Source organism: Thamnophis sirtalis, unplaced genomic scaffold, assembly GCF_051295495.1.
Source record: "Thamnophis sirtalis isolate CommonGarterSnake01/CBP01778 unplaced genomic scaffold, rThaSir2_p1.2 scaffold_4, whole genome shotgun sequence".
Taxonomy (NCBI): domain Eukaryota; kingdom Metazoa; phylum Chordata; class Lepidosauria; order Squamata; family Natricidae; genus Thamnophis; species Thamnophis sirtalis.
Window position 1 is genome coordinate 875763 of NW_028261384.1, and position 70929 is coordinate 946691.

The 70929-nt window shown below is 46.0% G+C and overlaps 3 protein-coding genes and 1 pseudogene across 6 annotated transcripts; all 4 read left to right on the forward strand.

Annotated features, from left to right (window-relative positions):
- Nucleotides 1-13131: 13131 nt before the first annotated feature.
- LOC106553103 (GTPase IMAP family member 9-like) lies at nucleotides 13132-44024 on the forward strand. Of its 4 annotated transcripts, XM_087712260.1 has the most exons (5): nucleotides 29533-29759; nucleotides 32305-32437; nucleotides 38813-42027; nucleotides 42827-42881; nucleotides 43005-44024. In XM_087712260.1, the coding sequence occupies exons 2-5, from the start codon at nucleotides 32341-32343 to the stop codon at nucleotides 43634-43636; spliced, it is 3999 nt and encodes a 1332-aa protein (XP_087568386.1). In that variant the 5' UTR covers nucleotides 29533-29759; nucleotides 32305-32340; the 3' UTR covers nucleotides 43637-44024. The 4 variants fall into 4 exon arrangements, with proteins under 4 accessions (XP_087568384.1, XP_087568386.1, XP_087568385.1 ...); XM_087712258.1 differs by lacking the exons at nucleotides 29533-29759; nucleotides 32305-32437; nucleotides 38813-42027 and adding an exon at nucleotides 13132-13813; XM_087712259.1 differs by lacking the exons at nucleotides 29533-29759; nucleotides 38813-42027 and having other exon boundaries at nucleotides 32308-32437.
- LOC148045696 (stonustoxin subunit alpha-like) lies at nucleotides 16291-17282 on the forward strand. Its single transcript, XM_087712213.1, is given in 2 exon segments — nucleotides 16291-17218; nucleotides 17220-17282. Coding segments are annotated over 2 exon segments (897 nt in total). The 5' UTR covers nucleotides 16291-16384.
- On the forward strand, nucleotides 18650-23387 carry LOC148045697 (GTPase IMAP family member 6-like). Its single transcript, XM_087712317.1, has 3 exons — nucleotides 18650-19330; nucleotides 22302-22356; nucleotides 22479-23387. The coding sequence occupies exons 1-3, from the start codon at nucleotides 18698-18700 to the stop codon at nucleotides 23105-23107; spliced, it is 1317 nt and encodes a 438-aa protein (XP_087568443.1). The 5' UTR covers nucleotides 18650-18697; the 3' UTR covers nucleotides 23108-23387.
- Nucleotides 44025-48094: 4070 nt separating the features above from the next.
- On the forward strand, nucleotides 48095-49105 carry LOC148045698 (uncharacterized; annotated as a pseudogene).
- Nucleotides 49106-70929: the final 21824 nt, after the last annotated feature.

Genomic DNA, 70929 nt, shown 5'->3' on the forward strand with positions numbered 1-70929 from the left:
CTCAGGCATGAAAATATGCCGCTCAAACACTATGCTTTTCTGCTCACACTGAAAAAAAATCAGAGGGAACATTGTTTGGCACTCTCTGCTTCTGCAGCTGCCTTCTCTGCCTGAGCTTTGGCTGCTGCAGCTGCCTTCTCTGCTTCCATGGTTGCCAACTTTTCCTTCAGCAGCTGCTCTTCTCTTCCTGTCTCTAGATCCACCTCTGCCATCTCAGCTTCTATTAGTGCTTCTCCAGCTGTAGATATCCGTGACCTTTGGCTGTAATGGGAAGATTGCTGCGAGACGCTGCTACCTGTTCGAGATCGAGTTGCTTTTGATCGGAAAGATGAGGCCTTTCTGGAGACGTGGGAGGAAGCTGCATGTGACTGTTGAGATGTCATGTGTGAACGATGAGCCCCCACGGATGCGGCCTTCTCTCCCTGTGTAACTTTTGGACTAGATGAGGATGTCTTCTTAGAAGCGTGAGAGGGGGCTGCATGTGACCACTGAGATGGTGCTCGCGAATGACGAGACACTTTGGATGTGGCATTTGTCTCTGATGTGTCCTTGGGATTGGACGAGGATGCTTTCTTGGAAGCATGAAAGGGAGCTACATATGACTGTTGAGATGCTTCAGACTCAGCCTTCTCATCTGGGGCTGTCTCCCTCTTCAGAATAGATTGCATAAGGTCTTTGCTGCATCAAAACTGCTTTTTACATTCTTTGTTTAACATCTGAATGTGCAGCATTTCCTTCTGGAGTTCTTCATCATCATTTAGTTGTAACCGGATGTCTTTGAGGTGGTCTCCATAAGATCTCCATAGCTTGTAGATTTCGTCCATATCTTTACTCAATGAACAGAGGCGTAGATCGTCTTCAAGTTTGTCACAGAGATGCTGCAACTGTTTCCAGCCACTTTCCTGCTTTCAATAAACCCCGTCCCATTCCTCTAAGAGGTTTAACTGCATAATCTGCGTAGGCTTTCTATGCTGTCTTAGGTCATAGGTTATTTGACGTGTTTCCGCCTTTTCTGATAGTTGGACATCCAATTCTGAGTTTTGGATGACCAATTCTGAGTCTATGCTGGGTTCAGGCATGGGTTTCGGCATGTCTGACCCTTCTGCCATGGTAAGGAAGATTCTATAACTAGGATTAACTCAGAAAATTTCTAGAATGTGTTATCAATTCTTTGAGTTCAATTCCCTTTTTGGCCACTAGGGTGCATTGCAAGACTTGAAGCTGCAGGCACAGCATACTTGTTGGCCACTAGGGTGCTGTTAGCCTCTGTTTTGCTGCTTGCTTTTCGGCCGCTATTGAAACGGGGAGGGAGGGCGTGGTATTTGGGTGGGGGGAAATGATCTGTGCAGGAGGACTGTTAATTGGGAGTTGTTTTCACCATCGTTTGCCCATGTGGAAGTAGGGGAGTTTCCCGCCAAGGCCAATTGTCCAGCATTCCAACCTGATGATGATGTCTCCCACCTAACAGTTGTGGTGATATATGATTGGGCTGTGGGCTGGGGTATCAAGGGGAGGGGAATGAATCATGTATTGATATCTATTGCTTTGGTGCTCTTTTACTCAGATCCAGCTTTGCTTCACTTCTCATCGTTTATAATCTGAAACATGGAGTTGAGTGGAACTGCAGATAACTGTCAGCTGAAGTGGCCTGCAGTACTGCACCCTAACCACTGCGCCACTTCAGAATAGGAGGGAGGGAGGAATGAAGAAAAGAGAAATAAAGAGGGAGGTAGGAGGGAAGGAAGGAAAGTGACAGACGGAGGGAGGGTGGGAGTGGTGTTAGGAAGGAAAGGGAGGGAGGGAAGGAAAGGAAGAAGAGGGAAAGACAGAAGGAAGGAAAAGGGGGACGTCGGGAGGCTTGTAGACCGGGTCGCATCATACCGGCCCGGTACTGCCTTCGCACTGGTAGACGGGGTACCGTCTTCATAATGGTAGCCTGGGCCCCTCTATACCAGGCGGCTTCATAGTCGGTAGACCGGGGCCCGTCTGTGGTATCGGTAGACCCGATGCTGTCCACGCGACTGGTAGATCGGATCCCTTCTTTGCAATTGGTAGACCGGGTCGTGTCTCCACAATTGGAAGATCAGGTTGCTTCAGGTTGATCAGCTCTATTTTTATAGCTGCCCTTCGTACCCCGGGCGAACCCGTCACACGTTGGCTCCTTACATTTTTCACGACTGCTCTGTGGCCTTTCTCTTTTACATCCCTGCAATGCACCACTTTTGACACATGACAGTCCTGGCTCTCCTTCCAGGGATCAACTTCCCACAACTTCCAAGGAAACTTCTCTCCGTCAATTCTTCTCACTCTCACAAAAGAGGCTCCCTGCTAAGGTCAATAGGCTGGGGAGCTTCCAAAACTACAATATAGGGGGACACCCATTATGACAAAAGCGGTCAAACGGGGGGGGCCATCAGACATGGCGTCAAGGCCAGTTCACCCAAGGCCAGACATCATGCCAGTGTGCAATGTTCCCTCTAATTTTTTTTCAGTGTGAGCAGAAAAGTATTTATTTATTATTTATTATCAAAATTTATATGCTGCCCAATCTCAAAGGACTCCTGGCGGCTTACAAAAAAGAGAGAGAGAGAGAAAGAGAGAGAGAGAAAGACAGTTTAAAATCACAACACCACATGTATTCATTCTAATTGGGGCTGGACCTCAACAATGAGGTCAACAGCCCCAGGCCTGCCGGAACAGCCAGGTTTTTACCGCTTTCCTGAAGGCCATGAGAGTGGGTATGGTCCGGATCTCTGGGGGTAGCTGATTCCAAAGAGTCGGAGCAGCCACAGAAAAGGCTCTCCTTCGGGGGCCCGCCAGCCGACACTGTCTGGCTGACGGCATCTGAAGGAGGCCCAATCTGTGGGATCTTACTGGCCACTGGGAGGTATGTGGCAGTAGGCGGTCATGAAGGTACCCTGGCCTTAAGCCATGTAGGGCTTTAAAAGTAATAACCAACACCTTGAATTGCGTCCGGAGACCAATTGGTAGCCAGTGCAGATCAATATGTATCAATATTGGTGTCAGCCTCTGATTTGCTGCTGCTTCGGCTGCCATTGAAACGGGGAGGGGGGCATGGTTTTTGGGAGGGGACTACTAATTGTGCTGGAGGAAGATTCTGGAGTTTCTGCTGCCTGTCTTACTGCGCATGCGGAGGAGATTTCCCGTCAAGGCCAACGGCACCGACATTCCATCTGGGTGATGCCTTTCGAAGTTATCTCGCACCTGACCCTTGGGAAAATTATGATTGGCCTGTGACTGGGATGCCAAGGTGTGGGGAATGGGTTATTCTATATATCATTTGCTTTCGCGCCTAAATAATCAGTCTTCACTTTGCTACGCTTCTGTTCATTTATAATTAGTAAAAGTACACTTGATTTCTACCCATGGAGTCTCGTGGTTTTCTTTCCTAATTACTTAATGGAGGAGTGCTGACAATTGGCTTCTGCTTATATTATTGTATACTGTCAGAAATTAGCTGTTTTCTAGCATAGCAAATTGTAACCTTAATACTGGACTGCAAATGTTATCTCACTGCTGCGTCTCACTTCTATTCTTGGCTTCAAAGTGAGGGACATTCTTGAAAGCTAATAGAAGAAATTGTTACATGAGAATATCAAACTGCATAGATAAAGGAACCAAACTAGGGAGTTTTCCTGGCTCATACATCCTTAAAGCATTCTGCCGAAAAAACAACTTGGCAAAGGGGGGCAGCCAGCCACCCCCACAAGGCTATAGGGATCCTCCCTAGATAAGGTAGAGAGAGGCAGGAGCTCGAACCAAAGGACGCTTTAAGGATCAACGTTGGTAACGAATCTTTGTCTCTGATTGGATAAACCTTCTTTCTATCTGCCTAAAATGTATATAATCCTCTGAGCCCCTCTTGCAGGGGGCGGCTATTCCTTCCATGCTTTTGTTGTATGTTTTGGATACAGTTTTGTCACCCAGCTTTTGCTACGGCCATAAATAAAAGCTGATACTTTTTGCAAGCCTCGCCTGGAGTCTCTCTCTTTGGCCTCTCAGTGGCTCAGGGAAGCTGCTGGAACCTTTCATATGTATGTATGTACAGGTAAAGCTCGTCTGCGGATGGAAGCATGAAGTGCTCCAAACTCTCCTGGTAGACGGCTGCGTTGACCCTGGTCTTAATGAAGCACAGTGGTCCAAAGTCCTCTTTTCTGATGAGAGCAACTTTTGCATCTCATTTGGAGACCAAGGACCCAGAGTATGGAGGAAGAATGGAGAGGCCAATCAAGCACAGTAATCCCACCATCATTGAACCAGTTTTTGGTCCTTTTGGCAAAAGTTGCTCTCATCAGAAAAGAGGACTTTGGACCAAGGAGAAACAGGACTTTGCTTCATTAAGTTTCATTAAGACTAGGATCAACACAGCCATCTACCAGGAGATTTTGGAGTACTTCATGCTTCCTACTGCAGATGTCAGCCTCTGCTTTGCTGTTGCTTTGGCTGCCATGAAACGGGGAGGGAGGGCATGGTATTTGGGAGGGGTTACTCATTGTGCTGGAGGAAGGTTCTGGAGTTCAGCTGCCTGTCTTATTGCGCATGTATGGGAGATTCCTGCCAGGACTAACGGCACCGACATTCCATCTTTGTGATGCCTTTTGAAGTTATCTCACACTTGACACTTGAGAGAATTATGATTGGACTGTAACTGTGATGCCAAGGGGAGGGGAATGGGCTATTCTATATATCCATCGCTTTCGTGCTTAAATATCCAGATTTCGCTTCGCTATGCCTTTAATCATTTATAATTAGTAAAAGTACACTTGATTTCCACACATGGAGTCTCGTGGTCTTTCTTTCCTAATTATCTAATGGAGAGGTGCTGACAGTAAGCGAAATCTCACTCGCACCCCACCAGGAGATTTCAACCTTCCGTGGGGGGTGTACTTACAAGAAGAAATGAGGATGATGTCTTTTCAAGCCAGCGATGAAGAAACTGAAAAGGAAACCACTGACCCATCATTACCTGAGAGAATGGCTGGGTTAGGAATAGCAGACCCTGTGATTCCCCCCCCCCCCCCGATGATCTTTGACTGTGGGGCAAAAGGAGGACAGCAAAAGTTGGGATGCGGGAGTTACCAGGAGAAAACAAAAGGCAAAGCCACTTGAGATGGAACAAATCTTTCCCGAACGAAAACCCCGAGAAAGAGACCAAACGGAAGACTTTGAACAAAGGTACTCTATGCAAAAATTCAGGGAGAGTGAAGAGGCTGTGGGGGGATGGGAGCAAACTAACCCAGAAACCGCTTCTCCCCCCCCAGCCAGGGCAGTTGCCAGAGCTGGGGGCCCCCCCAGAAGACGCAGAATGGCAAAAGTCCCTCCCTTAACTGTGAAATATGATGGGAATCCGAAAAAACTGGGCCTTTTCATTATGCAAGTTTATAACTTTATGGAAGTTTATGGACCCGATTTAGAATCAGATGACATAAAAGTACGAATGGTGTTGCTTGCTTTGGAAGAAGAGGCAGCCGAATGGTGCTTAAGTCTACACCAAAGCAATTCCCTCCCTCCTGAGGGATTTTGATGCTTTTATGACTGCGTTTAAGAGGAGATTTGATGACCCCCTGACTGAGAAATGGGGAAAGTTGAAATTTATGACCCTGAAACAGGGGGATAGACCGGTGTCTCAATATATTCAGGAGTTTCAACACCTCTCTGTTTATATGAAAGGGTGGTCCCAAGAGGCGCTTTTGGACAAATTTGCATTAGGATTAAATGAGGACATTTATCAACAATGTGTTAATCGTCACCTTCCCAAGCGTGTTACCGCTTGGTATGAAAATGCAGCAGACATTGAGCTTGATTTGATTAGACTGCAACGTGCAAGAGATGAGAGAGAGAGAGAGAAGAAAAATCACCCCCCCCAACTCCAAGGCCCCCTTTCCGAATCAGGGGTGAAGGAAAGGGCAGCTCCACAGGCAAAGCCAAACCGTTCACTTGTTTCCGTTGCGGGAGGCGTTGGGCTATCTGGGAAAAAGCGGCATTTGCTGTTTGTTGGGCTTTGGCCACATGGTGCCATTTTCTAGATGTCCCGGGATTTTCTTTCCAACCTCAAGAACACCCTCGCTCGCGATGAGTGGTTCCAGCAGCATGTAAATGAATGCACCATGAGGGATGACTTGCCATGGATTGGGGCAAAACTTTACGTCCCTGCATCTCTTCGTCTGGTGGTTCTCCAACGGGCTCATGATTCCCGGATGGCGGGGCATTTTGGTTTCGTGAAGACGCTGCATCTAGTGAAATGGCAGTTTTGGTGGCCTTCTTTGAAAAAGGACATTGAACTTTATGTCGCCAGTTGCCCCATTTGTGGCTTGCCCTGTCGCCCCATGGAGGGAGATCTCTATGGACTTCATTGTCGAACTCCCTGAGAGCCAGGGTTATCTGGGTGGTTACCGACTTGTTCTCCAAGCAGGTCCACTTCGTCCCTTGCCCCAAGATTCCATCTGCTAAGGCTCTCGCAAAGATGTTAATTTCTCACGTTCAAGAAATTTTGGACTCTCGGAAACGACGGAATCGTATTCAGTACCTGGTGGCTTGGAAGCCTTTTCCCTCTTCTCATGCCGAATGGGTGGACAAATCCCATGTCCGGGCCCCTGAGTTGCTCCGCCAGTTCTATTCTGCTTATCCTGATAAGCCTAGTTTCCCATGTTTCCTGACTTTTTCTCTCTCCCCCCCCCTGTTTTTGCTTTCTGTTTCTTGTTGTTCATCTGTTTGTTTGTGCTTTGTCGTTTTCCAGGTCTGACCGCCTTTTTCTGGAGGAGGGCCGGATGTCAGCCTCTGCTTTGCTGCTGCTTCAGCTGCCATTGAAATGGGGAGGGGGGGCATGGTATTTGGGAAGGGACTGATTGCTGTGCTGGAGGAAGATTCTAGAGTTTGAACTGTCCACCTTTCTGTGCCTGTGGAGGAGGAGTGTTTCCCGCCAAGGCCAACGGAACCAGCATTCCATCCTGGTGATGCCTTTCAAAGTGATCTCACACCTGACAATTGGGAGAATTATGATTGGACTGTGCACGGGATGCCAAGGGGAGGGGAATGAATTATACAATATATTATTCGCTTTCGCGCCTAAATAATCAGACTTCGCTTTGCCTCGCTTCTATTCATTTATAATTAGTAAAAGTACACTTGATTTCTATCGATGGAGTCCTGTGGTTTTCTTTCCTGATTTTTGAATGAAAAAGTGATGACAGGGAGAGACAGAAAGAGAGGGAGAGGGAGAGAGAGACAAAGAGAGAGGGAAGAGAGAGTGCAAGGGAGAGAGAAAGAGAGGGGAGAGAGAGAGAAAGAGAGAAAGAGAAAAAGAGAGGGAGAGGGAGAATGTCAGCACTCCTTCATTGGATAATCAGGAAAGAAAACCACAAGACTCCATTGATAGAAATCAAGTGTACTTTTACTAATTATAAATGATCAGAAGCATAGGAAAGCGAAGACTGATTATTTAGGCGCGAAAGCAAATGATATATAGAATAATCCATTCCCCACCTAGTCACAGTCCAATCATAATTCTCCCAAGTGTCAGGTGCGAGATAACTTCGAAAGGCATCACCAAGACAGAATGTCGGTGCCGTTGGCCTTGGCGGGAAACCTCCTCTGCATGCGCAGTAAGACAGGCAGCAGAAACTCCAGAATCTTCCTCCAGCACAATTAGTAAACCCCCCCAAATAACATGCCCCCCTCCCCGTTTCAATGGCAGCTGAAGCAGCAGCAAAGCAGGGGCTGACATCTGGCCGTCCTCCGGAAAAAGGCGGTCAGGCCTGGAAAACGACAAAACACAAACAAACAGACGAACAACAAAAAACAGAAAAAGAAAAATAAGGGAGGGGGGAGAGAGAGAAAGTCAGGAAGGAGAGTCAACTAGGGCTTGTCAGGATAAGCAGAATAGAACTGGTGGAACAGGCCCGGGCCCCGGAGATGGGACTTGTCCACCCACTCGGCATGAGACTGGGGGAAATGCTTCCAAGCCACCAGGTACTGAATCCGATTCCGTCGTTTCCGAGAGTCCAAAATTTCTCGAACTTCAAAATGCTGTTCACCACCAATCAATAGGGGGGCAGGTGGTGGATCCACTGGCAGGCGTAAAGATGAAAAACGAACAGGTTTAATGAGATTAACATGGAAAACAGGATATACACGGTTGAGGTAGTTGGGTAGCTGCAAGCGAACCAAAACAGGATTGATGACTTTGATTATGGGAAACGAGCCCACATACTTAGGGCCCAACTTCTTTGATTTCTGCGTAGTTTGAAGGAACTTTGTGGATAGATAAATCTGATCACCCACCTTGTACTGATAAGGTTGAGAACGTTTCTTATCAGCCTGTTTCTTATCCGTGCGATGCGCAGCATCCAAAGTACAAAGTGCCAAAGGCCAAATATGCCGCAACCGCTCACTCCAGTCAGAGATGGATGAAACCTGTGGCTGCTCAAGAGGAACTTCGGGAATAGGATCAAAGTCCTGGCCAAACACAACTTGAAAAGGGGTGAATCCAGTGCTGCTATGTACAGAATTATTATAAGCCACTTCCACGTGCGGCAACAAGTCCACCCAATCATCTTGCTGGTAATTGATGAAACAACGTAAATATTGTTCTAGAACATAATTAGTCCTCTCGCAAGCCCCATTAGTTTGAGGGTGGTGGGCGGAGCTTAGACCCTGGGCAGAGCCAATGCGTTTAAGAAATTCTTTCCAGAAGACCGAGGTGAATTGCACGCCCCTATCCGAAATGATGCGATCAGGCACGCCATGCAAATGGTAAACGTGAGAAAAGAATAGTTTAGCGAGCGCTTTTGCAGAAGGAATCTTCGGGCAAGGTATAAAATGAACTTGCTTGGAGAACAAGTCAGTAACCACCCATATAACAGTGTGCCCCTGGCTGTCAGGAAGTTCGACAATGAAGTCCATAGAAATCTCCTTCCAGGGGGCAACCGGGCGAGCTACAGTCTGGAGCAAACCCTGCGGTTTCCCCGGCGGGCGTTTAGCGGCCGCACAAACGGGACAGCTGGCGACATAAAGTTCAATGTCCTTCTTCAAAGAGGGCACCAAAACTGCTGTTTCACCAGATGCAGCGTCTTCACAAAGCCAAAGTGTCCCACCAACTTGGAATCATGAGCCTGTTGGAGAACAACGAGACGAAGAGAGGCAGGGACGTAAAGTTTCGCTCCAACCCATGGCAAATCATCTCTCATGGTGCATTCACCTCGATGTTGCTGGAACCAATCATCCTGAGGAAGGGCCTTCTTAAGGTCAGAAAGAAAACCTTGGGACACGTCCACCTTAGAGCGTGTCTGTTGCCTAGTAACAACAGGAGTAGCAAGGCTTGATGTGGGAACAACGGGCTGGACAACGCTGAGCTTAGAGCAGTTGTACTGAGGGAGTCTGGACAAAGCATCAGCCATGAAATTCTCCCCCCCCCCCCCCCGGGATGTACTTAAGTGTGAAATTAAAATGATTGAAATGCTGAGCCCAGCGCATCTGCTTAAGGGAGAGCCGCCTGGGAGTCCTCAAAGCCTCCACATTCTTATGGTCAGTCCACACCTCAAACGGGTGCTTAGCGCCCTCTAGGAAGTGGCGCCATGTGGCCAAAGCCCAACGTACAGCAAATGCTTCTTTCTCCCGGATCGCCCAACGTCTCTCAGTGTCTGTGAGTTTACGAGAGCTGTAGGCACAAGGTTGTAAATTACCTTGGTCGTTGGTCTGAAGCAATACGGCCCCCCCCACCACGTCGCTGGCATCAGCTTGAACGACAAAGGGCTTGTCCATCTCCAGATGCTTCAGAACCAGCTCCTCGGCAAAAAGTCGTTTCAACTTTTCAAAAGCAGCTTGACACTCCATGGTCCAATTTAATGGCCTGCTAGGCTTGGGTTTCGGCCACCTTTGGACTTCAACAAATTAGTGATGGGAAGTGCAATTTTGGCAAAAGAAGGGATGAACTGATGATAGAAATTGGCAAAACCCAAAAATTTCTGCAATTGCCTGCATGTACGGGGCGCCTCCCACTCAGTGACCGCCTTGACTTTAGCGGGGTCCATCTCCACACCTGCGTGGGAGATACGATACCCAAGGTAGTCTATCTTCTCCTGGTGAAATTCACATTTGGACAACTTGGCATAAAGTTCCGCGGCTCGAAGTTTCTTTAGGACAGTGCGGACCAACTTGATGTGTTCGTCATGTGTTTGTGTGTAAATAAGGATATCATCCAAATATATGATAACGCCCTTGTAGAGGTGGTCATGCAAAACCTCATTAATTAATTGCATGAAAACTGCAGGCGCCCCCTGCAGGCCAAAGGGCATTACACGGAACTGGAAGCAACCTAGGCGGCAGTTGAAAGCAGTCTTCCAGTCATCCCCCTCCTTTATCCGGACCCTATAGTATGCCTCCCGTAAGTCCAGTATAGTAAAAATGCGGCCTTTCCCCAGTTGGGGCAGCATGTCCTTCATCAGAGGCAAAAGGTAGAGATTGTGGGAAGAGATTGAATTAAGGTTCTTAAAGTTCACACAGAGATGAAGAGAGCCATCTTTCTTCTCTCTGAATAGTACAGGAGCCGCCACCTTGGGTCTGGCTGGTTCAATGAAACCCCTTTGTAAGTTTTTGTCAATAAACTTCCTCATTTCTTCCATCTCCCTGGGCGACATAGAATATATTTGGGGTTTTGGAAGCAGTACCCCAGGCAAAATCTCGATGGAGCAATCAGTGGGTCTGTGGGGCGGAAGCTTATCTGAAGATTTTTCACTAAAAACTACTTTTAGGTCCCGATATTCCTTTGGAATCTTTTCTTCCCCCTCAATTTTCTCTTGGCCCCTGGCGGCCAATGTGGGGCTGGAGCCAGCAGGATCTGGGGTATCGCCCTCCCCATTTGGAGCTGTGCTGGTGCGAATGCGCAGCCACCCCTCCCTCCAGTTAATGCGAGGTTTCCATTTACGAAGCCAGGGGAGTCCCAAAATAAGGGGTCTGCCCATCCCAGGTGCCACAATAAAAGAGATTAATTCTAAATGGGTGCCCATTTTCATTTCTAGAGGTTCAGTGTAGAAATGGGCTGCCCCCCCTGCAATGGATCTATCGATCTGGCAAAAAACAATAGGGGGTTTTCAAAGTCCTCAATTTCAAGCCCAATTTTTCAACCGTTGCCGGACTAATCATACATCTAGAGCAGCCAGAATCGAGGAGAGCGGAAAGCTGCTCCATCACACCAGCAGGTGGCACCCTTAACTCAATTGGGATCAACATGGGGCCTTTATTTGAACTCACCCAACGAGGCGAGGCGTCGTCATCAGATTCATCAGAGGAGCTGGTGGTCACGTCCGCTTCCTCCTCCACCTCCAGCTGGAAACACTGGGGGGTATTTTCAGCAGCGTACGCAGCCTCCTTCTTCTTCCCCGGGGCCTTGCTTGCCTTCCCTTCCCTCTTGGCAGGGGGTGGGGCGGTTTGGGGAAGTTTAACGCGGCAATCCACGGCGCAGTGGCCCCCTTTCCCACAACAGAAGCATGTGAAAGTCTTGGTCTTGCTGGCGGAGCTTCCATTCCCTTCACCCCTGATGTGGAATGGGGCTTTTTGAGGGGGGGGGACCTCTCCGCTTTTTCCTCTTTTGCACGTTGAAGTCTAATCAAACCTAGCTCAACGTCTGCTGCATTTTCATACCAAGCAACAACTCGCTTGGGAAGGTGTCTGTTAACGCACTGTTGGTAAATGTCCTCATTCAATCCCAATGCAAACTGATACAGGAGGGCCTCCTCAGACCACCCCCTCATATACAATGAAAGCTGTTGAAACTCCTGAACATATTCAGCCACTGGTCTATTTCCCTGTTTTAGGGCCATAAAATTCACCTTCCCGCGTTTCTCAATCAGCAGATCATCAAACCTCCGCTTTAGGGCAGCCATAAAGTCATCAAAATTCCTCAGTAGAGGGGAATTACATTGGTGTAAGCTCAACATCCAATCGGCCGCCTTTTCTTCCAAAGAAAGCAAAACCATTCTCACCTTCATCTCATCGGATTCTAAATCTGGACCATATATTTCCATGTAATTCCAAATCTGAATGATGAAAAGGCCCAACCTCTTGGCATCAGCGTTATATTTTACTGGTAAGGGAGGGACTTTTGCCATTCTGCATCTTCTGAGGTGCCCCCCTACTCTGGCAGCAGCCCTGGCTGGGGGGGGGAGGCTGTTTCTGGGTCTGCTTGCTCCCATCCCCCCTCGGCCTCTTCACCCTCTCTAAATTTATGCATGGAGTACCTTTGTTCAAATTCTTCCGTTTGCTCCTTTTCCAACGCTCTCCCTCGGGTCTTCTGCTTGGTCATAGCTTCTTCCCAGCCCACTGGTTTTTTTTTTAAGTCTCCTTCTGGTAAGTCCTGCATCCAATTCCTCAGAATCCTCTTTTTGCCCCACTCCCAAAGTCCATCGGGGCCGAACCACAGTCTCCTCTACTCTTAGGCCAGCCAGCCTTTCAGGTAAAGATGGGTCTGCAGTTTCCCTTTCAGTCTCCTCTTCATTGCTCGCTCACAATGACATTTTCTTCATTCCTTCTTGTGAGTACACCCCCCACGGTATTTGAAAACTCCTGGTGGGGTGTGAGTGAGTCTTCGCTTCCTGTCAGCACTCCTTCATTGGATAATCAGGAAAGAAAACCATGATACTCCATTGATAGAAATCAAGTGTACTTTTACTAATTATAAATGAACAGAAGCGTAGCAAAGCGAAGACTGATTATTTAGGCGCGAAAGCAAATGATATATAGAATAACCCATTCCCCTCCCCTTGGCATCCCAGTTACAGTCCAATCATAATTCTCCCAAGTGTCAGGTGCGAGATAACTTCGAAAGGCATCACCCAGATGGAATGTCGGTGTCGTTGGCCTTGGCGGGAAACCTCCTCCGCATGCGCAGTAAGACAGGCAGCAGAAACTCCAGAATCTTCCTCCAGCACAATTAGTAATCCCCTCCCAAATACCATGCCCCCCCTCCCCATTTCAATGGCAGCCAAAGCAGCAGCAAAGCAGAGGCTGACAGAGAAAAAGAGGGTGAGGGAGGGAGAGAAAAAGAGAGAGGGAATAGAGTGTGAGGGAGAGAGAAAGAGAAATAGAGAAAAAGAGAGGGGGAGAAAGAGAAAGAGGGGGGAGGGAGAGACAAAGAGAGAGAGAAAGAGAGAGGGGAGGGAGAGGGAAGGAGAGAAGAGAGAGGGAGAGAGACATAAAAAGAGTGGGAGGGACAGAGAAAGAGGAAGAGAAAGAAAGAAAAAAAGAAGGAAGGAAGGAAGGAAAGAGGGGGACTAAGGGGGGACAGGATGAGGGAATTCCAAGCCGGATTTTATCCCTCCCTTCCTCTGCAAAAAAACTCCGATATGCTACTGGTCCTCTCCAGGTATCCTTATTCTCAGCAGAAGGAAATAAGCTCTCTGGATTTCCTCCCCCCTCTCAAAGCCCCTGCCGACATTCCACCGGAGTCTTTTCCCGACGGGGAAACTGAGTCACCATCCTGCCCTGCCCTCTCCTGCTGAAGGGAGGGACTGTGCCTGGAAGTGGACCTTCCTTGGCTCTCTGGATGTTGCAGAGGGGGAGAATCTTGGGGAAGGGGCTTCGGGATGGAGTGGGAAGGGTCCCCAGCACAACTTGTAGAGACATCGGTCAGTCGTGGCCTCCTGTGGATGGTTCTCCTCTCTTGCAGGGAACCAGAAGCCTCAGCGAAACTCAGGAGCCCAGCATGGCCCACACCGAGGGCACCATTGAGACCCCAGCCCTGGGCCGCCCTTCCAGCTGGGGATGCTGTACGACTGCCGCACGGACACCCTGATCCCAGGTAGGAGCCGGAAGAGAAGGGGGCGGATGGGCATCTCCTGCGGGAAACTCTGGAGGGAGGAAGGCTGGAGCTGCCATCAATGCACAGGCTCAGCCTGAGACGTTTCAGGAGAAATATCCCTGCTGCCTCAAGAGGAGGTTGCAATTTCACCAGCTGAAGAGTCAGAATAGGGCCGGAAGTGACCTTGGAGGTCTTCTAGTCCAGCCCCACCACTCAAGCAGGAGACCCTAGAGCATTCCGGACAAGTGGCTGTCCGGTCTCTTCTTAAAAAGCTCCATTGATGAAGCAGCCACAACTTCTGGTGGCAGGCAGTTCCACTGCTTGATTGTCCTCCCTGTTAGGAAGTTTCTCCTTCATTCCTGGTAGCTTCTCTCTTTGGGGCAGCCCCTCAAGTACTGGAATATGCTATCAGGGCCCCCCCTCTAGTTCTTCTTTTCTCTAGACTGGCTAAACCCAAAGACTGAGACCGTTCTTCATATTAGTCCCCAGGCTGTCAGGGTTCCAGACAGCATCCGGAAGGAAATCAGAGTCCGAGGCAAAGGATTCCTCAAAGTCCCAATTGATCAAGAGAGCCCTGTTGGTACATCTGGGAAAACCCAAATCTGAAAGCTTCAAGGTTTTTCCCACCCAGTTGAAAGTTCAAGATCCTGCCCCCCACACCCACAAGTCCATCCCACGGTCCAATCTCCCACTGCCACACTGGCACCTTCCACCCATCCAGTTCCCTCCAGGTGCAGAGACAAAGGATGACCTTGGCTTTCTAGAAAGAATTTTTTATGGCTACATATCATCCAGTGATGTGCGGTGAGGTTTATGGCGAGTGAGGCAAGTGGGCAAAAGCCGCCCTATGTCTGCCAGTGTCGGGGCTTCGGCAGAGCTTTCAGAAAGCCACGCCAAAGCCCTGGCACAGCTTTCCGCCAGCGCGGTGGCATGGCTTTAAAAAATAAAAAATAAAGTGCCAGCCCGCGCGCCAGCAGAGTCGGGTAAAACACACACACACACACATACAAATTTCTTATAATAATACAAGTTACAATTACTTTCAAATTGCAATAATTTTGAATTCCTCCCCCCTCCTTCCGACCCACATACCTTTTCCAGCTGTTTCACAGAGGATTTCAACTCTGCTCTTGCCTGCCATGATGAAAATGTAAAAATGTCAAAGGAAAAAGGCAAAAGCTGCTGAGGTCAGGCTGGGCTAGCTGCTGCCAGAGTCCCCAATGGATGACTCTGCTTAACTGTTTAAAAAAGCCTCTAAAAAAACGCCCTCTGCAGGAGGCAGGAGAACAATGTGCCTCATCTGCATAAGGAATTTTTCGGCTTTTAACCCTTGCTTAACTCTGCTCGAGTGATCATAAAGTCAGACTAAATGAGGCACGTGGTTCTCCCGCCTCCTCCTGTAGAGGGCACTTTTTAAGAGGCTTTTTTAAACAGTTAAGCATTAATCCACTGTGACTCTGGCAACAACTACCTCAGCTTTTTTCCTTTACATTTTTTTTTTCATGATGACAGTGGTGAGGCTGTGCCTCACCTGACTGCACGTCACTGCACAGTACCACTGAAATTGCTCTGTGCATGGGCGCGAGCGATTGTCGGTACACCTCGGTACACCCACGTTACACCTATCCTGCACAAGCTGCACTGGCTACCGATCGGTCTCCGGATACGCTTCAAAGTGCTAGTCATAACTTATAAAGTCCTTCATGGTATTGGACCTGGGTACTTGAGAGACCGCCTGCTGCCAATTACCTCCCACAGACCCGTTAGATCGCACAGGGTCGGCCTCCTCCGGGTTCCGTCCACCAGCCAATGCCATCTGGCTACCACCCGGGGGAGGGCCTTCTCTGTGGCAGCTCCAGCCCTTTGGAATGAACTCCCCGTGGAGATTCAGACCCTCACCTCTCTCCAGGCCTTCCGGAAAGCCATCAAAACCTGGCTGTGCCGGCAGGCCTGGGGTTGATGAGTTCCCCTCCCCTCTCGACTGGTATGGCTATATGACTCTTGTGTATTTTAATTACGTGTATTGTGTTTGTATCCCCTTTTCCCCTTTTGAGTTGTTCGCCGCCCTGAGTCCCTCCCGGAGAAGGGCGGCATACAAATAAACTAAATCTGAGTCTGAATCTTACTTAGTCGAAAGCTTTTGCAGATACTGGAGTTTTTGCAAAACAGGTAGAACAGAACAAATATCCAGAGGAAATGGTGTCTCTATTGTCCCACATCTGTGCAACTTGTCTATCCAGCTGCAGATGTTTTGGAAGACGGTGTTCAATTCATGTCTCTGTTTTCTTCTGTTCCATGCAGGCGTCACCCTTTGGGACTACAGCTCTCTTCAGAAGGACCTGACCATCAAGCCTCAGCCCAAGACTGAATCTGAAATCATTGCATCTGACAGCATTGATGACAAGGCCTCCGCCCTAAAAATCTCAGCCTCCCTGAAGGCCAGTTTCCTGGGAGGGCTGGTTGAAGTGGGGGGGGGGGTCAGCCCAGTATCTTCATGACACCAAGAAGTCCAAGAAACAGGCCAGAGTCACCCTTCAGTACAAAACCACCACCAAGTATGAACAGCTGACAATGAGCCACCTGGGAATCCAGAATATCTCTTACCCAGCCGTCTTTGAGCAGGGCACAGCCACCCATGTGGTCACTGCCATCCTCTATGGAGTCCAGGCTTTCTTTGTCTTTGACCGAGAAGTTTCTTCAACGGAGATGGTGAAAAATATAGAAGGAAACCTCCAGGCTACACTCATAAAGGAAATATCTATCGGAGGAGGAGCAGAGGTCAAAATGAATGAGGAGGAGAAAGCGAATGCTCTGAAGTTTAGTTGCAAGTTCCACGGAGTCTTTTCTTTGGAGAAAAATCCAGTGACTTTCCAAGATGCCATTAAGGTTTATGAAACTCTAGAAAAAATGTTAGGGGAACATGGGGAGAAGGCTGTGCCTATGAGGGTCTGGCTCTACCCACTGACCAAGTTGGACACCAAAGCTGCTAAGATGATCCGGGAAATCAGCCTAACTTTGATCTTTGATGCTGAAAAGATTTTGGAGGAACTCAATGAAATCCAGATGCAAAGCAACGATCTAGCCAAGAATCCCATTGCTGAGACCTTCCCTGAGATCAAGAGGAAGATCCAGCAGTTTAAGGATCTGTTAAAGCAACACGGGCAGATTTTCCAGAAACAGCTGGCCAGAATATTGCCTTCCATCCGGGGAGGAGGGCAGGAGGAAGGGACCCTGGTGGACCTCTTGATGTCCATCAAACAGTCATCCTTCAACAGCCAAAAACTCCATGAATTTCTGGACACCAAGAAAAGAGAAATAAACTTTGTCAAATCATATCTGACTATTCTAGATGATATGGAAGTGATCTCATCTCAGAACAAGCTGGAAGAAATAATTCTGGACTCCAAGAATGAATATGTGGTTTCTTTTATATTCACCTCTTTATATAAAAAGGAGCCATTTCTGTTGAGGCTTCAGGAGCAATTCTCGCAAGAATCAGGTAAGCCCACAAGGTCCACTCCTGGGCAGGAGGAAGACACAGCCTGGTTTGAGGACAAGGAGTGGACCCGTAATGCTCGCCAAGCTGCCAAATCCATGAAAGACTTTTTCAGTATCAACCAATCCAAGGAAAATGTCCGCTTTGTTGTGGCTTCACTCCCAGATGTGGACACCCCAGGAGGCTCAATATACCTTCATGAAGATGGAGAGCTGGTCAGCAAGAACTTTGAGTTGCCCTCAAAACCTCTCCCTTTCCTGGTCAGTGAACTGAGACACGACAGCATTCAGCTGAAGTTTCAACCAGCCGAACATGGAAAGGCTGCAATCTCCAGCTATCTGGTAGAGTACAAGGTTGCAGGGGAAGAAAAACGGAAGACCGTGAGGACAGAAGACGCCAGGGAGATGTTCCTGCTGAAAGACCTGCCTCCAAACACAGAGTACCAGTTCAAGTACGCTGTTTGTTGCAAGGTAGGCCTTAGTAAATCCAGTGACCTGAGCCCACCCATAAAGACCCTTCCCACCAGCCCTCCTCAGAAATTGAGAATGGCCACTGCGGCATCTTCTGTCATCTCTGTGGACTGGATGAGTCCCAGCATTGTTGCCTCAGAAGTTGTGGTCAAGGAGTACAAGGTGGAGTACAGAATGGTGGAGGCTGGAGCTGGGAAGGACCAATGGACTGAAAAACGGACTGGGAGAAAAACAGAATTTTATTCCATCAAAGGTCTGAAGCCACAGACGGTGTATAGAATACGGGTGTCGGCTGTGTGTGATAATGGAATTCTGGGTGTCCCCAGTGAGGAGGTGGAGGTCTCCACATCACTGGAGGAAAAAGATGCAGAAAATGTAGCTCACCAGTTTCTTCAGAAACGCTCCCTGGTGGAGGAAAGACGGCCATTACTGTTCACCCTTCCTCTAGAGAAAGTCTCCTCAGATGCCTCCACATCCTGTCTCTTTTACCAGCTTGGAAAGGAGAACCTGGAAGTGCCCAACAAAGTGATCCTGGTGATGGGGGCAACAGGGAGTGGGAAAACCACTCTGATCAACGGGATGATCAATTATATTCTGGGTGTCCAGTGGGAAGATAATTTCAGATTCAAACTCATTCATGAAACCACTCAGAGACGCGAAAGTGGAAGCAGGACATCTGAAGTCAAAACCTACCTGGTGAACCATCAGAAGGGCTTCCAAATTCCCTATTCTCTCACAATTATCGACACTCCAGGATTTGTAGGCCCAAGAGATGCAGAGGAAGACAACCTGGTTGAGAACCAGTTCCTGGAGTTTTTTTGCACCCCAGGGAGAATTGACCATATTGATGCCATCTGCTTTGTGGCCCAGGCCTTCCTTGCCCATTCAACTCACGCCCAGAAACGCATCTTTGATTCCATGCTCTCCATGTTGGGAAAAGACATGAAGGATAACATCCAATTCCTGATCACCTTTTCAGATGGGGGGACCCCACCTGTCCTGGAGGCCCTCAAGGAGGCTGATTTGCCATGTGCTCAGAATGAATCGGGTATCCCTCAGCATTTCAGATTCAACCATTCAGCCCTCTTTGTTCATGAAAAATATGGAGGAATCTGTAATGCTGCTCCTGAAATGTTCTGGAAAATGAACACTGAGAACATGAAGGATTTTTTTGACTCATTAAAGATGCTGGAAACCAAAAGTTTAACCATGATCATGGAGAGCCTCAAGAAACGACAGGAGCTGGAAGATGCTCTTAAAAGATCTCCCTCTCTTAAGGTTGACCCAGTCCAACCAAAATGTTTTCGGATCATTATTGATCCAGAAACCATTCAGAATGCTTCAGTCTCCAGGTGCCTGGTGGAATATCGTTTTTTAGGAGAGGAGAATTGGAAAAGTGTCTATGTGGAAGGTCCTAAGGATCAGTTCATCCTGAAAGATGTCCACCTAAATCGTCTGTACCAATTCCGATGTGCAGCTGTGACTCAAGAAGGGCTCGGTCCATGGAGTGAGGCAATCACTTGCATCTGTCCTACAGGAAGGCCTGCTGAGGTAACTTGCTAGTTTTGGTGGTGGTGGTGGTGGTGGTGGTGGTGGTGGTGGTGGAGGAGGAGGATGCTGATGATGATAATGATGATGATGACAAGGTGGAGCTAGTCAAATAGTTGATGCCAGTGTCCCATCCAGCACCCTCATAAAAGCAGGAGCCTCAAACCATTTAGTGAGAAAATCCAGATGTTTATTAGGAGTGCCATGCCAGCTCTGTCTTCACCCAGTTCACGCCTTGCCTCTGACCCATTTTCCCTTCCTCCCATGGTGTGTCACCAGTGGCATTCCCCAATGAAGCAATTTTGTGGGTCGTAGAAGTCACTCCCTCCAGCCGTTGTGGGCCACTGTGGCCTTGATTTCGGGCAGCTAGGATGTGTTTTGTTTCGACTGGGGTGTGAATTCCTGGGTGCAGCTGTGAGGAGCGATTTCCTATGGCAACTTGGGAGCAGACCAGGAAAGCTTCACAAGTTGACATTCGGCCTCCCTCACTTCTGGAAGGCAACCTGTGCAAGGCAAAGATAATTTGAGTACAGGTGTATCTTTTAAGGGGGTGGTTTCCCCCCCAGCCTTCGTTGGGTTCTTTTTGTGGAATTTGGCTATAAGGGGAGGGTAGCCCCTCTCCTTGATTACCTATTAGAGTTTCCCCCTGTGCTACCTACAGTCATGGATGCCCTGCAGCTCACAATGGGTTTGGCTCCCTATTACTACTGGGTCTGGGGGCTCACAGGGTGGTGGTCAGAGGGTCAACCCAACCGCTGGTTTTAGGAGGCTGCTGTGGAACACCAGATGTAATTTCTCCAGCAGCTGGGACAGTTTTAATTGCGCTATAGGAAATGGCCCCATGAATTTAGGTCCCAGCTTCTTGCTGGGGCTCCTTAGCCTTAAGCATTTGTTGGAGAGGTAGACTTTCTCCCCCACCTGGAACCGCCGTTGTGGGACTCAGTGTAGGTCTGCACTGCTTTAGCTAGCAGTTTTTTGACATTTTCCAATGCCCCTTTTAGTGTTGACAGCCAATCCATCAAACTGACAGAGGAAGGGGGATTCCCTTGGGTATTCCGGTATTGGGACGAAGTCCATACTGCTTATTACTTTGAAAGGGGTTAGTCCCGTGCTACTTTGAACAGCATTATTGTAGGCAACCTCTGTGCATGGCAAGAGGTCCATCCTATTGGACTGTTGGTAGTCCGCGTAGCACCTCAGGCTCTGTTCTACAATGGCGTTAAGTCTCTCTGCCCTGCCATTGGTGATTGGATGGGAGGCCGAGCTAAGGCCCTGGGATGACTCAATCAACCGCAGGAACTCCCTCCAGAACTTAGCCGTGAACTGGACCCCTCTGTCTGACATAATTCTCTGTGTGGTACCCCATGCAGGCGGTAGATGTGCTTCAGGAAGGGTTTGGACAGTTGGTGGGCTGAGGGGAGTCGGCTGCCGGGTATGAAGTGTGCCCGCTTGAAGAATAAGTCATTCGCAGTCCAGATCAATGTGTTTCCCCTGCTTTTTGGCAACTCAAGTATAAAGTCCATCGCAATTTCCTCCCGTGCCTTTGTTGGCTCAACCATCTGTTGCAGCAACCTGGGAGGTTTTTCCTAGTCTCTTTTTCATAACAGCACAGATATTGCAACTTTTCACATGACTGTCTGTGTCTTTCTTCATGCTGGGGCACCAGAATTGTCTCCTCACTAAATGTAAAGTGTTGGTTGTCACGGAACCAGGGGTCTGCTAGGAGTCTGGTTTATTTATTTATTATTTATTAATTAGACATATACCGCTTCATAGGGCTTTCAGCCCTCTCTAAGCGGTTTACAGAGTCAGCATATCGTCCCCAACAACAATCCGGGTCCTCATTTCACTCACCTCGGAAGGATGGAAGGCTGAGTCAACCCTGAGCCGGTGAGATTTGAACAGCCGAACTGCAGATCACAGTCAGCTGAAGTGGCCTGCAGTACTGCACCCTAACCACTGTGCCACCTCGGCTCCTTGGTTTTGAGTTCCATGCTTAAATCGCTTGCGAGTTGGCCTTGCTGGCATTGTTGGTGGGTGGTCACTTGAGCCTCAGCTGAGGTAAGGGGAATTGTAGAGTCTACTCCCTTCTCCTGCCTGCATTTGTATTGGGGCATGCAGGAGACGGCATCAGCTAGGAAGCTCCTCACCCCCCCCCCACCCCACCCCCGATGTCTTTTATCTGCATTGGTTAAAGTATTGGGCCCAGCAGACTTGTTTAGGCTTCCACAGGGGTCCTAAGGGCCTCCAGATTCCTATGGTCAGTCCAGACTTCCAATGTTTTCTCCCCGCTTCCAAAAGGTTGTACCAGGTTAGTAGAGTCCATCTTACTGAAACAGCCTCCTTTTCTCACCCTTCCCATCATCCTTCCATGTCAGTGAGAAGTTTTAAGAAGAAACTTGCCCGTAATAGTTTAGGGTCTCATGCTGGAGCGGGGGTTGGACTAGAAGACCTCCAAGGTCCCTTCCAGCTCTGTGGTTCTGGTTTCTCCACTCAGCCTTACCAAGAGAATGGTGATAGACGTGGAAATGGACATCAGGTCTTCTGATGGCAAAATCTCATCTTGGTATCCAGGGCAAGATGACTTTGAAAAAGCTTCCTCTCTCACCGTAACAGGCAAGACGAGGCCAGGACTGGCTGGGAGGGGAGGGGCGAAGAGAAGCCAGGCACCCCTCCATGTGAGTGACCTCAAGTTGCCCACACCCACCCAGTCACATGACCACCCAGCCGCCCCTACCCAGCAGTCATTGGGGCAGAGAAGCGGTTGCTAAATGATTTGAATGGATCCCAAGAATTGAAGGTCTGCATAAAATGGGGGTGAGGTAGAGAGAAGGAACAGATGGGTCAGCCTCAAGGACAGTGAGGAGGGGGTGGCTCCAATTCCTCCCTGTGTCTTCTGGGGGAGGGGAGTTCCTGGCAACCTCCCTGCAAGGCAGCCTCTCCTTTGGCTGATTCTGTTCCCTTTTTCATCCAGAAATCCCGGGTTTTGTGCTGTGAGACTGGTCTGGAAATGACTACAAGCATCCCAGGTAAAGTCTTGGGCCCTGGAGGGTGGGCTGGAAGCTACTGTCCTGGGTGGAAGGACAGGCAACTAAGGGTTTACGCTGCTGACCGTGTCCCCTTCTTCTCTCCTCTCCCCTCTGGGTTGCAGGGCCTGAACGGAGGATCGTCCTGGTGGGCAAAAGCGGAATTGGGATAAGTGCAACAGGAAACACAATTCTGGGAAGAAATGTCTTTAAGTCTCGGATGTCAGTTGAGTCAGTAACACAAGTATGCCAAAAGGAGGAGACGCTGCTGAATGGCAGGAAGGTTGTGGTTGTTGATACGCCTGGCTTTTTCCAGATCTATCGTCCAGAGGAGGACATTGCTGCAGAAGTGATCAAGTGCGTGAAGTTTTGCTCTCCGGGTCCCCACGTCATTCTGCGGGTGATGCGTCCTTGTCGTTTCTCCCGGGATGAGAAGGAGGTGTGCCTGCTGATCAAAGAGATTTTTGGCCCTAAAGCCAAGGATTATATGATCGTCTTGTTCACCCGCAGAGATGACCTGGGAGGTGAATCTCTTGAGAATTGCATATCATCCCATGATCAAAAGCTCAAGGAATATGTTGCTGAATGTGGGAACAGGATGTTGGCTTTCGAGAACAAGGCCGAAGGGGCAAAACGAGATCCTCAGGTGGCCGAACTGATGATCATGATTGATGATCTGGTGGAAAGGAACAGAAATGCTCCTTGTTACACAGAAGACATGATGAACGTCAAGCAAAGACGCAAATTCTTTTAGCCATTCATGCTACAATTAAAATGCGTGAACTTTAGTGAAAAACATACAGAAATGATTCAGACAACCTATTCCAAACGAACAGCAAAAGTGATCGCTAATGGGGACTTGATGGAGACTTTTAATACAAGAAAGTGTACTAGACAAGGATGCCCACTATTTAGGAATAACAAGACTATGTTTATGTGTACTGAAATGTATGTTACCCAGTTACCACACCATTCACCCAGTGATATGTATAAAGAATATTAAAAATAAAAATTTGATTGAATGAAAAATAAAAGAGAGGGCAGCCTTGAGGTTCTTTCTCACCCCTTCCTGTTTTCCTGGGGCAACTTCATGTTTTCTTAACAGCTGCCACAATTTTCTGCAATGCAGTCTCTGTAGTCCTTCCAGGGCTCCATGTGGACTCACTAGAGAGAGCATTTCTGTGTCAACCTGAGGTCTTCTTATTAAATCTCCTCCTTTTTTTTACAAAAGAGATTGTGTCTTTTATGGGTGGGGTGAGGTCTGGTGGGGTTGCTCCATTCAGCTGAATTTATACCATTCTACGATGCTCTTACAAGGCAGAGGTAGCCCAACTCTTAAAACAGGTTCCCAACCTGAAAAGATGTTGGAGAGCAGGAGGAATGTTGATCTTGAGAAGATCAGACAGCCCGCGAGGATCTAGGGAGGTAGTTGCTTTGAGCAGGGACTGGACTAGATGGCCTCAAGAGACCCTTCCAGTTCTGAGATTCCCCAATTCATCCACCAGGAGCTCTTCTGCTCTGCTCATTCTCCCCAGGGTCCCCATTAATAGTAACAGGGCTGGAAGGGACCTTGGAGGTCATCTAGTCCAACCCCCTGCTGATGCAGGAGACCTGTACTAGGGATTCGAACTGCCGAACTGCTGACCTTTCTAATCAACAAGCTCAGTGTCTTAGCCAGTCTGTCCTCTGCCTGTGGGCTGCCCCATCTGCTATCAATTGATTGATTGATTGATCGATCGATCAATCAGAATAGAGCCAGAAAGGACTTGGGAGGTCTTCTAGTCCAGCCCCCTGCTCAAGCAAGAGATCCTATTCCATTTCAGACAAGTGGTTGTCCAGTCTCTCCTTTAAAACCTCCAGTGAAAAACTCAAAAACCATAAGGCCTCCCTGCACCCTCCCCTCTACAATCCAAGGAACTGAGGAAGCAAAAGCATCTAAACCAGGGATCCTCAACCTCCGGTCCGTGGACTGGAACCGGTTCGCAGTATGCCAGAAACTGGGCTGCGCAAACGAGTGAAGCCCCATCCATGGGATACAGGCAGCCCTTGAAACCACGGTCCCTCCAGTCCAGGATAAACCTTTCTCCACAAAACTTTGCAAAGGGCTCCCCCTGCTCCCCCTCCCAGCAATCGAAAAGGAGGGGGAGAGAAAAAGCCCCTGTCAGGCCTGCAGCCATCTTTTCTTTTGGGTCTTTGGCCTGCCACACTTTCAATTACCCTACTATGCATTTTCTATGGTGGGGAAATGGGAGGGAGGGATTGTACGGAGTTAGATGCTATGTAGCCATAACAACATTCTTTCTAGAAAGCCAAGGTCATCCTTTGTCTCTGCACCTCTGCACCTGGCCGGCACTGGAGGGGTGGAACTGCCAGCATGGCAGTGGACGATTGGACCATGTGGTGGGCTTGTGTGTGGAGGGGCGAGATCTTGAACTTTCAACCGGGTGGGGAAAACCGGGAAGCTTTCAGATTCAGGTTTTCCCAGATGTGCCAACATGGCTCTCTTCATAAATTGGGACTTTGAGCAATACTTTGCCACGGACTCTGATTTAACTTTAGATGCTATTTGGAACCCTGACAGCCCCATTATTAGTAGTGGGTGATGACTGGATCCTCCAGGGCCCCCCTTGGAAAACCCCACCAGCTGAAACAGGGGCTCTGCTTAAAGCAGCCATGGGTCCCCAGCAAGGGCCAGGCAAATGGGCTGTGGAGTGTTTAGTTTAGTTTAGTTTAGTTTAGTTTAGTTTAGTTTAGTTTTGGTTTATTTGTATGCCGCCCTTCTCCAGGAGGGACTCAGGGCGGTGAACAACTCAAAGGGGAAGGGGAACATAAACAACAGTACACATAATTAAAATACACGAAAATCACACAGGCATACCAGTCGAGAGGGGAGGGGAACTCATCAACCCCAGGCCTGCCGGCACAGCCAGGTTTTGACGGCTTTCCAGAAGACCTGGAGAGAGGTGAGGGTCCGGATCTCCGCGGGGACTTCATTCCAAAGGGCCGGAGCTGCTACAGAGAAGGCCTTCCCCCGGGTAGTAGCCAGATGGCATTGGCTGGTGGACGGAAGCCGGAAGAGGCTGACCCTGTGAGATCTGACGGGTCTTTGGGAGGTAATTGGCAGCAGGCAGTCTCTCAAGTACCCAGGTCCAATACCATGAAGGGCCCTGTTTTCCCGAAAATAAGCCCTCCCTGAAAATATTGCAACACAGCAGCAGCCATGAGGTGACCCCGCTCGCCGCCTCCTGCACCTCAAAAGTAATAAGACCTCCCCAAAAATAAGGCCTTTTTTTTCAGGAGTCAAAAGAAAATAAGACCCTGTCTTATTTTCGGAGAAACACGGTACCATTATTATCAGGGTTAATAATCATTCAAATTAATTACTAGTAAAAATGATTAAATACTAATATTATTAATTCATTTTAAATGAATAATCATTATCAGTGTCAACAAAGTGGGATGCTATTCTTATGTGGGGGGAGAGAAGTGAATGAAAGGAGGAGGCATTGGAGGAAAAAGTGGGGAGGGAGGAAGAGCTAGATAGGTGAGGGAAAAGTAGAGGCCGAGAGGCCCTGGGGGGCCGTGGGAGGAAGGGCCGCCTCCTTCCAGAAGACCCCCAACTCCTCTCCCTTTTGCAAAGGGGGTGCAAACTGCAGGAACACAGATTCTGGGGGAACATTGCCCAAACTCCCAAGGGGTAGAAGCGGCTCTAAAGAGCAGAGGGTCTCCAAACTCAGCAACTTTAAGACTTGTGGGCTTCAATTCCCAGAATTCCTCAGGTAGGATAGCAGGCGATGGACTTCTGGGAGTTGAAGTCCACAAGTCTTAAAGCTGTCGAGTTTGGGAACATCTGCCCAGAGGAGTGAAGGACCAAGAGAGGTCTTTGCTGCCCTCTGCTGGATGGTTGTGGAACTCGTTTCTCAAAGACATTTCCTGTTTCTCTACTTGCAAAGTAAACCGACTTAAATAGGAATAAACAGCAAGGCTGATTCAAAACAGGTGAAAGGTTTTTTTCCCTGGCACTTTCTCTTTCTCTTTCAAGCTCAAACTGGTAGTGAAAAAATTGGCAACCCACCACTGATATGCATTGTTTCCAAAATGCTTAGCATGACAAAATGCATGTAACCGGAAAAATTATAAGCTGTCTTTAAAAAACGTGAAAGAGGTAATAGCTAAATGTCAAACCAGAAGGTGGCAGCTGTAACTGCAAGCAGGGCCCAAAAGGGGCAATAAAGCTTATGCTAAGTAAACGTTGGTTAATACTATGAAACTCTAAGCAGGAAAAGGGGAGGGGGATGAAATGGGTCGGTGTAGGGGGAAGTGTGGCTTGATGCGCGTCCACTCTGCTTTACCCCTATTTCCAAATACATTAATAAAATTCTTTGCTACTTTCAATTTATTGTCTCGGGTAGTTCCATATGCGAACGTGAACTGTTTATCACAATATTATTATTTGTAAAGATAGGAAAATGAAGGTTTCCTATTTAGCTTGCAGACCTTGGATTCATTGAATGAGTTTACCAAAAACGCAAGTATTGCGGAATATACAGCCTCCTGCTACATAACTAAGTTCCCTTTCATGCCGAATAAACTAAATTATTAATGGAACTTAAGTAGAAAACTATCTTTAACTAGATTTTTTACTCCAAAAGCATTTTATTAAAATAAATTTGATAAAAATAAAAACATCTAATTAAAAAAAATATCTAATTTCAATTTTTAAAAATCTGATTCTTTTGATTTTTTTTAATCGTTGATATTTATCCACCCTGGGAAATCAGATTGAAGAAAAAATAGATGGATTATACTGAGGGAAAGGTAGAGAAATTAGGCTGAAGGAAAGGTGGAGAAATTAACCTGAGGGAAAGGTAGAGAAATTAGCCTGAGGAAAAGGTGGAGAAATTAACATGAGGGAAAGGTGGAGAGATTAACCTGAGGGAAAGGTAGTGAAATTAACCTGGGGAAAAGCTGGAGAAAGTAGATTGAGGGAAAGATAAAGAGATTAACCTGAGGGAAAGGTAGAGAAATTAACCTGAGGGAAAGGTAGAGAGATTAACCCGAGGGAAAGGTAGAGAGATTAACCTGAGGGAAAGGTAGTGAAATTAGCCTGAGGGAAAGGTGGAGAAATTAGCCTGAGGGAAAGGTAGAGAGATTAACCCGAGGGAAAGGTAGAGAGATTAACCTGAGGGAAAGGTAGTGAAATTAGCCTGAGGGAAAGGTAGAGAAATTAGCCTGAGGGAAAGGTAGAGAAATTAACCTGAGGGAAAGGTAGAGAGATTAACCTGAGGGAAAGGTAGTGAAATTAGCCTGAGGGAAAGGTAGAGAAATTAACCTGAGGGAAAGGTAGAGAGATTAACCCGAGGGAAAGGTAGAGAGATTAACCTGAGGGAAAGGTAGTGAAATTAGCCTGAGGGAAAGGTAGAGAAATTAGCCTGAGGGAAAGGTGGAGAAATTAGCCTGAGGGAAAGGTGGAGAAATTAGCCTGAGGGAAAGGTAGAGAAATTAGCCTGAGGGAAAGGTGGAGAAATTAGCCTGAGGGAAAGGTGGAGAAATTAGCCTGAGGGAAAGGTAGAGAAATTAGCCTGAGGGAAAGGTAGAGAAATTAGCCTGAGGGAAAGGTAGAGAGATTAACCGGAGGGAAAGGTAGTGAAATTAGCCTGAGGGAAAGGTGGAGAAAATAGCCTGAGGGAAAGGTAGAGAAATTAGCCTGAGGGAAAGGTGGAGAAATTAACCTGAGGGAAAGGTAGAGAGATTAACCTGAGGGAAACGTAGAGAGATTAACCTGAGGGAAAGGTGGAGAAATTAGCCTGATGGAAAGTTGGAGAAATTAACCTGATGGAAAGTTGGAGAAATTAACCTGAGGGAAAGGTGGAGAAATTAGCCTGAGGGAAAGGTGGAGAAATTAACTTGGGGAAAAGCTGGAGAAAGTAGATTGAGGGAAAGGTAGAGAGAGAGGCCTGAGAGGAAAGGTAGGGAAAAGTGGAGGAAGGGAAAAGAGACCGAGAGTAAGGGAGATAGGCACGGGAATTAACAAAAGAGTGGAGGGAATGAAGGAGAGACCAAGAAGCAGAAAGAGGACACAGTGAGGGAGAGGAAGAAGGGCCAATCACCCATCTGACCACCATCCCACTGCATGACCTTCCTGCTGGGGGTGGGGGGGAGACTTCATAAGGGACCGGCTGGAAGGACAAGACAGCAGAGGTCAGCTGACTGGAGCTGCCTGAGCGAGGGACCAGGATGGATTGGCAGCCATATTGACAGACTGTCACAGGAGAAGACACTTGGGTGGTTGGAAAAGAGGGACAGGGGAACCCAGACTCCAGCGACCCTTTCAGCTGGAAAGGCCTGGAAACCGAGGCTGGGCCGAACATGACAAAGTCAAGTGGAGATGCCTACAAGATGGAGAGCGGTTCAATGGCTCCATGGGGGCACCATCTCAATTTTCGATGAAATCCTGCAGACACTCCTGAAAGACAGTGCGATTTCTGACAGCATCATCATCGGAGTCTGCCAATCTCAGTTGTCTTGGAGAGTCCGATCACATGTGATCGGAAAAAAATGACACAGAAACGCATAGACTTTAAACCAGAGACTCTTTTATTGGGTATTATACCAGATACACACAATAAAGACTTGAAATATTTGATCGTAAATATTTTAACTTCAGCCAGAATTGTATTTGCAAAAAATTGGAAAAATGGGAGTCTGAGGTCCACCTCTGGACCCCTCCCCTCAGACCAATTGGGGAGAGAGCCCAGGGGGCTGACCCTGGGGTGGGGAGTGGGGAGGGTCTCTAACCTTCACAAGAGAACATGGGGGGGTGTAGGAGGAAGAGCCTCCTCCTTCCAGAGGACCCCAACTCTTCTCCCTCTTGGAAAAGGGGCTTTACATTTCAGGCATGCAGATTCTGGGGGGAAATGGCCCAAACTCCCAAAGAGCAGAAGCAGCTTTATAGAGCGGGGGGGGGGGGTTGGTCGTCTCCAAACTCCGCAACTTTAAGACTTGTGTACATCAACTCCCAGAATTCCTCAGGTAGCATGGCGGGCTGGCGAATTCTGGGAGTTGAAGTCCACAAGTCTTAAAGTTGCTGATTTGGGGAAAGGACCAAGAGAGGTCTTTGCTGCCCTCTGCTGGACGGCTGTGGGACTCATTTCTCAAAGACATTTCCTGTTTCTTTTTTCTTGCAACGCTTCCAAAGAGGAAGTGAACTTTTTTGATTCTTTTTTCCCTGCTCTTTTCTCTTTCGTTTTCTGGGCGCCCTGAAGACAAAGCAGAGGACGAGGCTTTTCTTACAATTCCCAGGCTGAGCCTTGAACCCGGGACTGGACAGGCAGAGCGGAGGTCCAGCCTTTGGAGGAAGCGGGCTGCAGCGGCTCCCTCCTGGACAGCTTTAGAGGGTGGGGCAGGTAAGGGGCTCCCCAGGGTCTCCTGCTTTAAGGAAGACCCTCTGCTTCCTCCGTCCTTTCCCCCAGCCTCGCAGGCTGCAGCAGACCCTGAAGAAGACCTCAAAGGAGGGGGAGGAAAAGTCCCAATTTCAGGGAGGCTTTTTAGGGTGATGAGACTGGCAGATCCACTTGCTGCCCGGTATTCCAGATCCCTCCAACCAGGGGAGACCCCCGGGACCCCCAAGTGGGCATTTCACAGGGCCGCAGGGTGGAGTGGGGCGAGGGCAGAGCTCCTCCTGGGCCTGTGGTGGGAAGCGGGTCAGGGAGCAGCAGAGAGCAAGAGGCTGGGGGTCTCTGGGAAAAGCCAACGGAGGGATGGGACAGTGGAGATCCTAATGATAGGGAAGCCAATGGGGGAGGGGAGGGAGGCCAATGGGGGGAAATTATTGGCTGAGATCCTAACATTGGGAAGGGGATCCTGAGATGTTTAGGATCCCGTCTTCCTTGTTAGGAAAGGCAACTTCAGATTGGGAGGGGGAAACAGATGGCTTAGCAACAAGTGTGGCACAGAAGCACCTGTGTTGTTGTTGTTGGGGGGGGATGTTGCAGGAAATTTGGGGAGGGGGAGTTGCTCCTTTTCTGAAGGCTGCTGAATTCTCTCCTGGCAGCCAAATAAGGTGAGACCAGGAATCGAGAGCAGGGAAGCAACATCTTCCTCCCACCCCCACCCCCCCACTCACCCATTATCCTCCTCAATTCCATCTCCCCCACCCACAATTCCAAATTTTGGTCTTCCTGGAGGGATCACAAATCCCTTAAAACCTGGCTGTTCCGACAGGCCTGGGGCTAAAGAGCTTTTGCCCCCCCCCTCGAATGGTATGGTTGTTGTGTGCTTTTAAATTGTGTATTGTTCTGTTCATCTTTTTTATCCCTTATCTGTACCCCCTTCCCTGACTTGGATTGTGAGCCGCCCTGAGTCCCCTTCAGGGAAAAGGACGGCATATAAATGCAGTAAATTCAATTCAACTCAATTCAATCACGCTTTGCCCTCTGTGTGGATTTTCTCCTTGGTTTGTTTCAAGCCATGGATGGAAATTCATCAAAGGGAGAAAGAATTTGGGATTAAGGAGAAACTTCCCAACAGTGAGAACAATTAAGCAGTGGAACACCTGGCCACCAGACGTTGTGGGGGCTTCATCACTGGACGTCCAAAGTCCCTTCCAGCTTTGTGGTTCTATGATTCTGCAAGGGCCTCCTGCTTGAATGGGGGGTTGGTGTAGATGACCTCCAAGGTCCCTTCCAGCTTTGTGGTTCTATGATTCTTTAAGGGTCTCTTTCTTGAGCAGGGGTCTGGACTAGATGACCTCTGAGGTCCCTTCCAATGATGTTACTCTGAATTGGAATGGGAGGGGTTGTTGCCTAGAGACACCAAAGATGGGTCCATCTTCCTTTTGGGGGAAAGTTCTGGAGAAGGTGGTTGTGTGGCAGCTCCAAAGGTTTGTGGATGAAATGGATTATCTGGACCTTTTAGCAGTCATTATAATTCAGGCTTGGATATGGGACAGAAACGGCATTGGCTGCACTTTTCAATGATCTCTGTACAAGATAGAAAGTCAACAGCAGGATTGCGTTGTCCTGTGTGGAAACACACAACTAGCTGGATGACAATCTAGAAAACAGACTTCCGTTGCCATTTCCACGGCTGAGACGGAGCTCATCGCGTTGTCAGAATTGTGTTCGGAGTTAACACGGTAGACACAATAGTTAAAGGATGTGGATATTGAAGCGAAGAGAGCTATCCCAGCGTCTCAAGATAACACTGTGTACACAAATGGCAAGAGAACCAGTTGTTTAAAAATCTGCAGCCCAACACAGAATAGCCCTAATTTATTCTCCATCAGAAAACAATTTGGTTGATTTTATCACAAAGCCACGGATTATACAAAGAGACAAAGATCTTGTGGAACAACTTGGTTTAAATGCTGTTCAGGTATACAATTGGAGTGGTTCTAAGACACAGGTGTCAAACTCATGGCCCACAGCCACCCGAACCCCCAGTTTACCGAAGGGGGAAAAAGTCCCGATACGTCACATTATGGTGACGTGACGATGTGAGTTTGACACCCCTGTTCTAAGATATTTCATTTAATAAATCAAACAGCAAAGTGTGCAATGGACAGAGCACATGGTTGTAGCCGATTGGTCGGAAGGCACGATAGGCCCCTACATGAGGCAATCTACATTATGATTGGTTGTTGGGGGAGAAGGGGCAATTTCTCTTTTTCCCACCTTTTTTCTTCTGCGTCTGCTATTCTGGGGTTTACCTGATGATTTACCTCATGACGCTCCAGCTTTCGTGGCCATCTTGTTTGCCATATATTCATTTATATAAAACTTCAAGGTCGCATCAGAGTTTTCTGACTTGGTTTGGACACAGGCTGCAGAATTCTCTGAGAAACCGAAATAACATCAGAGGGTGGAGGGTGCTTGTGCCCACATCCTGCGTCCCCTCAGAGAGTCATCGGTTAGTTGTGGCGTCCTCCAGAAAGTTTCTTCTCTCTTACAGGGAACCTGAAGCATCAGCGACACGCAAGAGCCGAACATGGCCCACACCGAGGACCCCATTGAGACCCCAGCCCTGGGCCGCCCCTTCCAGCTGGGGATGCTGTACGACTGCCGCAAGGACGCCCTCATCCCAGGTAGGAACTGAAAGAGAAGGAGGCAGATGGACATCTCCTGCGGGAAACTCTGGAGGGAAGAAGGCTGGAGTTGCCATCAATGCACAAGCTCAGCACAAGGACACTTCGGAGTGGAATTCCTGGGCCCAGGGTTCCTTGGCTAATACCATGTTTCTCCAAAAATAAAACCCCATTTTATTTTATTTTGGGTCCTGAAATAAGCACTAGGGCAGTGATGGCGAACCTAAGGCATGCGTGCCACAGGTGGCACGTGGAGCCATTTGTCAGGGCACGCGAAGCTCTGCCCTGTCAGCTGAGTTCACCCATTTTTAAAGCCATTTTTTGTCCTCTCCAGGCTCCAGAGGCTTTATAGGAGCCTGGGGAGGGCGAAAAGAACCTCCCCACCCCTTCCCCGAGTCCCTCTGGAGGCTTCATGAGTTTCCCTGAAGCCTCCGGAGTGCAAGAAACCGGCCCTACAGGCAAACCAGAAGTCCGGGAACGGACTTCCAATTTGCTCAGAGGGTCGTTTGCTCCAGAGTCTTCAGGGAAGCCCCCTGAAGGTCCCTGAAGCCTCCAGAGAGGTTCCGGGGGGCGGGAGAGGCTGTTTTCACCCTTCCCAGTCTCCCATAAAGCCTCTGGAGCCTGGGGAGGGTGAAAAAAGTATGAAAAAATGGGGGGGGTGTCGCGCCTGTAGTGTGCATGCACACTGGGGGGATCGCGCATTGCATTATGGGTGTGGCACGCCCTCACATGACCCCCCGTCCCTGTGCTCCCCCCACTTATGGCACGCGAGCCAAAAAAGCTTCGCCATCACTGCACTAGGGCTGATTTACAGGGAGTGTCTTACCCTTTTTTGAATGCCACCATAATGAAACGGGTGGAAGCGCCCGACACGCCCACCGGCTCCCCCTAGAGGCCCCATGGCTCCACAGCACAAGTGCCTTGCTGCGGCAGCACTGACAGCCATGTGCAGCAGGAATCCACATGGCCACTGGCTCATTTCTGGCACCAGCGCAGCACCGGAGTGACGGAGCCAGGCAAAACGCTCCATTCGCAAGCACTCCATAGGCACCCAAAAACTTTTTCCCCGGATGGAAAAATGAGGGAGAACTTGAAGCTTTGTCTGCTTGCAAATGGGGGACTTTGAAACAGAGCAATTAGCGTCCCATTTGCAAGCAGACAAAGCTTCTTCTCCCTCTGGATGAAAAGTGCGTGGTGGAGCTCGGAGGACGCAGAGGCACAGCGGGGAGGCAGGCCATCCCAATGCACCATCCACTCCATTCCACCATCTCTGGGCTTGCTTGTGGCTGCATGGAGTAGGCGCCCACATGAGGCATCAGGATTGTTTTTCCCCCTCCCGTGCCTCCCTCTCTGCCTGCTGCCGGTGTCACCACACAAGCCTCACACGAGTCTCCCGTGAGCCAAGCAGCTGTGTGGCAAATCCGGATCGCCCGTATCCCACCCCCCAGCCTCTCTCTCTGCACTCAGATTTACCGATATCTGTACTGTGCCAAGGGATTGGCGGGCTTATTTTTTTGGGGTAGGGCTTATATTTAGTCCATCCCAAAAGATCACGCTAGGGCTTATTTTCAAGGGGGGCTTATTTTGGGGGGAAACACAGTAGCCAAGTAGGGACTTCTGCCTGTGAATTTATATCCACCCTTTTGCCAGGCACACAGCAAGGCACCCTTGACTGCCAATCGTGGGGTGAGTTTCCCTCTCCCGGACAGAGTCCCTGAAATGGTTTGGGAAATGGTGTAAAAAGGAGTTCAGACCTCACACAGAGTGGTGGAGGGAAGAATGTGCAGGTGCTGTTCTTGAGGGGGTCTGAACGGAGAAGATGCATTAGAACACATGATGAAAAACATGGTTTCCCCAGGGAATGGGACATCTTCCTTGACGAATTCCCATTCCTCTCCACTCAGTCAAAAGCAGTCAAACAGAGAAGAAGAATATACTGCAGTTTCTCCAGGGAGTGAGAAATCTGCCTTGAGATCAAGATGTGTGTTAGGGGTTTCTCCGTTGGGAGACAGAAAATAGCACAGCGGAATGTACAGCTAGGGAGCAGGAATGTTGCCAGTAGAAGAAACACACGAATAGAGTCTCAGACACTTCTAGTAAAAAGAAGTAGCTTTACTACTAATAATTGCTTCGCAAGCAGTGATAGTAGATATTTGTCCAAACACAATTCAAAGAACAAACAATTGCTTACAGTCGCAGTTCACGTCCCAGTCATCAAGCGAGCAAGTAGTTATCAAGCATAGGACAAGCAGAGAGAGAGAGAGAGAGCTTTCCTGACTCCCTCCTATTATTGCAAAGTTAATTACAGTTGATTGTAAATTTAATTACAGCTGATAAGTACATTCACCCGTTTAAAGCAACATCGACCGTTTGGTATTGTATACGAATCTATATTGCCTCCCCAACACTAGGAGTATACTCCCAACATTCTCCCCTTTGGGTAGCCAATATATATTTACAATTTCAGTCCATATCGTTCACAACTTTCTTTATGTTTAACAGCACCCTGGGCCTTTGTGAAATGGTCGGCTGTATTATCCTCTGACATACAGTATGTTAACTCCACCAGCTTGTTTCTAATACTCTCCCGTACATTCAAATAACGCAAATCTGTACGCTTCGTTCTAGTTTTAACTGCCAAATTTGTAGCCATTTGAACAGCTGCCTGGTTCTCCTCGTACACGGCAACAGAATCATTTACTTCTATTCCTAGATCTATCTGTAACTGTTTGTAACATATTATATCAGTACATATTAGTGACAGACATGAGAATTCTGCTTCCATAGTAGACAGACTCAGATGTTTCTGCCTAATAGATCTCCTTCCAACTAATGCCTTGCCCAAAAATACAGCTATTCCAGACGTTGACTTTCTTGTGCCTATATCTGTTGCAAAGCTTGCGTCAGCATATGCGGTCAGCTTTAGCTCCCCATCAGGTTCAAGGTATAACGCATAGTGCATCGTTTGCTTCAAATACCTTCCATTTCCATTTATTGAATTTATAGGCCGCCCAATCCCGGAGGACTCCGGGCGGCTTACAGAAATAAGAAATATTGAAAAGAGTTAAAACAGATAGGACACAACAAATTAAAAAAAAACACAACATGCACCCAGTCTAAGCGGGGCTGGACCTCAATCAAGAGGTCAACAGCCCCGGGCCTGACGGAAAAGCCAGGTTTTGATAGCTTTACGGAAGGCCATGAGAGTGGGTAGGGTCCGGATCTCGGGGGGTAGCTCGTTCCATAGGGCCGGAGCGGCAACAGAGAAGACCCTACTCCGAGGCGTCGCCAGCCGGCATTGTCCAGCTGATGGCACCCGGAGAAGGCCCATCCTGTGCGATCTTACCGGTCTTAGGGAGGTATGCGGCAGAAGACGGTCTCGTAGATACCCGGGTCCTAGGCCATGTAGGGCTTTAAAGGTGATAACCAGCACCTTGAATCATGCTCGGAGACCAATGGGAAGCCAGTGCAGCTCGCGGAGGATAGGTGTAGTGTGGGTGTACCTTGGTACACTCAGTATCACTCGCGCGGCTGCATTCTGGACTAATTGTAGTCTCCGAACACTTTTCAGGGGCAGCCCCAGGTAGAGCGCATTACAGTAATCCTTTTTACAGCTTGCCAATGCCTCTCAGTTGGGTCTGAATTATACCCGGCTAATTGGTTCGTGCTGTATGCAATATCAGGCCTTGACCAATTGCTTAGATACGACAGACTTCCGATTAGTGATTGGTACAAACCCTTATCAAAAATAGCACTCTGTTCATTGCTATTTTTGAAATCCTGACTCACAGGAGTCTTCGAGGGTTTACATAGTTCCATCTTGAATTGTTTCAATAAATTGTTTATTTTATCCGTCTGTGACATTTTAAACCCTCCCCGGGTTTTATCAATCCTTAATCCTAAATACTGACCTATTTCACCCAGATCTTTTACAGTGAAATGTTTCTTCAACTGTTCAATTATATTAATAGCCTCTTGTTCTGTCTTAGTTAACAAGGCTATATCGTCGGTAAATAAAAGAAGTAATGACGCTTTTCCGTCTCTTTCCATTCTAAACAGACATGGATCAGCTAAACCAGCTTTAAATCCAATGCTAGTTAAAGCGTTGACTGGTTCCACTCATAACCAGACTGTTTTAAGCCATAAAGACTCTTCTTCAGAAGCCAACATTCAGACGTGTCATTGTCTTTGATTCCTGCTGGTTTTTTCATACAGATTGTGTGTTGTAAAGGGGCATGTAGATAAGCTGTTTCTACGTCTAAGTGTTTCATCAAATGCTTATTTTTTGCAGCCCAAACGAAAGTGGCTCTAATTGTAGTGGATTTTAGACTAGGTGTGAACACTTCATCGTAATCTGTGGCTGTTTGGTCAAAACCCTGAGCCACTAGCCTAGCCTTATACGTTATGGCTCCGTCTACTCCAGTTTTTATTTTATGTATCCACTTACTACCGATTGCTTTCTTACCTGGAAGTAAATCAATGTATTCATATACTTTCATATTCTGCAAAGACTTAAGTTCTTTAGTCATTGCAGTTCTCCATTCCTTTTGAATGTTTGAATGTTGTTTGAATGTTTATTTTATTTATATGCCGCCCTTTTCCCCCGAAGGGGACTCAGGGCAGCTCACAACTCAAACCAGAGAAGGGGGGATACAGACAAAATTAAAAACGACACAAAACAATACATAATTTAAAACACACGACAGTCATAATTTTGATCTTCTAGAGCAGTGTTTCTCAACCTTGGCAACTTGAAGATGTCCGGACTTCAACTCCCAGAATTCCCCAGCCAGCAAATGCTGGCTGGGGAATTCTGGGAGTTGAAGTCCGGACATCTTCAAGTTTCTAAGGTTGAGAAACACTGTTCTAGAGGAAATGTGGTCAATTCATGGTATGTTGCAGGAACTTTGTTAACCTGATAAGCCATAGTTGCCTGATACCTATCAGGTGGCCTAGTTAATCTTGTTGTCAGCCTTGGTAACTCAGGACTTATCACTGGACTTTCTATTTTCACTTACTTGAGAGACCGCCTTCTGCCGATTACCTCCCTCCGTCCCATCAGATCGCACAGAGTGGGCCTCCTCCGAGTTCCATCCGCCAGTCAGTGCCGACTGGCGACTACGTGGAGGAGAGCCTTCTCAGTAGCAGCTCCGACCCTTTGGAACGATCTCCCCGTAGAGATTCGCACCCTCACCACAGTCCAGAGCTTCCGCACAGCCCTTAAGATCTGGCTATCCCGTCAGGCCTGGGGATAAGATTTGCATACACCCCACCCGAATGTTGAATGAATGTTGTGTTTTATTGCTATTATTATTTGTATTCACATATTATTTTACGTTTTGTCTTGCACCCCCTTCCCATGAGCTGTAAGCCGCCCTGAGTCCCCTCAGGGAAAAGGGCGGCCTATAAGTGACAATAAAATACTAAAAATACTAAATACTTGTTCCTTCTCTACTACTCTCTCTTCAGTAGACAACTCATTTTTATTATTCAATCGTGGTTTCTCATCATCTTCATTAGTGTTTGGTTTCTGTAATCACTTCATTATTTGGATCTAACCCAGTGTTTCTCAACCTTGGCGACTTTCAGTCCTGTGGACTTCAACTCCCAGAATTCCCCAGCTAGTCCAAAGGACTGAAAGTCGCCAAGGTTGAGAAACACTGATCTAACCTATTCCACCCGATATGTTCCATAAATTTGGTATTTGCACTGCTAACAACCTTTGTTGATCCTTTTTGCCAAAATCTGTATGACCTGTGGTTGGAATTATAGCCTATAAAAATTAGCTGTTGAGCTCTTTCTTGGCCTTTATGCCTTAATTGCGAGGGAATATGAAGCCATGCTGGAGTTCCAAATATATGTATGTCACTGAGGTCTGGTTTCTTGCCATGCCATCTAGTAAACGGTATTTCGCCAGTTGTGGTGTTAATTACGTTGTTTAAAATATGATTTCCACACATCACCCCACAATGATTCAGGCAATCCAGCATCATTCAGCATTGTCCTAACCATGGATTGCAATGTCTGCCCTCTTCTTTCCACAAATGCATTATGCTGCGGGCGATAAGGTGCAGAACGTTTGTGTTGTACACCAGCCTTTCGCAACATAGTTGTAAAATTGGAATTTGTGAATTCTGTACCTAATTCGGTGCCTAGCAATTCCCATTCTCCTCTACTCAGTCTTTGGAGTTTGTGGTATTTTGCAAAACATGTAGGAAGCTTCCTTGGTGATGGCCAGACAGAACAAATGAAGGAATCCTCCAGGGGACATAATGTCTCGCATATCCATCCTCTCTGGATCCTCTCTATCCAGCTGCAAGTATTTTGGAGGTCTGGTTTCACTTTTATCTGCCTGTTTCCTTCTGTTCCATGCAGGAGTCACCCTTTGGGACTGCACATCTCTTCAGAAGGATCAGACCATCAAGCCTCAGCCCAAGACCGCCACTGAAATCATTCCTTCTGACAGCATTGATGATAAGGCCTCCGCCCTGAAAATCTCAGCATCCCTCAAGGCCAGTCTCCTGGGGGGGATGGTTGAAGTGGGAGGGTCAGCTGAATATCTTCAGGACACCAAGAAGTCCAAGAAACAGGCCAGAGTCACCCTTCAGTACAAAACCACCACCAAGTATGAACAGCTGACAATGAACCACCTGGGAATCCAGAATGTCTCTTACCCAGCTGTCTTTGAGCAGGGCACAGCCACCCACGTGGTCACCGCCATCCTCTATGGAGCCCAAGCTTTCTTTGTCTTCGACCGAGAAGTTTCCTCAATGGAGATGGTGAAAAATATAGAAGGAAACCTCCAGGCTACACTCATAAAGGAAATATCTATTGGAGCAGAGGTCCAGCTGACTGAGGAGGAGAAAGCGAATGCTCTGAAGTTCAGATGCAAATTCCACGGAGACTTTTCTCTGGAGAAAAATCCAGTGACTTTCCAAGATGCCATGAAAGTTTATGAAACTCTACCGAAAATGTTAGGGAAAGATGGGGAGAAGGCTGTGCCTCTGTGGGTCTGGCTCTTCCCTCTGACCAAGCTGGATAGCAGAGCAGCTAAGATGGTCCATGAGATCAACGTTGTGTGGATCTGTGATGCTGAAAAGATCTTGGAGGAACTCAATGACATTGAGATGCAAAGCAATGATCTAGCCAACGATCCCATTGCTGAGACCTTCCCTGAGATCCAGAGGAAGATCCAGCATTTCAAGGATCTGTTAAAGCAACATAGGTGGACTTTCCAGAAACAGCTGGGCAGAGTTTTGCCTTCCATCCGGGGAGGAGGGCAGGAGGAAGGGACCCTGGTGGACCTCTTGATGTCTGTCAAACAGTCACCCTTCAACAGCCAAAGACTCTGTGAATTTCTGGACACCAAGAAAAGAGAAATGAACTTTGTCAAATCTTATCTGACTATTTTAAATAATATAGAAGTTATCTCATCTCAGAGCAAGCTGGAAGAAATAATTCTGGACCCTCAGAATGAATATGTGGTCTCCTTTGTATTCACCTCTTTACATGAAGAGGAGCCATTTCTGTTGAGTTTACAGGATTGGCTTCAGGAGCAATTCTTGCCAGAATCACTTAAGTCCACAAGGTCCCCTCCTGGGGTGAAAAAAGGCCTGGCTTGGTTTGGGGACAAGGAGAGGATCCGCAATGCTCGTCGTGCTGCCAAATCCATGAAAGACTTTTTCAGTGTCAACCAATCCAATGAGAAAGTCCGTTATGTTGTGGCCTCACTGCCAGATGTTGACACCCCAGGAGCCTCAATATACCTTTATGAAGATGGAGAGCTGGTGAGCAAGAACTTTGAGTTGCCCTCAAAACCTCTCCCTTTCCTGGTCAGTGAACCGAGACACGACAGTATTCAGCTGAAATTTCAGCCAGCTGAATATGGAAAGGCTGCAATCTCCAGCTATCTGGTAGAGTACAAGGTTGCAGGGGAAGAAAACTGGAAGACCGTGAAGACAGAGGACGCCAGGGAGATGTTCCTGCTGAAAGACCTGCCTCCAAACACAGAGTACCAGTTCAAGTACGCTGCTTGTTGCATTGTAGGCCATGGTAAAAGCAGTGACCTGAGCCCACCCATAAAGACCCTTCCCACCAGCCCTCCTGAAAACTTAAGAATGATCACTGCGGCATCTTCTGTCATCTCTGTGGCCTGGATGGGGCCCAGCATCGTTGCCTCAGGAGTTGTGGTCAAGGAATACAAGGTGGCATACAGAACTGTGGAGTCTGGAGTTGGGAAGGACCAATGGACTGGAATAAGGACAAGGAGAAAAACAGAGTTTTACCCCATCAAAGGTCTAAAGCCCCAGGCAACATATAAAATACGGGTGTCTGCCGTGTGTGATAATGGAGCCCTTAGTCTCCCCAGCGAGGAGGTGGAGGTCTTCACTTCACTGGGGGAAGAAAGTGCAGGCAACGTAGCTCACCATTTCATTCAGATAATCTCCTTGGTGGAGGAAAGTCAGCCGTTAGTGTTCGCCCATCCTCTGGAGAAAGTCTCCTCAGATGCCTCCACCTCCTCTCTCTTGTACCAGCTTGGGAAAGAGAACCCGGAAGTGCCCAACAAAGTGATCCTGGTGATGGGGGCAACAGGGAGTGGGAAAACCACTCTGATCAACGGGATGATCAATTATATCCTGGGTGTCCGGTGGGAAGATAATTTCAGATTCAAACTCATTCATGAAACCACCCAGAGGAACGAAGCTGGAAGCAGGACGTCTGAAGTCACAGCCTACATGGTAAACCATCAGAAGGGCTTCCGGATTCCCTATTCTCTCACAATCATTGACACTCCTGGTTTTGGAGGCCCAAGAGACGCAGAGCAGGACAAACTGGTTGAGAAGCAAATCCGAGAATTTTTCTCCCCCCCATGGGACATTGACCATGTGGATGCCATCTGCTTAGTGGCTCAGGCCTTCCTTGCCCATTCAACATATGCCCAGAAACCCATGTTTGATCTTATGCTCTCCATGTTGGGAAAAGACGTGAAGGATAAAGTCCAACTCCTGATCACCTTTGCGGATGGGGGGAACCCACCTGTCCTGGAGGCCCTCAAGGAGGCTGATCTGCCGTGTGCTCAGAATGAGTCGAGTATCCCTCAGCATTTCAGATTCAACCATTCATCCCTCTTTGCTCCCCGAGAATACGGAGGAATCTGTAATGCTACTTCTGAAATGTTCTGGAAAATGAGCACTGAGAGCATGAAGAATTTCTTTGACTCATTAGAGATGCTGGAAACCAAAAGTTTAACCTTGACCATGGAGGTCCTCAAGGAACGTCAGGAAGTGGAAGCTGCTCTCAGAAGTCCTCCCCCTCCTAAGGTTGAGCAAGTGCACCCAAATAGTTTCCAGATTAGTATTGATCCGGTAGCCATCGGGAAGCCTTCGGTCTCCAGGTACCAGGTGGAATATCGGATTGCAGGAGGTAATTGGAAAAGTCTCAATACCGAAGGCCCTAAGGATCAATTCACCCTGGAAGATGTCTACCCAAATCTTCAGTACCAATTCCGATGTGCTGCCGTGACTCCAGAAGGGCTCGGTCAATGGAGCGAGGCGATCACTTGCATCTGTCCCACAGGGAGGCCTGCTGAGGTAACTTGAGCTGAGGGGGGGGGAGGAGGAGAGCGTAGAATAGCCTGATACCAGTTGTGGGGTCTCCATCACTGAAGATTTTGAAGAAAAGACTGGACAGCCACTTGTCTGAAATGATATAGGGTCTCCTCCTTGAGCAGGGGGTTGTGTGAGAAGACCCCCAAAGTCTCCCATTCTGCACTCAGGGAGGAGAGCCATGGGGCAGGGGAGGTTCCCAAGGTGCAGAATTGGGTGGGGATGGGGGAGGCATGGGTGAAAATCAGCATTCTCAGCAGAGGTTGATTTCATGGGATGTCAGAGGATTCAAGAAAGAGCCCCCACCAAAGGACACCCCCCCCCAACCTCCCAGAAAGGATTCAGTTCAGACTGCCTTGAAGGAGAAACTGGGAGGCCAAATAGTGGGTGGCGGGAGGGGCAGACGGGGGGGAACCTGGAGGAAGATGACCTGGGGTGACCCTTGGGGACAATCTGGAGCTGCAGCAGGAGCAGCTAAAGTGCCAGGGAACAGGATCCATTCGAGCACAGAGCCTGCTGTGGGGAGATGCCAGCCACTTTGGACATCAATCCCTACCGTTCCTGAAACAAATGCAGAGTCCATAGAATTGAAGGGGTGCATAAAAGGAGGGGGTAGCATGGGGGGAAGGATCATACAGGTCAGCCTGCAGGTCAGTGAGGAGGCAGTCATTTTTTATCCCTCCCCCCTAATTCCTCCCTGTGTCTTCTGGGGGAGGGGGGTTTCTGTCAACCTCCCTGCAAAGCAGCCTCTCCTTTGGCTGATTCTGTTCCTCTTTTCACACAGAAATCCCGGGTTTTCTGCTGTGCAACGTGTGTGGAAATGGCTGGAGGCATCCCAGGTAAAGTCTTGTGTTCTTTGGGGTGGGGGTGGAAGCAACTGTCCTGGTTGAAGGGAGAGGCTGTGGTGGCTTTGCCCTGCTGACTGGTTCCCCGTCTTCTCTCCTCTCCCCTTTGGGTTGCAGTGTCTGAACGGAGGATCGTCCTGGTGGGCAGAAGAGGAATTGGGAAAAGTGCAACGGGAAACACAATTCTGGGAAGAAAAGTCTTTAAGTCTCGTGTATCACGTTACTCAGTGACGCAAGCATGCCAAAGGGAGCAGGAGCACCTGAACGGCAGGAGGGTTGTGGTTGTTGATACGCCTGGCTTTCCCCTCAACAAACATCCAAAGGAGTCATCCAACATTACTGCAGAAGTGAGCAAGTGTGTCAGGCTTTGCTCCCCGGGTCCCCACGTCTTTCTGTGGGTGATGCGTGATGACATTTTCACTCAGTACGAGAAGGACGTGGCTCAGCTGATCAAAAACATTTTCGGCCTGAAAGCCAAGGATTACATGATCATCTTGTTCGCCCATAAAGATGAACTGCAAGGTGTATCTCTTGAAAGTATCATCTCTGCCCAAGACGAAAACCTGCAGGAATACTTTGCTGAATGCGGGAACCGGATATTGGCTTTTAACAACAAAGCCAAAGGGAAAGAACGAGATGCTCAGGTGGCCGAACTGATGGCCATGATTGATGATCTGGTGGAAACGAACAGCCATGCTCCTTGTTTCACAGAGGACTTGATGAAAGTCAACAAAAGACGCAAGTTCTGATCGTTTCCCTTTCCATCAGAGACCAGAAAGTCTCTCTAATTGAGCCTCTGCTCCCAAGGTGGCAGCTCTGTCAAAGGCCACTCTCAAGCTTCAAAAGGCGATTTTGCTCTTGTAGCTGTTATTGCTTCTCAGCTTCCAACGAATTACAAAGGAGGAGATAGAATTTACGTTTCAGACATCAAGATGCAGCTGTGGGAACCAACGACACTTCAGCAGGTGTTTACCAGACTTTCTCGCAACAATATCAGGAGACTCCACTGGAAAATTGGCCTTGTCCAATTGTGGGAGAGAGAACCTGAATTTTAACTGTGTGGCTCTGCGTGGGAATTGGCTAGATCTGGTTTTGCCCTCATATTGTCTCAACTCAATAAAGTTTTGCATTAAGAGATTGGATCGTCTCGACCGTGTTTGCTTTGATTGGGTTCGTCAGTCAAAACGTTGAGCCCCATGGCACGACAAAACCGCACTCGTCAAAATAGCGGTGATAAAACCGCATCGCTAAAGCCGCGACGTCATCACTTTGCGTCATCAGCGTGGCAACAGAAAGGCGCTTTTAAACAGCGTGGCGGCAGAAAGCCGATTTAAATTAAGGTAAGGGTTAGGATTAGGTTTAGGGTTAGGTTTAGGGTTAGGTTAGGCTGAGTGCTTCGGAAGGTGTGGATTTGCCCTCCGCCCTTATGTCAGCGTGGTAAGGTCGCATTTGCTTTAGCAATTCGGACGGCGCGGATTAGCACTCGCGCTTATGTCTCCGCGGATAAGGGCTTCGCGGTATTGTGGTGGAACCATTGAGCCTTCTGTTTTTTAATCCAGCCCTTGCCATGTGACCTCTGCAGAACCCGAGTCAAAGATTCATGGCTGAGTCTTCCTGAGCCAATTCCTTCTCTTAGAGAACCTGGTTTCTCCCCTCAGATATGAGGAGACTTCAAGTGGACGAGAAAATCCAGGCCCCCAGAATCAACTGTCCCCATAGCCTAATTCTCTACCATCCTGGACCGATGTTCCTTCAGAAATACAGACTCTTTGGGGCTTCCCTCTCTGTCAATCCTTTGAGGTACATCAGGCTAGGAATCCACCAACACAAGAAATATGGATAGAGCTTGACTCTGTGGGTGTAAATTATAGTAGCAGAAATCTTCATAATGTTTCTCCTTCATTTCCTCTGACACCAAAGAGCATCAAGGCAGGGCAGCCTTGAGGTTTCTTCTCACCCTTTCCTGTTTTCCTGGGGTGAATCCATGTTTTCTTAACAGCTGCCACAATTTTTCTGCAAGGCTGTTTCTGTATTGTTCTACACCATCTTCCATTGGCCAACGTGGACTGCTCTGACTTCCTGGAGGAGGGGACATGGAATGAGTAGAATATACTCAAGTGCAAATCAGAATGCAGGGTCTCCCCAAAACTTTTTAACTCTGGGGCCTTCTTGGTAAAAATCAGGCTCCTGCTGGGTCCTTCCCATCTCCTTAGTGTGCTTCAGTTCCATTCCACATGTTTCTTCTCAACCTTCCCCTTTGCGGTCAACTTTTAACCACATCCCACAGACAGTCCTGTTTTTGACAGCATCACTGCAATCGTTAAATCTCAGTTGTCTTGGAGAGACCCTGGAAGTCCAAGGTCCACCTCTGGAGCCCTCTTCTCTGACCAATTGGAGAGCCCAGAGGGATGACCATGGGGTGGGGAGTGGGAAGGGTCTCTAACCTTAACAAGAGAAGATAGAAGGGAGACGGAAGAGGAAGAGCCGCTTCCTTCCAGAAGACCCCCAACTCTTCTCCCTCTTGAAAAACGGGTGCAAACTTCAGAAACACACATTCTGGGGGAACATTGCCCAAACTCCCAAGGAGGAGAAGCAGCACTACAGAGCAAGGGGTCTCCAAAATCAGCAACTTTAAGATTGATGGACTTCAACTCCCAGAATTCCTCAGGTAGCATAGCAGGTGATGGACTTCTGGGAGTTGAAGTCCACAAATTTTAAAGTTGTGAATTTTGAGGAAAGGAGTAAAGGATCAAGACAGGCATTTGCTGGAGAAGGAGGAGCCATGTTGCGACAACATAATGTGTGGTCTCGACTGTCCGAGACCGCCGTTGACACTTTTGCCACTGGATGATCCTTTTGGACCTGAACCGTCCCGTAGAGATGGTGAACAGGAAGACAAAGCTTTGCTGGTCTCAGGGACATCGCAAAGTCCCTGATTGACCTAAGGGAAGTGCTTCAAACTGACGGCAAACAGGCAGCCCCCAGGCCGATGAAGTCAGAGAGCTCGGGAAGGAAGGAAGTGAAAGTGAGTCCATCTAGTCCTTTTAAGTAATAGAACAAAGTGGCGAAATCATTTTTTATTAGACTGCCTTGGAAAGCCTTTTCCTTTTTGTAAAGATATATTGTGGATTGAAATGACAGGAATGTTTCCCGTTTCTCTTCTTAAAGTGAATGGATTGATTTTTTTTTCTCCTATGCTTTGTTATCTTATATGAATGTTGAATGAATGTTTAATGTTAAATGTTGATTTTATTTATGTGCCGCCCTTTCCCCCCGAAGGGGACTCAGGGCGGCTCACAACTCAAACCAGGGAAAGGGGGATACAGACAAAATTAAAAACGACAGTTTGGCTTGAATTAAAACTGTTTTTATTTTAACAATTCTTCCAAGCATTTGTTATTAAATTCCATTTAAGACAATTAAAGATCTTTGTTTTTTAAGCTTGAGACAAGTATGAGAAAATGGAATCTGCCACTTGGAAGTCAGAGCCTGGAGTTTTTTTTCTTGAAACAATGTATCCTTTGTTCTCTCCTCCACTGACTTTGCAACTGAAGGGTTTGTAACTCATAGAAGCTGATAAGGAGCCAAGGGCATGAATTGTTTTTTGCATGTGCTTTTGGAAAATATTTTGGCAAGGGAAGTAAAAGGAAAGAAAAAGATAGAACCCTTCTTCTTTGAAGAGTATAAAATAACTTGTGCTCAAGTCAATTTAAAATAAACACACACACACACACACATGTATGTGGATACATATCCACAAAAGAGGCTTGGAAAACTAGGGTGACAGTGGCTATCAGATTTTTTTTCCCCTTCTTTCTTTCTCTTTCTTTTTTCTTTTTTTAAATGGATCAATACTCACATGAGGAATCCCCAAAATTTCAAAATATCCTGGCTGGAATTCTAAACATATTGGAAGGATTCAAGAGATTTGAGAAGAAGTTGGATAGACTATTGTTTATCACAGCAAAAGATGATGGGGATGGAGCCCCCCAAAATAAAGAAGAGAATGAAAATATAGAAGATAAAAGCAAGGCAATAGATGAACTTATTAATGGGTGAAAGCGGAAAGAAGGGAAGATGGAAAAGTGAATTTGACAATTTGGAGCTCTATCCCAGACTTCAAGATACAGAAGAAAAAAAGGACTTCTGGTGGCACCATAGGCTCTGACGGACATCTCTCTGGGATGTTCCAGCCTCGAGATCACGTTAAGCTGCTGTAACAGCATAAATCAGCTGTCTAGCAGTTTGAAAACTCTCCCCTCAGGAAAAGAGGGGGAGAAGAGCTGCTGGGTGAGGGTAGAGCTCCCTTAAATCCCCAGGAGTAATTCTGGGGCTTGGAAGGTGAGAGCCCCCCTGTAGCCCGACAGTGCCCCGCTGTCGGTGACGCTTCTGCATTTGCAGATCAAAGAGCCGTGACCATCCCTGCAATCAATGTTTTAATCTACATTTGAATAAGAAGCAGGCAGAGCAAAGACAGAAGCATTTACAATTGCAAGTACAAACCTTAACTCCATTTGAGAACAATCTCCTTCTGTGAAGATTAACGGTATCAAGAGCCAAGGTGGCGCAGTGGTTAAATGCAGCACTGCAGGCTACTGCTAGATCAGCAGGTCAGCGGTTCAAATCTCACCGGCTCAGGGTTGACTCAGCCTTCCATCCTTCCGAGGTGGGTAAAATGAGGACCCAGATTGTTGGGGGCAATATGCTGACTCTCTGTAAACCGCTTAGAGAGGCCTGAAAGGCCTATGAAGCGGTATATAAGTCTACTGCTATTGCTATTGCTATTGCTATAGAAGGAAAATGGCACCCAAACCTGAAAGGGTGTGGCTAAAGTGAAACTTAACAAACAATTATTTCTTAAGTGTTCGGTAACATTGTTAAAAGAACCAAGAGTTCAAGACTAAACAAAACAGCATTGGCTTACTAACAAGGTATAAGATTTAACAAATCTGGGGACTTAGTGGACTTTCTGGACGTAACAATTTGACTGTAGAAAAGTGTGATTTGAATAGTTGAAATGGCTTCAAAGCAAGTCAAATTAACTGCTTCAAAGAGCGCTGGCAGCTCTCCAGTCCAGACACACAAATTGCAATCTTTATTACCTCCCCCCCCCCCCCGTGGAGGCTTTAACACTTGAAGATCTTCAGGGTGCCTTAAAGGAACAGGCCTCTGTTTTAGAAGGGAAAATCACAACTGTCTTTAAAGATGTGTCTGACGAGATGTCTGAAATTAAGGACTTAATCCAAACTCGCAATCAGCAAATAAGAGAAGACATAGTGGAAGCATTTAAGGGTTTGTCCAGTTATGTGACCTCATTGGAGGATAGGGTGGAAGAAATTAATCAGTCCAATGTGAATTTAGAGAGTAAAGTCGATGATGCTCAAAGCAAGATTGAAAAGTCGGAGGCAGAAATCACAATGATACAATATAGAGCAATGGAATTTGCTTTGAGAATAAGAGGTTTGAAAGAAAATAACCAAGAAAACTTGAAAGAGATTTTTGCAGAAGCCTTTGATCAATTAATTGGTGAACCCAGGGCTGAATATGACTGGCAAATAGATAAAATTTATCATGTTAATTCATGGATTGCCAGACAGAGACAACTACCAAGAGATATTGTAATCTATTTTGTCACCAGGGACACAAGGAACGTAATATTGCAAGCAACCTATAAAACCAAATTGCAGGTCGCAGGTCAGGAGCTGATCGTATTGAAGGAAATTCCATCTAAAATGTTGAGATCTAGAAAGGATTATGCATTTATAGTGGATGAACTCAGAAATCACCAGATACAGTACAGATGGGAGGCCCCAGCCAGATTGGTGGTGAACTATTCAGGACAAAGATACCATCTTAATTCAGTTTGGAAGGCTAGAGATTTTTACAGCAATGTATTAAAGGCCAGATACTCTCCATCTCCTGGATTTAGAGGAAGAAAAGAAGCAGGAGAGGCCAGACAGGAAGATATCCAGGCACAAGTGGATGCTGCTCAAGCCCTGGAATTACTTGAGGAGACAGAAGGAATTATGGAGCAAAGACAAACCCGAGCGGCTACCAAATGTAAGGAACAAGAATTAAAGATGTAACAAGCCCAGACAACAATTCAAGAAGCTACAAACACAAATACAGAAGCCATGGAAGGAGCTAGACCGAAGATGAAATTCCAGGATTTCCAGGTGTCTCTTAAAAAGCTTCAGGGAGCTGAAGATGACAATTAAATTTTTAACCTGGAATGTTAATGGTTTAAACTCACCACAAAAAAAGGAATTTTTTTTTTCACTATTTGAAACAATTTAAAAATGATGTAATTTGCTTGCAAGAAACACATATTAGAACAAATGACCAGAAATATTTGTTGAATGCAAGATTGGGACAACATTTTGTGGCATCTGACCTGGAGAAGAAAAATGGTATAATTATATATTTAAGAAAGGACTTCAAGGCTGAATTATTTGAAGCAGATCCTCAAGGAAGATATATTGCAATTGAATTATTAATAGAAGGAAAGAAGATACTCTTAACAGGAGTATATGCCCCCAATCAACATCAAGAAAATTTTTATAAATTGCTTCACATTAACACAATGGGATTATAGATCGTGTATATTATTGGGTGACTGGAACAGAGTATTGGACACCAAGAAAGACAAGAAGGGACTTTTGCAAAATATTCAAACACGAGCAAGATTACCTAAATCTTTCTTTGATATGATGGATGATATGGAATTAAGAGACATTTGGCGAGAACGGAATCTTAAAGAACAGGACTTTACATTCTTTTCCGATAGGCATCAATCCTTCTTTAGGATTGATTTTATATTAATTACAAATGATTTTTTTTCTAGGGTAAAGAAGACGAAGATACGCCCAAGAACTTTATCAGATCATAACCCAGTTTGGATGGAACTGGAATATGGAGAGGGATCTAGGAGGTCTTGGAGGTTAAATGAAAATTTATTTAGATATGAGAGAAATGTCAAAGAATGCAAAAAAACTATTGAAAGAATATTTTCCTTTTAACATGAATAAGGGAACATCTATGGAAATGGTTTGGGATGCAAGCAAAGCATATATGAGAGGAGTTTTAATAAACTTAAATAACCTACATAGGTGCAGACAGGGGGGAAAACAAAGGAATTAGAAGAGGACATTAAAAAAAGAGCAGGGGCTAATATCTAATCCAGATGATAAGAAGACAAAGAAGGAAATTACTTTACTACAAGCGCAATTCAACATGTTGATGTCAGACCAAGTAGCAACTAACCTGCTATATGTTAAACATAATACCTTTTGCAATGCAAATAAACCAGGCAGATGGTTAGCATATATGTTAAGGAAAAAACAAAAGTCTCGTACTATAGAGAAAATAGAATATAAGGGTAAAGAAGCCCACCAACAGGATACAATTAAAAAGGCTTTTTTAGAATTTTATACGAAACTGTACGCTGGTGATAAAATACAAGGCTTAGATATAGACAGATATTTGGAAAAAGAGAAAATCCCCATAGTTACAGATGAGCAAAGGGAGAGACTGAACCAACCAATAACCATGGAGGAAATTCTCCTGGTAATTAAGCCGTTAAAAATTGGGAAGGCCCCTGGTACAGATGGATTGACAGTGGTTTATTATAAAAATGTACAATTAGAACCTCTTAAGGAACTATTTAATAAAATTCAACTGGAAGGAAGGGTAGCACCATCTTGGAGAACGGCCTTTATTTCCCTGATTCCGAAAGAAGATCAAGATCACACTCAGCCCAAAAGTTATAGGCCTATATCATTACTTAATACAGATTATAATTCTTTGCTAAAATACTAGCAAATAGGTTGATGTTAGTTATACAACAAATGATTTACAATGATCCATCTGGTTTCATACAGGGGAGACAAATAAAAAGTAATGTAAGACAAATTGTTAATATATTGGAGTACTTGGGGAAAAATAACCAAGTCCCTGCAGCGCTTATATTCTTGGACGCGGAGAAAGCATTTGATCGAGTGAATTGGCAATTTCTAATGAAAATAATACAAAAGATGCAGCTTGGAGAGTACTTTACACAATCTATCAAGGCAATATACCAGAAACAAAGAGCACAAATTAGAGTTAATGGTAGTCTAACAGAATCCTTTAAAATCAAAAAAGGAACAAGACAGGGGTGTCCCCTATCTCCATTATTGTTTATCTTAACTTTGGAGTTATTGCTGAATAAAATACATAGGTCAGATGATCTACAGGGATTTAAGATTAGGCATTATGAATATAGAGTACGAGCATTTGTGGATGACTTGGTTGTAACTTTGACCCAACCGGGGAAATCAGCTATAGGTTTAATGAATATAATTAATCAATATGGTCAAGTATCTGGGTTTAAAATAAATCTAGGGAAAACAAAGATGATAGTTAAAAACATGACTACAAATCAAAAAGAAGAATTAGAAAGAGTAACAGGATGTGAAATAATAAAAAAGGTTAAATATTTAGGAGTTTATATTACAACCTCAAATGGGAAATTATATAAGTATAATTATGAACCATTATGGCACCAAATACAGACAGAGATGAATAAATGGGAGAAATTACAATTGTCTTTGCTGGGAAGGATGACAGCAGTAAAAATGAATGTTTTGCCTAAGTTTCTATTTCTTTTTCAAATGTTACCAATACTTTAAAAAGATGCAAATCTGGAAGAATGGCAGAAAGGTATTAATAAATTTGTTTTGGCAGGGAAGAAAATGAGAATAAAACTTAAAATAATGCAAGACATACGTGAAAGAGGAGGTTTCAAAATGCCCAACCTAAAACTATATTATGAAACAGTAGTTTTATCAACAATTAGTGATTGGATCAACTTAACAGAGGATAGAATATTGAATATTGAGGGATATGATTTGATATATGGTTGGCATGTTTATTTAATATATGATAAGAAGGTGACAAGATTTTTAAAAGCCATATTTTAAGGAATGCTCTACTGCCTGTCTGGAAAAAATATCAATATAAATTAAATGATAAGATACCTATGTGAGCAGTACCCAGAAATGCAATAGAGAATATAAGTATAGAACAAAAACAGGATGTAACCACATACAGAGAGCTTCTTACCATAGAAAGAGGTATACCAGAGTTAAAGCTTTTGAATATACTAAGAGAGGAAAGGGTAATGCAAACTTGGTTTCAGTATGGACAGTTACAGGCTAGATGGAAAAAAGACCAGAAAACTGGTATCATGCAAAATGAGGATAATTTGGTAAAGCAAATTAGGGACCAGAGTCAAATGCATATAAAAAGGTTATATAATATATTGATAGAAACAGATTCTGAAACAGAGCTGGTTAAAGACTATATGATAAAACGGGCACAAAACTTTGAAGAACCAATAATGATGGAAACATGGGAAAAGATATGGGTAAGAAATGTAAAATTTACGCAAGCCCAAAACTTGAGAGAGAATTTTTATAAGATGTTTTATAGATGGCATTTAGACCCCAAAGGGTTAGCGTGTATGTACCCGAATTTACAATCTAAATGCTGGAGATGTGATTGTGCTGATGCTATGTATTATCATATATGGTGGACTTGTAAAAAAGTCAAAGCATTTTGGATAAAAATATGGTGGATTATTCAAAATATTCTTAAAAAGAGGATAAAGTTCACTCCAGTTATTTTTGTTAGGTATAATTACAAACTGTACAGTTATAGAGACTAACTTGATTTTGAACTTAATAACAGCAGCAAGATTGTTGGTGGTGCAGTACTGGAAGAAGGAAGAATTTCCTACTATTCAAGAATGGATGTTAAAAGTAATAAACTTAGCAGAGATGGCACAGATAACATAAGCAGTTCAATATGGCATTTGAGCCTGCATATAATTGTGGCCGCAAGAATAACCTATGCACAATTTTGGAAATCCACCACTATACCGTCGGAAGATGCTATAGTTAAAAAGATCTACGAATGTGCAGAAATGGACAGAATGACGGGTTGGCTGAGGGACAAAGGAGAAACAGAACATTATCTTAGCTGGAACCTATGGTATATGTGGGCGACTAGGAGAACAGCAGGGACTTAAAATGGGGAAAGTTAACATAGGTACCGTAATAGATCCCTGAATCTTGCAATGAGAAGATGTGGCTTAGAGACCTAATAATGAGGAAAGAAAGAAAAAACTGGGCTGTGAATGACTGTCACCGTGGGGGGGGGAGGGAGGGGTTGTATGTTTAAAACGGCATTTGTATCTGTATGTTTTACCTTATATTGTTATGTATGATTTGTTTTGCTTATGTCGTTGTATTTATGTCGCTGTATTTTTCTCCCTGTTTTTTTAAAGGTAATAATGTTTAATAAAAATTATATTAAAAAAAAAAAGTAATAAACTTAGCAGAGATGGCCAAAATATCGGCATACCTCAAGGACCATTCAGATGAGAAATACAAGTTGGAATGGAGAAGATGGATTGACTATTCAAAAGAAATATTGGACTAAGAAATTTCAGTTAGCTTATGAAATAATGAACAAGGAATGTTACAATTTACTTAAAGTTAGCATAATAAAAGGGGAGTTAAAGTATAAATGAAGGTACGACGCTAAAGTTAGTTAGTTTATGTTAGTGTATGATTGTTAAATGTTTATACCCTGTATTTTGCTCTGGGAGGTTGGGGGGGAGGGTTGGAGGGGGTGCGGGCTTAGGATGGAGGGAGGGAAGGGGAAGGGAAAATAATTGTAAAATCTATTAAAACTCTTTAATAAAAAAATGCACTCGGGCGTAAAAGAGGAAGGGAAGAAGAACAGCTTCAAAAAAAATTGCAATTTAAAAAAAGAGGTACTTTGAGTCAACACTCCAAAATATCAGATTCCATTCAGATGGAAGCAAATTCTTATTAAGTATGTTAAAACATTTACAAATGTAAGCAAAATATCTCAAAATCATTTCTTTTTATAGGTTTAATTAAGCATTTTAAACCTCAAAAATTTCCAGAAGAAAAAATCAAAATTGTATTCAGAGCAGAAAAAGAAATGTAACCACATAACTTTTATATGCAGATGAAAACATCACAACAGTGAAAGGTAAAGGTGCAGGAGCAAGTCACCCATTTACTCCAAATTTCTCAGAAGAGAGAGAGAAAAAGTGGTTAAAGTGAGCAGAAAAACTTCAGCCCCCTTTAATGACCCAAAAGGAAGGAGGGAAAGAAGGAGGGGATGCACAGAGGCATTCACAGCTATCACTGGGGACATTTCATACACACACTCATGGTAAAAATGAGCAGACACTCACTCTCCCCGCCTTTCCTGCTTCCCTCCAAAGAATGACCCAGAAGGAAGGGGGGGGGGGAATTCACGCAGGCAATCACAGGTCTCTGGATCCCTTCACTTATCACTCCCTGGGGCATCGGGGACACATATTCACATTCATACTGCAATCAGACGTTCATGCTTGCTCATGCCAACCAATCATAATAAGTATTTCAGGAAGATTTTTTCACAAGCCTGTTGCATTAGGGTCCCGAGGCTGAAGATGAATGAAAGTAATCCAATCCACAGATAGCTGAACCAACAGAAGTTTATTGAGCATCCAGAATTGACATAAGAATCAACAGCATTAAGCATTTAATGGATAGCAGAATCAACAGCAGAATCAACAGCAGCTTATTGGTCATCAGACATCATTCTTATAGTATTTCAGATTCTTAGTTCTCACCTACTTTATGTGTTATATCATTATTGGTTAACAAGTCTCCAAGGCACAACAATTGGTTAGTCATTACATCATTGGTGTTCGTGAGAATGTGCATGTTCTCACATACTGAAAGAATCAAGTGTTATCAAATGAGTAAATGTTACAGGTTATAATTTGTATCATCCCGTGTCCTTGTTCATGCCTGGGAACACTGAAACAGCAAAGAATCGCTGACAAGCAAAGAATTTCTGCAGTTTGTACTTACACGTGTAACCACAGTTCTAAGGACCATCCAGATGATTTACTTTAATAACCCTACATTTCCTTGCTTTTTGTTTTTAATGACGAAAAAAGATTTTTAAGAGCACGCATTTGAATCACATTCAAAGTAGGTGCAGGAGACTTACGAAACATGGCAAAAAATGAAGGAACACATTGCATACAGCAACAACAAAATATAAGTAATGCAATTATATTCACACCATAGAAAAACAATTGTTTTAATCAAGTAATATCAGGTAACCAATTAATTAACCAAGCAAAAGGAGAAAATTCATCATGTACATTATTTTTTATAGAACCTTGTAAATTAGCTAATTCATCTCCAATAGTTTTATTAAGTGAATGAAAATGCACAGCACAAGCATGTTGACCAACTAAGGTACAAAATCCACCTTGACGAGCTAGCAAATAGTCTATAGCAAAGCGTTGTTGAATTAAATCTTGATTAAGTTCTTCAATTTCATTTTGCAAATCTCTAATAATTGCAGCAGTAGCATTAATAGATTTCGCCAATCAACATGTGAGACCCAGAATAGAATGTCTATTTTCTTGAGCTATTATTGGGTATGATCCCAAAGTAATAGTTCCAGTTATAGCTCCAACTAATGCACGTCCAAAAGTAGGCAATGAAGAAAATAGAGTATCAATAATGATTTCATCAGAACATTTTGATCCCAAGTCTGCACATCTTTTTCGAGTTGATAAACTTCCGGAAACACCTACTTGTACAGGTAAAGACAAATATCCAATGGCAGCACATTGATAGTTCTGAGGGTGTACGTTAGTTAGTTAGTTAGTTAGTTTGTTGGTTTGTTTGTTTGTTTATTTATTTATTTATTTATTTATTAGACTTATATACCGCTTCATAGGACTTTCAGCCCTCTCTAAGCGGTTTACAATTTTTTTAGCAAATTGAGTCAGCAACTTGCCCCCACAGTCCGGGTCCTCATTTCACCCACCTCGGAAGGATGGAAGGCTGAGTCGACCTTGAGCCGGTGAGATTTGAACCGCTGAACTGCAGATCACAGTCAGCTAAAGTGGCCTGCAGTACTGCACCCTAACCAATGTGCCGCCTCAGCTCCATATTTGCATATTTGCATATATGCATAGTTGCATATTTATCAAAGAAAAACCACATAGCAGGATCTTTCAATTGCCATCCAGCACAGATTGACCCACCTGTTCCAATATTAGAAGAGTCAGATTTAAAAATAGGAAAATTTTCAAGATGCATATCAGGTATAGTGTTATGACCTTGTGATGTTTTAATAGTACCCCATAACCAATATTTCTGAATACAATAACTATAATTCCCTACTTTATCTAAAATACTTTTAGCTTTTGGGTAATCAGACCATTGATTAAACCAATTATGATGAGCATAACAACAAAAACAAACCTCTAGTAAATTGGTTAATACGAATATACTTCCATCTAACTAAATTTAATTCATGTGAAGGAGTAGAAAATAGCCAAGAAGGAGAAATATATTGAAGTTGCGAAACAATGAAAGCAGAAGAATTAATTAGATTAGGAATAAAAGCAACTTGACCAAGAGCCATAGGAGGTTCATAATATAAAGTTATATTATGACCATGAATCAAAAACATATATTGAGCATGACGAATCCAAAGATTAGGACTAAGAGAAAAAGCAGGCGTTGTCTCAGAGTTAGTAGAAACTGGGGAAAGAAAACAAAAGAAAAAAACAATGCATAAGAAAAAAGAATTTTTTCAATTGAGGTTGAGCTTCAATGTGATTCCAAGGCAAGATTAGAGGACGTTGCATCCTTGGAGTTTTCATTTGTTTTTCCATGATAAAGATGAACACACCAGCCTGGAATCCACACAGCTTATTTTGTTTGCAGATCTTCAATTGCAGCATAACCACAACCCCAGGTTATAAGTTTTGTAGGTCCACGCCAGGCAGAATCAGGAAGTTGACGATAGAGCACCAAAGGTCGTGAAACAGGATCCTGAATATGAAAATGTAAATTGACTGGAATGTCTGAAAAGGAATCTAAAAATTAAAAAAATTAAAAGAGCCGAGATGGCGCAGTGGTTAGGGTGCAGTACTGCAGGCCACTTTAGCTGACTGTGATATGCAGTTCAGCAGTTCAAATCTCACCGGCTCAAGGTCGACTCAGCCTTTCATCCTTCCGAGGTGGGTGAAATGAGGACCCGGATTGTGGGGGCAAGTTGCTGACTCAATTTGCTAAAAAATTTGTAAACTGCTTAGAGGGGGCTGAAAGCCCTATGAAGCGGTATATAAGTCTAATAAATAAATAAATAAAAAATAAATTAAAATGTTATGTAATTCCATGCATAAAGAGTGTGGATTGTGTGCACAGGCCTAGAAGATATCTATTGCTCTTAATCAGAAAATAACCTCAAAGCCAATGTAACAACTGCCAACTCAGAACCTTGGTCAGATGTCTGAACAGAAGTGAATTTAGAAAAACATTGTTGACCATCCGTCCAAACCACAACTCCACGAGTAGGTGATCCATCTGTGAACACTGTTAAAGCTTCAGGAAGAGTTCTCACAAGTAAAAATAGAAGAAAATGAAAGATTTAATGTATTTGTAATAACTATTCTAGGATCTTTGGGTAAAGAATATTGAATATCACCAAGATAGTGTGAAAAGGCAATATGATATGAATCAGAAACAGTCATTAAATGTTCATGTTCAAGTTTAGTACGAGTGAAAGCGATTCCGTCCAGGTCATGACCTATTAATTGCAAAGATCTTTGTCGTGCTTTCATAATCAATTCTTCTAAAGCCTGTTGATAAGGAAAAATATTTCTAGGAGGAGAAGCAGACAAATTCAACCATTCATGAATATGAATCACTTTTTCATCCAAAATAGAATAAAGACAACCAGTAGGTAAAGTTGAAGTAGAAAGAATTGCTAACCATACTTTTCTTAGCTATAGAAACAATTCTATCAACATATCTCAGTTTAAGTTTATTTAGAATGTCCTGGAGAAATTTCTTTTGAAAAACAGTAAGCGAAACCAGATCTCCAGGATGCTTGGAACCTTTTAATAAAGAGAAAAGAGGTAACATTTCTCCTGTAGAAATTTTAAAATTTGGACAAGCCTAATTGATTGTACCTAAAAGTTTTTGCCACTGAACCAGAGTATATGAGGATTGCACTTTAAGTTCAGGTAAGATAGGAATGGAAGAAGATTGTAAAACTTTAAACCCTAAATATGAATATGGTTCAAAATGTAGTATTTTTTCAGGAAAATCAAAACAAACACATCCTGTTTAATAAGAAAGGACAGGCTAAAAGTTACTTTTGCACTTAGGGAATTCTGGCTTTACATAGCTCCTGAAAACTCTCTACAATGGTAGTCAACCACCACTAGATGGTGTTGAACGACAATCTTTCTGAAAATGACCTGATTTTCCACACTTGAAAAAATTCCCACAGGCTTTCTCCTTTTCTGAATTGCAGCAGCCAACAAATTCATTTTATATGATTGAGATCCTATATCCTGACAAACACGTAACATGTCTGCTAATGTATATTGATTTGTAGCTTTTAAAGGCTGCAAAGCAGGTTTACAGTCCACATTAGCATTTTCAATAGCCAATTGGCGAAGCAATTCTCCTGCTGCTTCCTGATTATCCAATTGTTGATGCAAAGCTTTTGAAAGTCTCTCTACAAAATCAGCATAAGGTTCATTTACTCCCTGACGTATGTTAGAAAAGCTAAGTTTAGGTTCACCAGCTTGAGGAACCTTGAGGAAGGCCCTGAAAGCACATTCAGAAACCACAGCCAAAGTCGCAGGAGGGAGAAGAACCTGATTAGGAACATCTGCAAACTGACCTGATCCAAACAACTGTTCTACTGTGTAAACACTACCACCGCCTTTGGCAGCTGCCTGAGAATGATGCAAATACTCACTTTCCCAAACAACATATTGCATAGAAGTTAAAATCATTCTAAACAATTGTTTCCAATCTTGAGGTATCATGGTATAGCCATTCTTAATTCCTTCCAAAAGACCTCTAGTAAAATTTCCAGTGATTCCATAATCAGAAATAGCCTTCTTTAACTCCCTTAAAATCTGAAATGGCAAACCCTCCCATTCTGCAAATTGCTGTCCAGCCTGTGGTCCTGGTTGATACTGCGCTGGACATACGCACAACAATTCAGCTAACTCTTCTCCAGAAATAGTACCATCTGTCTTACAATTTTCCACCATTTTTTGAAAAGCAGACTTTGGAATAATATTAGAGGAAGGAGGGGGAAAAGGAGGAATAGACGGAGGAGCGGGAGAGGAGGAGGAGGCTTTGACACAATGTCAGAAGAAGCAGAAGGTATTATTTCAGCCTTAGACTTAAGATCAGAAGACAAAATATCTTTTTCAGACAACAGATAGATCACAGTAGAAGGAGGGTGAGGGGGAGGATGATAAGAAAGAAACAGAATCCTCTTTCTGACCAAACATTTCTATAGCGTAGCGACACAAATGCCAAGAATGTAAAAAATCTATCTCTTTCCTCGGCTCAGAATGCAAAACCTTGCCAATTTTTTCCCAATCTGACAACTTCAAAGAACCCCTTTCAGGATAAAAAGAACAAGTTAAAGCAATTTCTTGTACCAGCCGAAAAAGAGGCTTTTGTGAAACAGATAATTCAGACCTTTTAAGAAGATAACCCAACTCATTTACATGCTTCCTTTGTTCCTGAGAAAGTGAAGGTCCCATTCTTACAGAAATCTTATGCGATAAGATTGAGGAGCCCTTGGGCTGATGATGCATCTATCCTTGCCGGACGAAATATGGGTCCCTGTTCGGGAGGCCAAAATGTAGCATTAGGGTCCCGAGGCTGAAGATAAAAGAAGGCAATCCACCCACGGATAGCTGAACCAACAGATGTTTATTGAGCATCCAGAATTAACAGCATGAAGCATTCCATGGATAGCAGAATCAACAACAGAATCAACAGCAAACTTATTAATCATGAGACATCATTCTTATAGCATTTGCAGCTTCTAGTCCTCACCTACTTTACGTGTTATATCCTTATTAGTTAACAAATCTCCAAGTCACAATAATTGGTTAGTCATTACATCATTGGTGTTCGTGAGAATGTGCATGTTCTCACACACTGAATGAATCAAGTGTTATACATTCAACTGAGTGAATGTTACAGGTTTATTACATTGCATCATCTCGTGCCCTTCATGCCTGGGAAACACACTAAAACAGCAAAGAATTACTGACAAGCAAAGAATTGCTAAAGATTGCTGCAGTTTGTACTTACACGTGTAACCACAGTTCTAAGGACATTCAGATGATTCACTGTAAAAACCCTACAAGCAATGTCTCACTTAGCGACATAAAAGTTGTGCTACAGGGATGATTGTCAAGGTCCCTTCCGGCTCTGTGATTCTGTAAGGGTCTCCAGAATGAGCAAGAGGTTGGACTAGATGACCTCCAAGGTCCCTTCCAAGTCTCATTATTCTGTCATTCTGTAAAAGTCTCCTGCTTGAACTCCGTCTGACTGTCCTTGGGCAATTCAGTTCAGTTCAGTTCAGTTTATTAAATTTCTATGCCGCCTTTTTCCCCCGAAGGGGACTCAGGGCGGCTCACAACCCGAACCGGGGAGGGGGATACAGACAAAAGATTTAAAAACAACAACATAACAATATATAATTTAAAACTCACAACAGTCATACCATTCGAGACGGGGGCAACGGCTCTTTAGCCCCAGGCCTTTCGGAACAACCAGATTTTAAGGGCTTTGCGGAATGCCTGGAAGGTAGTGAGGGTTCGAATCTCCACGGGGAGTTCGTTCCAGAGGGTCGGAGCAGCCACAGAGAAGGCTCTCCTCCGGGTAGTTGCCAGTCGACACTGGCCGGCAGATGGAATTCGGAGGAGGCCTAATCTGTGGGATCTGATCAGTCTAGCGGACGTAATTGGCAGCAGGCGGTCTCTCAAGTACCCAGGTCCAATACCATGAAGGGCTTTATAAGTAACGACTAGCGCCTTGAAGCGTATCCGGAGACCAATAGGCAGCCAGTGCAGCTTGCGGAGGATAGGTGTTACGTGGGTGAACCGAGGTACATCCACGATCGCTCGCGCGGCTGCATTCTGGACAAGCTGAAGTCTCCGAATACTCTTCAAGGGCTGCCCCATGTAGAGCACGTTGCAGTAGTCCAGTCTAGAGGTCACAAGGGCACGAGTGACTGTAGTGAGGGCCTCCCGGTTCAGGTAGGGACGCAACTGGTGCACCAGGCGAACCTGGGCAAATGCCCCCCTGGTCACAGCCGACAAGTGGTGTTCAAGAGTCAGCTGTGGGTCCAGGAGGACTCCCAAGTTGCGAACCCTGTCTGAGGGGCGTACTGTTTGACCCCCCAGCCTGAGAGATGGAACACTTGGCCAATTAGTAGGAGGGAAGCACAGCAGCCACTCGGTCTTATCTGGATTGAGTACAAGCTTGTTAACCCCCATCCAGTCCCTAACAGCCTCGAGGCCCTGGCACATCACGTCAATCGCTTCATTGAGTTGGCACAGGGTGGACAGATACAGCTGCGTATCGTCCGCATACTGGTGGTATTTTATCCCGTGCCGTCGAATGATCTCACCCAGCGGCTTCATGTAGATATTAAACAGGAGGGGTGACAGGACCGAATATCAGGTATGGAGGGAGATCTTCCAACGTGCTATCCGTGCTGAGAAGATAGAGCCTGAGGACGAGATTGTAAGCCTGGTTAGGCCCAAAGTCTAAGCTAATAGTTACAGGAATCCACCACACTTACCTGAAGGATCCAGTCAAAGCCTGTGAACAAGGGTGGAAGGTACTCAATTGACAGTTTGGCTCATCGATGCTCATGGAGTCCTCACTCTTGAAACAGGTCATCAAGTACCCCTATATTAGTCCAAATGATCCTGAGGAGTTATGGAAGTTTTCTACCCTTCTCTCGGAATTACGAGCTGCCCAAGAAGACCCCAAAACCAAGGTATTGACATGCCTTGATGAGTACAGCACACAGAACACTATCATCAGAAAACTATCAAGACGGTTCAACGATCGAATTCAGGTCCATGGAAGTCCATTTGCGACTGAAAGTGTGAAAATGTGTAGCTGAGACAACTGAATCAGGGAGGGCATTCCAGACTTCGACAACTCTGTTACAGAAATCATATATTTACTTTCAATTTTGAAATGATTTACATAGATTATAAAGCGATTAAAATAGAAAAAGTCATTTACAGGTAGAACATTACTGCCTTACTATATACAGATAGATGGGATAAGCTCATAGATAAAAGATAAATATACATAATAAATGATAGATGAGAGGGAGATAAATAGACAGACAGACAGACAGACAGACAGACAGACAGATAGTAGATGAATGGAAAGATAGATGGATGGATGGATGGATGGATGGATAGACACAAGAGAATGGATAGAGAGACAAAGAGACATTGGATGGATGAATGGATGGACACCAAGCTTACCCCAAACATTACTTTTTTACTGAGAGTAAGTCTTCTGTATACTAAGGGACGTTGAAATTGCTCCAAGCATTTCTCATTTACTCTCTCTCTCTCTTTCTCTGAGGGGTTTTGGGTCCCTCCCCCCCCCCCAGTATTTTCTTCCAGAGAATAAGTGTGTACAAGGTTTGGTTGAAATTGCTCAAGGCATTCCAGAGTTATGTGGGCACACACACACACACACACACACACACACACACACACACACACCAAGGGGCGTTACGGGTGTCTTATCCCATGGTCTTTATTTCCAGAAAGTAAGTAATATGTGTAGCAGTGTAGGAGGTTATCACCCATCCCTCTCACAGAAAAAATGAAATATCCTAGGAAATATTGAAAAGGCAGAATATTTCTCTGGATGTGAAAGGGGAGAAACATTTTATAAAGAGAGAATAGCTCCCTGCAGCTTCTTGCCCCAACCCACTTTGTCAATAGGCAATTGAGAAGACCAAGCCAGTCCCTTTACATAATAAAGAGTTCTCCACTTCAGATCCAGGGGATGGGATTAAGGCATGATAATATTGGCCCTTTACCCAACTTACCACATGGCATCTGAGAACTCAACCAAACCTGGATTCAAAATGGAGCCTGGAGAGTTGCCCCTACATGGCCCTATGGGAGTCTGACAACCAATCAGAATACAAGCTCAAGATCAAAGACCAGAGATGCCATAAAACCAGTGACTCAGCATCTCAGTCCTTCCTTCTCTTTTTCTCCACAAACATTGAAGCATGTGATCACCTTTTCTGTTCAGGGCTTAAGCCATGTGGTCCTGTCCACCAATAAACCATCTTTCCAAGCAGCCTCCATGTCTCCAGTGCCTTTCCCCCCACTTGGAGCCGAACCCGGAAGGACATTTTTTGACGTCAATTCCCTTTTTGGCCACTAGGATGCATTGCAAGACTTGAAGATGTAGCCACGGTTCACCTGTCGGCCACTAGGGTGCGTTGCAAGACTTGAAGATGTACCATAGTTCACTTGTCAGCCACTAGGGTGCATTGCTTAACTTGGTGATGTAGGCGCAGTACACTTCTTGGCCACTAGGGTGTGTTGCAAGACTTGAAGATGTAGCCATAGTTCACTTGTCAGCCACTATGGTGCATTGCTTCACTTGGCGATGTAGCCACAGTACACTTGTTGGCCACTAGGATGCATTGCAAGTCTTGGAGATGTAGCCGCAATTCACTTGTAGGCCACTAGGGTGCATTGCAAGACCTGAAGGTCGAGGAGCAGTGTACTTGTTGCCCACTAGGGTGCATTGCAAGACTTGAAGATGTAGCCGTAGTTCACTTGTTGGCCACTAGGGTGCTTTGCAAGACTTGGTGATGCAGGTGCAGCGTACTTGTCGGCCACTAGGGTGCGTTGCAAGACTTGAAGATGTAGCTGCAGTTCACCTGTCGGCCACTAGGGTGCATTGCAAGACTTGATGATGTAGCTGCAGTGCACTTGTTGGCCACTAGGGTGCGTTGCAAGATTTGAAGGTGCAGGCCCAACACTCTTGTTGGCCTCTAGAATGTGTTGCTTAACTTGAAGATGTAGCCGCAGTGTACTTGTTGGCCACTAGGATGTATTGAGGAACCTTGTAGATGCAGGCACAGTTCACTTCTTGGCCCCTAGGGTGCGTTGAGAAACTTTGGGGATGCAGGCGCAGTGCCCTTGATGGCCACTAGGATGCATTGCAAGACTTAAAGATGTATCCATAGTTCACTTGTCGGCCACTAGGGTGCATTGCAAGACTTGGAGATGTAGGTGTAGTTCACTTGTCGGCCACTAGGGTGCGTTGCAAGACTTGAAGATGTTTCCGCAGTTCACTTGTTGGCCACTAGTGTGCATTGCAAGACTTGAAGATGTAGCCATAGTTCACTTGTCGGCCACTAGGGTGTGTTGTAAGACTTGAAGATGTAGGTGTAGTTCACTTGTCGGCCACTAGGGTGCGTTGCAATGCTTGAAGATGCAGGCGCAGCGTACTTGTTGGCCACTAAGGTGCCTTGCAAGACTTGAAGATGTAGCCATAGTTCACTTGTCGGCCACTAGGGTGCGTTGTAAGACTTGAAGATGTAGGTGTAGTTCACTTGTCGGCCACTAGGGTGCGTTGCAATGCTTGAAGATGCAGGCACAGCGTACTTGTTGGCCACTAAGGTGCCTTGCAAGACTTGAAGATGTAGCCATAGTTCAATTGTCAGCCACTAGGGTGCATTGATTAACTTGGCGATGTAGATGCAGTACACTTGTTGGCCACTAGGGTGCGTTGCTTAATTTGGTGGTGTAGATGCAGTACACTTGTCGGCCACTAGGGTGCGTTGCTTAACTTGGTGATGTAGATGCAGTACACTTGTTGGCCACTAGGGTGCGTTGCAAGACTTTGAAGATGTAGCCGCAATTCACTTCTCAGCCACTAGGGTGCGTTGTAAGACTTGAAGATGTAGCCGCAAGGAGGGCATAAAACCAGGGACTCAGCATCTCAGTCCTTCCTTCTCTTCTTCTCCACCAACATTGGAGCATGTGATCACTTTTTCTGTTCAGGGCTCAAGCCATGTGGTCCTGTGCACCAATAAACCATCTTTCCAAGCAGCCTCCATGTCTCCAGTGTCTTTTTCCCCACTTGGAGCGGAACCCAGAAGGACATGTCTTTCATCAAAAGGAAAGAAGGAGAAAGGGGAAAAGGAATAGGAGGAAGGGAGGAATGAAGAAAAGAGATATAAAGAGGTAGGTAGGAGGGAAGGACGGAAAGAGAGACGGAGGGAGGGAGGGTGGGAGGGAGAAAGGAAAGGGAGGAAAGGAAGGAAGGAAGGAAGGAAGGAAGGGAGAGGAGGGAAAGACGGAAGGAAGGAAAAGGGGGACGTTGGGAGGCTTGTAGACCGGGTCGCATCATGGTCGCATACTAACTTCAAGCCGGTAGACCGGGGTCTGTCTTTCCAAGTGGTAGACCGGCCGCCACCATGCTAGGCACTTTCAGGACTGGTATACCGGGGGCCGCCTGCGGCATCAGTAGACCGGATGCTGTCCGCAGGGCCTGTAGACCGGACCCCTTCTTTGTAATTGGTAGACCGGGTCCTGTTTGCATAATTGGTAGACGGGATAGTCCTCCCATTGCTGGAAGACTGGGTTGCTTCAAATTGTTCTACTTTTACAGGTGCCCTTCATACCCCGGGCCAACCCGTCACACGTTGGCTCCTTACATTTTTCACGACTGCCCTGTGGCCTTTCTCTTTTACATCCCTGCAATGCACCACTTTTGACACATGATAGTCAACTTCCAAGGAAACTTTTCTCCGTCAATTCTTCTCATTCTCACCAAAGAGGCTCCCTGCTAAGGTCAATAGGCTGGGGAGCTTCCAAAACTATAATATAGGGGGACACCCATTATGACAAAAGCAGTCAAACGGGGGGGGGGGGAGGGCATCAGACATGGCGTTAAGGCCAGTTCACCCATTGCAAAGCGCACACATCATGACTACATGCAGTTAGATGGATGGATGGACGGACAGACAGACAGATACTAGATACTAGATGGATGGAAAGATAGAAAGATAGATAGACACAAGAGGATGGATAGAGAGACAAAGAGAGATCAGATGGATGAATGGATGGACATCAAGTTTACCCCCAACATTGCTTTTCTCCTGAGAGTAAGTCTTCTGTATACCAAGGGATGTTGAAATTGCTCCAAGCGTTCCACATTTATTCTCTCCCCCCCCTCTCTCTTTCTCTGAGGGGTGTTGGGTCCCTCCCCCCCCCCCAGTATTTTCTTCCAGAGAATAAGTCATCTGTGTACAAGGTTTGGTTGAAATTACTCAAGGCATTCCAGAATTATGTGGGGATACACACATACACACACCCAAAACACACACCAAGGAGTGTTAGGGGTGTCTTATCCCACGGTCTTTATTTCCAGAAAGTAAGTAATATATGTAGCAGTGTAGGAGGTTATCACCCATCCCTCTCCCAGAAAAAATGAAATATCCTAGGAAATATTGAAAAGGCAGAATATTTCTCTGGATGTGAAAAGGGAGAAACATTTTATAAAGAGAGAATAGCTCCCTGCAGCTTCCTGCCCCCACCCACTTTGTCAATGGGCCATTAAGAAGGCCAAGCCAGTCCCTTTACATAATAAAGAGTTCTCCACTTCAGATCCAGGGTATGGGATTAAGGCATGATAATACTGGCCCTTTACCCAATTTACCACATGGCATCTGAGAACTTAACCAAACCTGGATTCAAAACGCAGCCTAGAGAGTTGCCCCTGCATGGTCCTATGGGAGTCTGACAACCAATCAGAATAAAAGATCAAGATCAAAGGCCAGAGAGGGCATAAACCCAGGGACTCAGCTTCTCTTCCTTCCTTGCCTTCCCTTATCTTGTCTTCTCCACCAACATTGAAGCATCTGATCCCCCTTTTCTGTTCAGGGCTCAAGCCACGTGACCCTGTCCACCAATAAACCATCTTTCCAAGCATCCTCCATGTCTCCAGTGTCTTTTCACCCACTTGTAGCCGAACCCAGAAGGACATTTCTTCCAACATCTTAATCCGATCTCTACCTCATGCTGGCCTGGTGTATCTTCTACACATTGTGTAGACTGGGCCCATCTCCTCTTCCCTGTGGTTGAACTTGAGCGTGGGAGGTAAATTGAGTGGACATGGCCAGTTTAACACCACTCCCCCAACTGCTGCCATGTTTTCTCCTTGCATTGGGTATAGCAGGCCAAACCACACTGCTGGGACGATGTCTGGCCTTGGGTGAACTGGCCTTGACGCCATGTCTGATGGGCCCCCCTGTTTGACCATTTTTGTCATAATGGGTGTCCCCCTATATTATAGTTTTGGAAGCTCCCCAGCCTATTGATCTTAGCAGGGAGCCTCTTTTGTGAGAGTGAGAAGAATTGACGGAGAGAAGTTGCCTTGGAAGTTGTGGGAAGTTGATCCCTGGAAGGAGAGCCAGGACTGTCATGTGTCAAAAGTGGTGCATTGCAGGGATGTAAAAGAGAAAGGCCACAGGGCAGTTGTGAAAAATGTAAGGAGCTAACGTGTGAAGTGTTCGCCTGGGGTACGAAGGGCACCTATGAAACTAGACCAATTTGAAGTGAAGTGGCTTCCAGTTGTGGTGACAGGACCCGGTCTACCAATTACGGAGACAGGACCCGGTCTACCAATTGCAAAGAAGGGATAATGCTTAACATGGCGAGACCCGGTCTACCATTTGTGAAGACAGACCCCGGCCTACCAGCTTGGAGGGAGTACCGGGCAGGCATGATGCGACCCGATCTACAAGTTCCCGACGTCCCCCTTTCCCTTTCCCTCCTCTTTCTTCCTTCCTTCCTTCCCTCCCTTTCCTTTCTCCCTCCCACCCTCCCTCCCTCCCTCCTACCTCCCTCTTTATATCTCTTTTCTTCATTCCTCCCTTCCTCCTATTCCTTTTTCCCTTTCTCCATCTTTCCTTCTGATGAAAGAAATGTCCTCTTGGGTTCGGCTACAAGTGGGTGAAAAGACACTGGAGACATGGAGGATGCTTGGAAAGATGGTTTATTGGTGGACAGGACCACGTGGCTTGAGTCCTGAACAGAAAAGGGGGATCAGATGCTTCAATGTTGGTGGAGAAGAAGAGAAGGAAGGACTGAGATGCTGAGTCTCTGGTTTTATGCCCTCCCTGCGGCTACATCTGCAAGTCTTGCAACCAATCCTAGTAGCCAACAAGTGTACTGCGTCTACAGCACCAAGTTAAGCAAGGCACCCTAGTGGCCAACAAGTACACTGCGCCTACATCTTTAAGTCTTGCAACGCACCCTAGTGGCCGACAAGTGTACTGCATCTACATCGCCAAGTTAAGCAACGCAACCTAGTGGCCAACAAGTGAACTGCAGCTACATCTCCAAGTCTTGCTATGCACCCTAGTGGCCGACAAGTGAACTGCAGCTACATCTCCAAGTCTTGCAATGCACCCTAGTGGCTGACAAGTGAACTGCAGCTACATCTCCAAGTCTTGCAATACACCCTAGTGGTTGACAAGTGAACTGCAGCTGCATCTCCAAGTCTTGCAATGCACCCTAGTGGCCGACAAGTGAACTGCAGCTACATCTCCAGGTCTTGCAATGCACTCTAATGGCCAACAAGTACGCTGCGCATGCATCTTTAAGTCTTGCAATGCACCCTAGTGGCCGACAAGTGAACTGCGGCTACATCTTCAAGTCTTGCAATGCACCCTAGTGGCTGACAAGTGAACTGCAGCTACATCTCCAGGTCTTGCAATGCACTCTAATGGCCAACAAGTACGCTGCGCATGCATCTTTAAGTCTTGCAATGCACCCTAGTGGCCGACAAGTGAACTGCGGCTACATCTTCAAGTCTTGCAATGCACCCTAGTGGCTGACAAGTGAACTGCAGCTACATCTCCAAGTCTTGCAATGCACCCTAGTGGCTGACAAGTGAACTACGGCTACATCTCCAAGTCTTGCAATGCACCCTAGTGGCTGACAAGTGAACTGCAGCTACATCTCCAAGTCTTGCAATGCACCTTAGTGGCTGACAAGTGAACTACGGCTACATCTCCAAGTCTTGCAATGCACCCTAGTGGCTGACAAGTGAACTGCAGCTACATCTCCAAGTCTTGCAATGCACCCTAGTGGCTGACAAGTGTACTATGGCTACATCTTCAAGTCTTACAATGCTCCCTAGTGGCCAACAAGTGAATGGCGGCTACATCTTCAAGTCTTGCTATGAACAATAGTGGTGAACAAGTGCACTGCGCCTGCATCTCCAGGTCTTGCAATGCATCCTAGTGGCCAACAAGTGTACTGCGCCTACATTGCCAAGTTAAGCAACGCATCATAGTGGCCAAAAGTGAACTGCACCTACATCTTCATAGTCCTGCAACGCACCCTAGTGACTGAGAAGTGAATTATGGCTACATCTTCAAGTCTTGCAACGTACCCTAGTGGCCAACAAGTGTACTGCATCTACATCACCAAGTTAAGCAGCGCATCCTGGTGGCCAATAAGTGAACTGCACCTATCTCTTCAAATTCTTGCAACGCAACCTAGTGGCCAACAAGTGTGCTGCATCTACACCACCAAGTTAAGCAATGCACCCTAGTGGCCAACAAGTGAACTGCGGCTACATCTTCAAGGCTTGCAATGCACTCTAGTGGCCAACAAGTGAACTGCACCTACAACTTCAAAGTCTTGCTACGCACCCTAGTGGCCAACAAGTACGCTGCGCCTGCATCTTCAAGTCTTGATACATACCCTAGTGGCCGACAAGTGAACTGCACCTATCTCTTCAAAGTCTTGCAACGCACACTAGTGGCCAACAGGTATGCTGTGCCTGCATCTTCAAGTCTTGCAATGCACCCTAGTGACCGACAAGTGAACTATGGCTACATCTTCAAGCCTTGCAATGCTCCCAATGGCCAACAAGTGAACGGGGGCTACATCTTCAAGTCTTGCTATGCACCACTGTTCCCTCTAAGGTGTGCGGGTGCATAGCCACGCCCGTGGCAAGAAAACCCCACGCAGCAGTTTCTAACTGCCGCGCAGGGGCCAGACAAAATCTAGGGTTAGCATGGGCGCAGGGATGGCAGCAGGAGCTTATGTGGCACAGCTGGTCTCCTAGGACCTCCTGGGCATCAGCTGTGCCACGAATTACCGTCAGTTGCCCCGTGTTCAGCAAAGCAAACATGGGGAAGTCCTTTGCAGGCCCCTAGAACTGGCCGCCCGCAAAGGACCTCCCCAGACTTGTTTTGATGAGCTGCCCATGGCAGTGGTGCCTCTCCCTCCACGCGGAGCGCCTGAGCTGGCCCCCGCGTTATCCTTCCCCCTTCCTCCTCTGCCATGCTTTTGAGGAGCCATGAGGCCGCGTGAGCTAGTAGGAAAGCTGCGGAGGTGGAGGCGGCGGCAGGGGTAACCCAGAGCCCAGCTGAGGTGCTCCGAGCGGGGGTGGGGGAGGCACCACCGCCGCTGCCATGGGCTTCACCGGCAAAGAAGGAGAAGAAGCAAGAGGACTGGCGGCTTTGCAATGCAACCCCCTGGTCCCGCCGGCCGCGGATTTGATTTGGCGTAAGCGGGGGCCGAACACATGCTGCACCGACTTTGCGCCGCGTCTTTGCTGTGAGTTGGAGTAATTCAACCCCCCCCAAAGAACGTGTGTGTGTGTGTGTGTGTGTGTGTGTGATTCCGCTTGATGAGATGTTGGTAGAAAAAGTATACAAATTGCGAATTGGATCAAAATTGGTGGCCAAAGGAGTGGAGGGAGGGAGGGAGGGAAGGAAGGAAGGAAGGAAGGAAGGAAGGAAGGAAGGAAGGAAGGAAGGAAGGAAGGAAGCCCTGCCCCCTGTGAAAAAAACTGAAAATGGAGCAGTGAATGAATAAACCATAAAAGCAACAAACAGTTAATGGGTAAGTAAGCTGAGGAGCAAGTTCTCAACTAAGGAAGCAATATAAGAAAGAAATATAAAAAGCTCAATATGCCAAAACACTTATTTTAGTCTTCATTTAATTACTTGTATTGTAGTCTGATGTAACATCTTTTTAAAGTTAACGTTAGTTAGAAAAGATAGGGTACAAAACTTAAAT

Coding starts and splice junctions, on each gene's coding strand:
- LOC148045697 (XM_087712317.1), top strand. CDS start 18,698: ATGCTCTCCATGTTGGGAAAAGACATGAAGGATAACATCCAATTCCTG. Junction 19,331..22,301: donor CTACAGGAAGGCCTGCTGAG/GTAACTTGCTAG, acceptor TTTTTCATCCAG/AAATCCCGGGTTTTGTGCTG. Junction 22,357..22,478: donor AATGACTACAAGCATCCCAG/GTAAAGTCTTGG, acceptor TCTGGGTTGCAG/GGCCTGAACGGAGGATCGTC.
- LOC106553103 (XM_087712257.1), top strand. CDS start 38,710: ATGTCTCGCATATCCATCCTCTCTGGATCCTCTCTATCCAGCTGCAAG. Junction 42,028..42,826: donor CCACAGGGAGGCCTGCTGAG/GTAACTTGAGCT, acceptor CTTTTCACACAG/AAATCCCGGGTTTTCTGCTG. Junction 42,882..43,004: donor AATGGCTGGAGGCATCCCAG/GTAAAGTCTTGT, acceptor TTTGGGTTGCAG/TGTCTGAACGGAGGATCGTC.